The 72,089-nt window shown below is 47.0% G+C and overlaps 1 pseudogene; it reads right to left on the reverse strand.

Annotated features, from left to right (window-relative positions):
* Positions 1-15,949: 15,949 nt before the first annotated feature.
* On the reverse strand, positions 15,950-24,895 carry LOC129006694 (NUT family member 2A-like; annotated as a pseudogene).
* Between the last annotated feature and the right edge of the window lie 47,194 nt (positions 24,896-72,089).

The raw sequence follows: 72,089 nt of genomic DNA on the forward strand, positions 1-72,089 counted from the left end.
GTAAATGTCTTAATTGTTAAAATGATTAAGTCATTCACAGGTTTGTTAATGTTTTTCCATGTAGCTAGAGTGATAATAATTTGTATTACATTTTAGAGTGGTTTGATGCAAATAAATAAGAACCAACTCAAAATGTTATTGAGGTTAAACTCCAAGAAGATAAAAGGAAAACTAAAATCACAAAGTAAACTATAATTAAAACATTTCAACTAAGAAAAAAGGAAAAACTTAAGCTATCTCAGACAATGTTCGAGATTGAAGCTTGTTAATTGCAATGGAAAAACTGCTAATTACCACAAATAGTAATTTAGAGACATAAATATTACACAGGTGTGGCTGCAGGAAGTTGATACTAATCAAACACATTTGGCATTTTCAATGTTGCAAAAATTACAATTGTAGACACCTTCCAATACAATCAAATGTTATGTGAATTTTAAATGAGTCTCAATAAATTATACTGCATAAAAACAGGATTTTTACTATGGATCATAATTGTTAATGTGTTCCATACTCAAGGTTGAAATATAAATCAATTCACTCTATTATTTGGTTTGGAAGTTTAAGAGGACAATTCACATTTCCTTTGATACACTGTACCAATGTCACTGGACTGGTGATGTGACAAGAAAGGTCTTCTGTAGAACTGAATTGCAATAATATGGAGATTATAACAAAATTATATATGTACCTAAGAATATTGACTTTAAAAGCCTTCTTCAGATTGCAACATTGATTTCCAGATCTGTTGGGAACTAGCTGCCTTACTTAATGTAACAGTCTTGGCAATGGAATAATCATATATATCACCCATGGATAATTAATTTTTAATCATTGAAATTCACTGAAATATGTTGAACATGAAAATTATACAAATATAATTTTGTATGCTATTTCAGATTCTTTGGAATTTTATTCTAACCATCAATCAAGATGGTATAGTATGAGAAAGGTAGAACATGTAATTATAAATGCAACATTCAGGAAGTTTATTTTTCTCTTCTTTTTAATTATCTCAAAATGATCTTGATTCCTGCAAAGTGTTAGTATATCTGGTAAGTGAGAGTCTATTTCTTTTAAACTTCATCTGTATTAACCAGCTTTATACGACCAAAATGTCCCCCAAATTTAAAGCTTTGCACAGTAAGGCCTTATATGTACACCTGGCCTCATTTCAAAAGACTAAAGCAGTAGTTCTCAAATTCAGCTGCACACTAATATAAACTGGAAAACTGTTTAAGCTCCTGATGACAAAGCCACATGTCAGACTAATTTATGCTGAATCACTGGGCCAAGGACCCAGGTATCAGTATTTTTTAAAACTACAGAGGAATAACCAGAGTTGAGAACCACTGCACAAAATGGTAAATGCAACTTTTATTTAAGTTAATTTTTTAAAATAAATAATGGTTGAATTGATACTGATCTTAGTACCAAGTCATGGCAATTTTTTCAGACTTAGAGAATTCATCCTGGCATTGAGATTATTAAAGAACCTAGAAATCCAAGTGTTTTTGTTTACATTTTTCCTGTAAATATTAGAGTATGCTAGTGCTCATCCTTATTTGATAATTTTGGAAAATATATTAAACATTTGAGATTGAATATCAAAATCTCTAAAATAATTTTAGAAATACCATTCTTCTATGAAATAAGCAAGCTCAATCAAGATACATATTATAGTGCCCATTTAAGAAAGTCTAATAATAATGCTTGCACTGCTTAAAGATTAGGTTGATAAATTAATTATTGTTAATCCTACTTGCATAATCAACAGACACCTAGAGATGGAGTCTTAAGTATAGACACAGAAGTTGAATACTTTTAAGAACTTTTAAATTTATGTCCTGGTTAAATCTTACTTTAAAATTATGTTGAATGGTTGTGAGTAGCACATGTGTTATTAGAACCATCTTTCTCAGGTTATTACATCACCATATAGACACAGCAAAAATGATAGAATTAAAAATAAAGCAAGAAAAATAATGTAACACTTTATTGGCTTCAGATAATTATTTTGAGATCCTAATCCTACCAAAACATTCTGCTTTTCTTAACTTGATCCTACTTTTTTTTGTTTGTTTTAATAAGGATGAACCAATATCCTGAGAAATTTTCAAACAGGGTTGGGTATAACACTAAGTCTCTTGATCTCACTATGTTTTAGAACAATTGTAAATTATTTCAAATAATCAGTAAAGTTTCAGCTCTGCACCATTGTGTCTTTGCAATATGGGGAAAGTCACTTCACTTCTCTCCCTCTCTCATTTTTCGCACATGTAAGGCAGAGAAAATAATATCTACTCCAGCTATCCCATAGGTTATTATAAAATATAATAAGAGATATAAAATCACTTTATAATGTTCAAAGTATTATAAAAGTAAGCCATGATTATATGTGGGATTAACAGCAGTTTGTTATTTACCATTTAATGTATTTCTAATGTACATTTTTGCCAAATTTAAAAATTTTTACATTTTGATTTTTAAGTGAAAGAGTAATAATATGACATTATGCCATGTTATATCTGATGCCATTATGTCAAACAAACAAACAAAAGCATTTTAAACTATTTGGAATATTATAAAAATAAATCTTATAACTATGATAATACAGGTTTTTGAGGATTTAGTTTGTACAGCAAAAACAGAGGCAATAAAGGCAAAAATAGATAAACAGGATTACTTAGAATTGTAAAGCTTGTGCAGAGCAAAGGAAACAGGAGGGTGGAGAGTGGAGAGGCAACCTACAAACTGGGAGAAAATATTTGCGAACCTTATATTTCAATGTACTAGTGACTATCACCCTAATAACTAGTCATGGGAGCACTGTCATGCATTTGGTATGTTTTAATTTTCGGGATGCTGCCACTTACCATGGCTGGAGCCTGATCCCTGAGGAATTGACTGTAGCTGGACTTATCTTGAATATTCTGAGCCAACATACCCAACCATAAGGTGCTAATTCATTCATGCTTGAAGGCCATAAAAATCAATACACATTCACACACACACGTACGTTCACGCACATGTACGTTCACGCACTATTTAAAGGACTGCTTCCAATTAAATCCGCAGATCTGCCCTCCCCCCATCTCTGAGTTTATTGTTAAATTAGGTAAGCCAGTCCCCAAAAACAAGATACTTAAATTGAACCTAGTCAGAGCCCTAAAAATAATAATTTAACCATGAACACTCCAACCCTAGCCCCTCGATTAATGTAATTTTCTAAAAAAATCCTAATATTCTCCAACCAAATAAAATCTCCTATTTATATGCTAACTAAATCTCTGTCCTACTACTTATATAATACTTCAGGTATCCCGCTCTGAAAAGTGTGTATCCCAGATATTATAGTCCTAAATCAAATATAACTTCAACTACAAATGGCCCCTCAGTGAAAACCTCTGCTAGCTCAACTTTTTTAAAGGCCCTAAATTTCCAGGACTGTAAAGGACCACCTTAGATTTATACCTAACAAGATCCTACCCTGACATCCCCCTAGTATTTCAAAATACCACTCAAATGTTTTTCATCCAGTTAATGTAGCTTAATTATTTAAAGCAAGGCACTGAAAATGCCTAGATGGGTCCGCACAACCCGCTAAACATAGAAGTTTGGTCCTGGCCTTTTTTTTGAATTCTTAGTAAAAAATTACACATGCAAGCATCCCCACCCCAGTGAGAATGCCCTCCAGATCACCTGGATCAAAGGGAGCAGGTATCAAGCACGCATAAATGCAGCTCAAAACACTTTGCTCAACCACACCCCCATGGGAAAAAGCAGTGATAAATTTTAAGTAATAAGTGAAAATATGACTAAACTATACTAATATTTATGGTTGGTAAATTTTGTGCCAGCCACTGCAGCCATATCATAAACCCAAGCTAATAAAACTCGGCATAAAGAGTGTTTAAGGTCTGCATTCAGTGAAGTTAAACTCCATCTAAGTCATAAAAAACTCCAGCTGAAATAAAACGATTACACTCCTTGAGGATAAGATTCATATTGTAACAATTTTCTATATCCTCCACAATGCTTTGCAGATTCAATAACTATTTAATGAATTGAGTTAAATTTGCCGATACTCTTACAAATACTCTCATAAGTAACCTTCTAATTCTCAATTCCTCTAAAACAGAAAAAATTGCCAATATAAAAAAGCAAGACAGAAATATTAACCATTTTGTCATTCAAAATATGACTCATTCTTATACAACTACCTTTGTCAGCATTCTTGCCATTGGACTGTCTAGCCTTTGATGCTGTTATATCATGGCTTGTTAGAGAAGGTAAAGTTTGGAAAACAGAGGCAGTTATGTAAAGCAATCTTAGAAAATCCTTGAGTTTCCCTTAGAATTTTGTGTCTTCTACATGTTTCCTGTTCCACATAGATTAAGTTTGCAGAGTTATGTCATAATTTCATGAGTGTATCTGTCAGAGAGCCCTTTGAAGGCCTATTTAATCCAACTAAGACAATTTTTTATTGTTTTAATACCATTGAACTTGTTCTGATAATTGAGGAAAAAGAGAAAGACATTCCATATAATACACCCGATGCCTAAGTGCTTTGGATAGTCATAAGCCTTTTCTCCTATAGCTTCCTAATTAGCAATGCCTGCTCTTCAGAGTTTTCTTAAGCTTTCCAACCTGCTCCTTCCATTTTATAAGAATAATACTCTATTTAGGAAGACTATTATCAAATAAAAATCAGGATGATCAGTGGACACCTATTTTAGCCTTGGGATTTATATCACAATTCCCTAAGACTTTATATTTCCAGAAAAGAAATTCAAACTAAAGGTCACAATTACTATTATTATGGTAATCCTGATAAGATGTGCATTTTAACTAAAAGAAGTTCCCACTATTTTTTTTCTTTCTACTTTTCAATAATCCTTGGGACCTTAGTAGGAGTGTGCAATAGTCCTGTGGTGTATTTTTAGTTCAAAAGTCTGAGCATACCTAATTATCACTTGGTAGATATTGTCCAAACTCACTTTTGAATCCAAGTGTTTTTACTCTCATAGAATTTTTTTGAAAAGGAGTATTTGCTTGTTTCTATTATACTGTAACTATTGGAGCTACTAGGAGGCCTTTTAAAGTTCACCAACAAGTAGGCAGATTGGAGACTAACTGAAGGGTTGATGGGCTTAAAGAAAATAAATAACCTAATAAAACCACCAGGCTAATGGCAAAACCAACATTAGGAACTAAGTCACTTTACTTGGGATTAGTGGATACCAAAATGTGCTTTCTCGGAAGCAGCACTTTACAAGGAAATATGGAAATCCACCTTTGTTGTCCTTCAGCTAAAGGGAATAAAATCGTGTACTTTCTATAATTTTAACCCTGTTATAACAGATGCTACGTGAACTCAAGTGGAACTCTGACTGCCTTGAGAGCTGAATAAAATGCATCCCACCATCCATTGCTGCTGCATCAAGGTATTAAAAAGAGAGACAGAAGGAAGAGGTGAGAGAGGAACAAGTTCAACAGTGTGAGGGACTCAGACACAATGGGAGGGAGAAAGAAATAAATGTCTGAATGTCATTGAAAGAAGAGACAATGAAGGCATATATAAGAGGCCTGCTAAAGCTATGGAACCTCAGAAGCCTATTTGTAAGAACTACAATTTAGAATAGGGAACTTGCAATACAATGCCTGACCTTTATTTCCTTTCCTGCCTCGAACTTGTGAAAACCTTTGATTGACTTTTCTATTAACATGAATTACTGCTACAATATTTAGTTGAACTATATGAATTTCTCAAAGCAGTAATACAGTGCTACAGCATAGCTTAACATTGTTTAAGTAATATGGTTTGCTTATATTTAAGTCATTTCTAAGGGACCCATGCAAACACAGTCAGGAGATGTATTTCTGATGTATTTCCAAGGCTAAAAACAAAAAAATGCTGTTAATGCATAAACAGTCAAAAAACCATGCATTGTGGTTTTACAGGGACTTCTATTTCTAAAGATGATTGTTGCATGAGGGCCTCTGCCTTTATGAAGGGAAATGTGTAGATTTTAACTAGCTCTGTATTATAATGTTTGTGTTTTGAAAAAGAAAATCATGTTTCTGCACTAAAAAATAAATTCCTAATCAAACTTTTAAAATTAACATTTAGAACAGGGACAGAAACTTCTGTTGTTTCCTAAGTGTTTTGCTGTTGTTCCTGTTTAGTTTTAAATCATTTTTTAGAAGTTTTATTGAGGTGTAAAAAAATTGTACACCTTTCATATATTCACCTGGATGAGTTTGGACATGTGTGCATACACCAATACCATCATCACAACCAAGGTACTGAACATACTTATTCACCTCCAAAAATTTCCTTTTGTTCTTTTTTAATGGTGGTAGTATATTTTTAAGAATTCAGCCTTCGAGCAGGGTACGAAGGACCTTCAACAACAAATGGGAAAGTAAATGAACTAAGTTCATATAAAGGGTTAGCTCTCAGTGAGATATTCAAGTTATGATCATATCTTCAAAAGGCTTGTAAACTGTGGGTTTCCAGTTTGGTTATCCACAGGCCTTCATTTGCTCATTCACCTATTCATTCATATAGCCACTCATTCATTCTCGAGAAGAGGTATTTGTCCATATCTCACCATGTGGATGAGCAGATGGTCAGTTCTCACTTCTTTTGCCATTAAGTGTACTCACCCTTGAGCTCCAGGATGATATTTTCTCTCACTTTGTGTCATTACCAAAGTGGCTATCAAGATCGCCTCCCCTACCTTCTTTTTCTTTTTTCAATGTTTAAGAGCTGGAGTTAACTTCTGTACTCCTTTAGTAGCACATGCAGATATATACCACTCAAGGCCTTTGGATTAAACTGTTAAATTTGTCATCTAGCTAATGTTTTCTCAGAACCAGACAAATTAAACAGATTCAATTGTTGAAATTATTTCAAAAGATAAACAACCATAGAATGGAAATAAACTACAGAAAGTAGGAACAGGAGTAACTAAGTCTCCTAGAAAACATTTGCAGCAGATGGTAAAGTATCCAGTCTCATTGTTATAAATGAATTTCAAAGAACCTCAGAGCAGCTTTAAAAATTTTACTGCACTAACAAATGGCAGCCAACCTCTGTAGTGAACACAAAATACTCTACCATCCTTTGTATCTCCTTAAATTAAGCCAATTTCTGCTTACACAGAAAATCTGTCTATGGAAAACACTGCTTAGAATATGAAAGCACACTAATCTGGAAGCCACAAGAGAAGTGTGCTTCAGAAAACTTCTTAATATTTTTCTTGTGAGTTATTCTCTTTATGCTTTTCACATTACAATATTACCAAGTTATCATAAAGTATTTTCTGCACTCCCAGAGCAAGATAAGATGCTAGTAGTTGCTGGGAGCTATGCCTTGTCTAAATACGGGTTCACATTCTCTCACAGTGATTCTGGAATCATACAAATGAGATCACCGCTGTCAGATCACTGGGATTAAGACTCAACCTCTCTACTCACTGGCCATGTAAATATAGATACAGTACTCAGATCCTCTGAGGCTTAGCTAATTATTGGTTGATTTGGTCTACACTTACCACATTAATTATTTGAAAGGATTCATTGATATAACATGTACTGAGAACAGTTCCTGACTCATAATCATTATTAAGGCAATATTTACCAATATGTGACTTTAAAACAGATACTACTCTTAGATAATAATTCATACTATACATTCAATATTTAAACAACAGAATTATAATTTTGTGAAGTAAATTTTGTACTCAAACAGAAAATCTAATTCTATAATTATTTTCTGCAGTATTGGGTCATAGAACCAACAAAGAATATATGACTGGCTTAGATGTATGTATTTGCTTATGCAATTAGTAATAAAACTCTTCACTCATTCCTAGATTTGAATCCCAGGTGCTCTGTGTAGCAGCTGTATAGTCTTGGACAAGTTGCTTAATCTGTCTGTACCTCGATTTCCTCATTTGTACTCCAATTTTCTTATGTGGTAAATATAAAATTACTTAACTCAGAGCTATGAGGTCAGTTTTATTTGAGAGAATCCAGAATAAAATACTTAGCGCACATTTCCTACCATTCAACATGCATAATATGTACTCAAGGAAATTTTAGATCTCTGTACACGATTAATATATTAAATCCTCAAACCGACTATAATGTCTGAAAATGCATGTCTTTATGTCACTGTACCTCTCACTGCACTTGGCACAGTGTTGTGAATATATTTGTCATTTGTATGTTCGTTCTACCATACAATTCTGCCACTCCAATTAGCATATTGTGTTGGAAAACAATTGAGTGCTTGCCTTATGTTTTACTAAATTTATACGGAACTACATTGACACTTCCTTGCCCTTCAGATGCTGGGACTCACTGGTTGCTTTCTAGTTCTCAGGAGTCTCTATGTGACTCTGTCCTTTACACTTGCCCTACATCATCACCCTCAGCCCTAGACAAAGCCAACATCATTTTTAAAAACCTGCAAATATGTCTGCAATCCACTGTATGAATGTTCTCATTCTATCAAAACCCTGACCTCAGTAACTCAATGGAGCAATACAGGATGATAAAGTAGTTTTTATGAAAGTCATAGAAAGTTTGCTTTGTTTATTCATCCAAATGTGTGTTTTTAAAGGATGAGGCTTTTATCTGAAACAAATAAAATTATAATTTGAAATTTCAAATAATGTGACTAATAGATTATGAATTCATTTTCAAATATAGAAATAATTAAAACACTTGGGGGTATAGAAAAAGTGAGTGCTGTATCTATTGTTTTCATATATTAATTTTACCCCATCTGCCAGAATTTAGGTTTTTTTATTTTTTTTCTTTTTCTTTTTTTGAGACGGAATCTCGGGCTGTCGCCCAGGCTGGAGTGCAGTGGCGCTATCTCTCTGCTCACTGCAAGCTCCACCTCCTGGGTTCATGCCATTCTTCTGCCTCAGTCTCCTGAGAAGCTGGGACCACAGGCGCCCGCCACCAAAAAAAGGCACCTGGCTGATTTTTTGTATTTTTAATAGAGACAGGGTTTCATCGTGTTAGCCAGGATGGTCTCCATCTCCTGACCTCGTGATCTGCCCGCCTCAGCCTTCCAAAGTGCTGGGATTACAAGCGTGAGCCACTGTGCCTGGCACAAAGATATATTTTACTAATACCACAGAGGCATAATCTGCTGCTATTTCTTGATCAGGAGTAAACAAGTTGACTTCACAGCAGTTGATCTAATTTTCTTCCCCATTCATTCAATGGTATTTTTTGATTATAGAGTATATTGAATTAGATAATGATAAGTCCTTTTCTTTTTCTTTTTTTTTTTTCTTCCAGAAATGGCTTCTCTCTGTTACTGAGGCTGGATTGCAGTGGCTCTGTCTTGACTCACTGCAGCCTCTGCCTGCTGGGCTCAAGAAATCCTTCTACCTCAGCCTCCTGAGTAGCTGGGACTACAGGTGAGCACCACCATGTCCACCTATATAATTTTTGTATTTTTTCTTTTTGTAGAGACAGGGTTTCACTGTGTGGCCTAGGTTGGTCTCAAACTCCTGGGCTCACACCATCTTCCCTGCTCAGCATCCCAAAATGCTGGGATTACAGGTGTAAGCCACTGCACCCCTCTGAGAAGCCTTTTTATTATAGGTTGTTCTTATTGTTTTATTTATTTGGTTTACTTGTTGGTTTTCAAGGTAAGTTTGACATATAAGGTGGTATGTTTACAGGTCAAGTTATAGAAATAGCTAGATTGAAGTTCAAATCCAGAGCCAAGTTACTTAGACTCTCTAAGGACTTGTTTTTTCCCTTATAAAATTAAAATAAAGTGGATAGCCACTTCATAGGCGTGTAATAAGAATTAATATGATCATGATGTCACACAGTTGCAAAGAGATACTGAAACTTGGCTCTGCCAAAAAATATTAGCTATTGCCATTATGATTGTTCTCCTTAATACCTAAGGCATTTGCTGACAATCAGGTTACTCATCATGTCCTCCCAGGAAAAAAATTTTAAAAAGTTTAAAACTTAGGAACTACTTTTAAAATTTAATTTTCAGACCTGACATAACACAGCTGAGGAAGAGAGGTGGTGGCTGATTGGGGATAGATGTAGAGATCATTAATGGTATAAGAGTGTGAGAATGTGAAGCAGGATAGGATATGATATTACTCATACAGATCACAAATACATGTCAAAATTATATTTATGATTCATTTATGTAAAATTCAACATTGTTTTCTTCAAAGAAGAAATCTTTCACTCTACCTAGTTAATTCTGGAAAATTTTACAAATTGAGCATGCCATTTTTTAGTATGAATTCCTTTCTTTCAGCTACCCTGCTAACTTTGGCATGATGAGCAGAAAAAAAAATAAACAGAATGATTAGTTCTGAAATATGAAAAAGTGTCCAAGAAAATGAGTAGTCTTGAGAAGTAGGGAACAGGATGAACTCACTAGGGGACAGAAGGGTAGGAGGGAGTGGGACCAGACAAACACTGAGCTCTGCATGCACATGTAACAGTCTAAAATAGTCATCCAGCATGCAGACTCTAGGTCAAGATAACCAAGATGAATTGCCAAATTCTCCACAAGCAACATGACTTTGGGTAAGGTATTTAAGTTTTCTGTGTCTTAGTTTCTTCAACTGATAAATAAAAATGATGGTCATATCTACTTCATAAAATTGTGATAATTGATTAATACTTGTAATGAATAGTGTTTGGCATTTAGCTTATTAATAAGACATTTCATTAAAATATTAGCTACTTTTGTTAGCTAGCAACTCTCAATTTTGCCTAAAGCTGACCCCATATCTAGGGTTAGGTTTTGAAAGAAACTCATCACCATCAGAAACAGGTCTGGAAATTATAAAGGAAAGCTTAAAGAAACAGAAATATGTGCAACACCTATTTACAAAGAATCCATTGGGAAACCCCCACTGAGCCCAGGTAGATGGCACATGTCCCCTTTGGTTATGTAATTCAGTTCCCTGAGGGTCAGTTTACTGTCTTTGTTCCCAAGGCAAACTTTTTAATAATTGTGATCCCACTCGATAGTCATGTTCACTTACTTTATGGGTACATTTGTGGCATATTTTAAAATGTGAAGTTGAGTGCTTTCACTTGAAAACCAAAGGCCTGTAATGACAACATGCTATAGAGGAAAAATTATTGATTTGTGTAAACAGGCAGATCTTGTTTGTATTCTAGCTCCATCACTTACTAATTTTGTGATATGCACAATTTATATCCTGTCTGAGCCTGTGTTTCCTCTACATGAGATAATTTCTACTTCAACGTATTGTTATGAGGGTTAAATATAAATTACTTTCTGGTTTATGATGTTGGTGTATACTACTTCTATGCACGATAGTTATTTTTATGAATAAGATTTTTAACAGTAAGCCATAGAAAATATAATGTAAGACTGATTCTTAGAATCTATCAAAACAGGTTGTAAAAATGACGTAAACCTCTAGCATGGTAGTAACTAACATTCTGAAAAGCTTAATTTTTCCATTGAGAACTATAGCCCAACACAGTGTCTGTGCTTCAGTTTTCCTCTTGTCAGGAAGGATAATATCTGTGATGCATGGACTAACTCTAATGAAAATTTTTATTCTTAAGGCACAAAATATTTCCCAGCACAGTACCTAAGGTCTTTGTGCTCATGTCAGCATTGGAGATAAATTTCTGGGAAAGTAGAGAAACTGCTCATTCCTATAGACATCAAAACACCAAAGTAGCCAGGCACGGTGGCTCACGCCTGTAATCCCAGCACTTTGGGAGGCCGAAGCGGGTGGATCACCTGAGGTCAGGAGTTCGAGACCAGCCTCAACATGGAGAAATCCCATCTCTACTAAAAGTACAAAAAATTAGCTGGGTGTGGTGGTGCATGCCTGTAATCCCAGCTACTCAGGAGGCTGAGGCAGGAGAATTGCTTGAACCTGGGAGGCGGAGGTTGCGGTGAGCCAAGATCGTGCCATTGCACTGCAGCCTGGGCAACAAGAGTGAAACTCCATCTCAAAAAACAAAACAAAACAAAACAAAAAACACCAAAGTAAAAGTGAAAATAAAGCTACACAGCAGACTTTTTCTTTTTAAATACCTAAACTGAAAAGTATACCTATCAGGAAACATCCAACTCATGAATTACTTTAAATATGTTTTTAAAACAGTGTGCTTGTTTTATAACAACAGATTCATGCTATTTACCTGATATTCCCCAGTGGTTGCTTTGTGGAGCTCAGTGTCATCCTTGGAGACCATGGGCAATAAAAAGCATTTCTTCTGCACCAGTAAGACAAAAACAAACTGACTACTTCTCACATAAACCTTGGAGGGCTTCCCTCAGTGGGGTTAGTGATCAGCAAATCATGTCAAATAACCCCTTTTGTTATTTTTGACATAATAGTGTTCCTAGCAGACAGTACTCAAGAATTCCCAGATTCTTAGCTTTAACATAAATTCAATATACTCTCTTTTATTAAAAGTCAAGCTGTTTATTCACAGTAGCTCTTAAGTCTATGTTTCATTTTACACACATATGTGGATGTAATAGCTTTTTCCTTAGAACTTTTAAAAAATAGAATTCAGTAAAAGTCCTATATTTGTATTTTCTATGTGTCAAGAAGAGATAACCATCATTAATGTGAACCGAATTTCAGTTGAGGAGCTGAAATTAGGAAGAATTGAAAAACACCTGAAATAAATCTTCAAGTAATAAAGGGGAAAGTTTACTTTAGAATTAGTGTATCAAAAATGGGAAAATTGGCTGGGCACAGTGGCTCACGCTTGTAATCCCAGCACTTTGGGAGGCTGAGGCATGCAGATCACCTGAGGTCAGGAGTTCAAGACCTGCCTGGCCAACATGGTGAAACCCTGTCTCCACTAAAAATACAAAAATTAGCCGGGCATGGTGGTACATGCCTGTGGTCCCAGCTACTCGGGAGGCTGAGGAAGGAGAATCGCTTGAACCCTGGAGGCAGAGGTTGCAGTGAGCCGAGATCACACCACTGCACTCGAACCTCGGTGACAGAGCGAGACTCCATAAAAATAAATAAAATAAATAAATAAATAAATAAACAAATAAATAAATAAATAAATAAAACTTTTTAAAAAGTCATTGCTTTATTTTTAAAAATTAATAGTTTCAAAATGTATACATGTAAAATCTAACTGGGAATACTTTTTATCTACTTGTAGCACAAGATTAAATTTATTCTCAATTACTAGGAGATTTGCACAATAGATTATATATTTACTTTAATCTGTATGACTAAAAGCCTCATTGTCAATGTGACTATGTCATCATTATCACATTCGTGAATCTCCTGATTATAACCTGCACAGATGGTCTACCTACAGGGCTCTGGGATAAGAAACTTGCTGTCTGTCTACAGAGGAAGCCGTTTTCACTTCCAGATAGTTCTGAATATTTGCAAGTACTTGCTGATTTAGAGTCAAATTATGTCTTGCTGTAACATCCATAATTACTGAACTTACATTTGAGATAAACCAAGATTAGACTAAACCATGCCTTCAAATGACACTCTCAAAAATGTGATGCAATTTATGTGCCAAAACTATCCTATCTTGCCATTTTCCTCCATTTTTTAGGAAAAGCATGGTCCTAGTTTTGTTAGCCACAGTTCACAATATTATTTTAAATCACTATGTCATTTGGATATCCTATATTTGAACACTCTTTAGTGTCTTCCAGTTAAAATATATCTCCAAATACCATCACATTGGGGGTTAGGGCTTTAGCACAGGAACTAGTGGGGGACGTGTGTTCAGTCTACCAGAGCCCCCCAGTCAGCCCCACTGTGCCCATTTAGGGGCAGATTGTAGGGCTCAGGTGGGACACAGAGGTGGAGGAAGCACAAGTTCTGCCTCCTGGGAATGGCTCAGCCAAAACAAGGACAGGGACAGTGGGATAGACAACAGCCAGTGGGGTAACCAGCAGGAGCCCCAAGGTGTCACTTTCACCCTTAGGTGAGGAAGTCGGCTGGGCACCCACACATGCCACAGTATGGACCACGTTCCCTTCAAACACGGCTCACTTAACATTCCTAAACTCTGCAAAGGGGCAGTGCTACCTTATCTCCTGAGGATGGCCCTGAATGTAGAGGAGTCACGGGAGCTGCCCACATCACCCACCAGTGACTCTTCACTCCCCACATTTTCCCCGAGGGCCTGATGTGCACTGAGCTGGGGAAGCCCTGCCAAGATAAACTCTCCTTCCCAAAGGCCACAGAAGATGGCAGGCCTCTGACACTGCCCACATCGAGCAGAAGGGACGGGGCAGAGGGGCATCTGTCCGGCTGACTGCTGTGTTCTGTGGGCAGATGGGGCCAGAGAGGACCCAAACATGGCTCCCTTTGTCACTTGGCCGAGGGGCCAGGCCACCATGTACCGGACAGCTTTGCCCCAACAGCCTCTGCTGCTGGGCCAGCCCCCAGCACCATGACCACAGCTCTGCATGCAGGCAGTGCTGGGACAGGTGCCCTGGCAGTCACAGGGGTCCTGAGCCAATAAGGGCCCTGGGGGAGGAATCAGAACTCAGACTGTGGAGAAGAAGGTGTTGGCCAGGAGGGAACCAGGGTGGATACTAGGTCCTGTCCATGCTGGGATCTGAGATTCTAAGAGGTGGGTTAGGGGTAAAAGGGGCAGAAGTTGGCCCATGGGGTGAGAGGAGTTCAGCAGAGATTGGGAGGACAGGACAACCTCGGGAAGAGCAGAGTGTCCTCCCCAGCCTCGGTCCCTCTCCTGATGCAGTCCTCACCTCACTCATAGACTCTGGAAGTCTCCCTTTGGTGAACACCTAGCCCCCAACTCCCAGGGCACTTCCCAGACAGCCAATGCCACATCCCAGGCAGCCCCTGCTCTGCCTTTGGGGTCTGTGCCTGGCAGAAGGGCGGCTGACCCTCGGCCCCTCTCAGCCTGGGCCCCAGCTCCTCCTGGCCCTGTAACCAGCAGACACACCCACCCTGCACCTGGTGACTGGTCATGCTTGTTCCCATTGGTGATGGTGTGTTGGGAGGGAACTGTTTTAGATACCAGTGTAAATCTGTGTCTACATCAATTCCACATGAGTTCAGTCCTCATATGGGAAGGGAATCATAGCTGTGGGGGGCTCCATGCAGGATCTTGAGGGCCCCGAGACCAGTCCCTGTGGCCACAGCAAGGAGCATCTGCTTCAGCTAGTTGGACAAGACTCTCTCCTGCCCAGAAACAGGCAGAGGGACTTCCCCCACTCCCCACCCATCGTCGTATCCCAAACACACCCGTGTGGACTGTCACCTCAACGTCTCCTCTCAGCCCAGTGCCCGCGCTCTTCCTGATGAGGGTTAAGCAGGAGCAGCCTCCTTTCCCCATGTTCATGTTGCAGGTGGCTGCCTTCTCCTCAGCTCCCACCGAGCAGAACAAGAGCCAGCCAGCTCTCTCCAATCCCAGGACTTTCCAGGGACACTGATAATGATGGGAGGCCCCAAGAAGCCTCCCTAAAGCAGGCAGGGCCTTGTGAATGGGTGGTGGGAGGGATCAGGGCTTCCTCAGCATCTGTCAGTCCCTGGAGCATCTGAAGGGGCTCCCTACACCAGGAGGAAAGAGTGGGGCCGGCCCCTGTGGGTTCCCAGAGCCTGGCATCTGCCAGTTCCTCTGCCCTCCCTCACAGACACCCTCCAAGGAGCAGCACAGCACCAAGGACAGAGGCAGCAGCCCCGAGAGCATTTTCCAACACAACTACATTTATTCACATTTACACATGAGGCCCCCAACGCACTGCTTCCCACCCCCACTCCCCAGCCCCTTCCCCCCAGACCCTCCCTTCCTGCCCTCCCTGTTCAGCCACCCTCTCCCTCCCCTCCCTCCCCTACCCTCCAAAGCTAAGGCCCAGTGAGATCAGCACTGGGGGAGAAGAAGCTTTTGACCGCTTTGGGGCATCGGATGCCAGAGCCCCATCCTTGGGGATTGGCCCCAGAGACCCTGCCCAGAAGCCCCTACTGGCTACAATGCTGCTTATTCTCCTTCCTGGAGACCAAGGGGTCACCCTTTCTCTTTTGAGACTGTGAGGGGCCACCCAGCCCCCAAGTCAGGGATTGCTCCCCAGAGACCCTGAGCCCAGGCCCTGGGTGGGGTGTCTTTTCAGCAGGGGACACACTTCCAAAGAGAGGTCGCTTCTTGGACTTCATGGCAGGAGAGGGTGCTAGGCTGAGGCCTCTTCTCTGAGCAGATGGGGACTGATGAGTTCCCTGGGGTCCCCACTTTTCTGGGCTGAGAAGGCCCGAGGCAGGGACAGGGCTCTGGGGTAGCCACCAGGGCAGAAGCTTGTGCTGGGAACCCAAGAGGAAGGCCAGGCTGGGGAGCTCCTCCTCCTCACTTGACCCCTGAGCCAGCCCATGTGACTCCCGGACAGGAGACCCTCCAGGGAGATCCAAGGCATCCTTGGCCCCCAGGCCAGGGCTGGTGGGTCTGTGGTCCTGGGGAGGAGAGGTTGGCCGGGCAGCCCTCAGCCCAGGGGAATCCTGACATCCCAAAAGCACAACAGAGTCTTTGGACCTGGCCATGCCAGTGTGTGCTCTGCCTCGTCCCTGAGGGTCCTGGGCAGCCATCTGGGGTGGGCAGGTTTCCATGCCAATCCCTTGGTGGGGGCCAGGGATGTCTCTCTCTGCTCCTTGGCCAGCTGCAAACTTAGAAGAACCTGAGTCCAACCGGGCCATGCCATGACTAGGGGCTGCCCTCGTATGCTGTTTCTCCTTCAAAGGTAGGAGGCGCTTCTCCACTAGCTGCGGGAGGAAAGGGGGCACTTACTGGCACTGCCCCAGGTGTGAGCAGGGCCCAGGGTGGTGGAGACCAGGGCACTTGGGCAGCAGGCAGGGAAGCCTGAGGCAGCTGGGCTTTATGTCAAAGAGAGAGGGTGTGGCTCTGCCGGGCATCCCGTTGGGCCTCACCGCAGCTTGCATGCTGACTCCCCTCCCTGGCTCCTGTCCATCCTACTCCCTCTGAACCTGCATCTTCCCACTCCAGAGTGGTTCCCCAAGAAGCCAGGCATCCCCAGCGGGGGGGATTAGACAATCAGGTGGGCCTTGTGTGCCGGGTCCCTCCTGCCCCTGGGGTACCTGGGCAAGGGTGAGTCCTTCCTCCTGCTCCAGCTCCTGGCTTAGGGCCAAGAAATCCATCTGTGGATCTGGGGAAAGCAATTCTTCCAGGAATCGGGGGTGAATGACGGCCTCCACCTGGAAACAGAAGGAAGAAGGCATGAGCTTCCTGGGCAGGGAGTAACCTGGAGCCAAGGACACCTGGAGGAGATGCAGAAAGCAGCAAGCGCCCCGTCCCCACCCTCCTGGGGCTGTCTTATATCATGGTGACCACCAGCTACAGACACAGACCACAGACCTGGTAGCATACACACACACAGACAGAGACACACAAACCACACACAGACAGAGACACACAAACCACACACAGACACACAAACAGACCCACATATGACACAGGAAAAGACACAGACACAGGTAACATACACACTCCACACTCACACCCGCACAGACACACAAAGACACACAGTAACAAACCACAGACACAAACACACAGCAACACACAGACACACACAATCACATACACAGACACTCAAATCCATGGAAATACACACACTGCTGAGTAGCTAAGGAACAGAGCTTAATTCCAAGGACCTGGGAGTGCCACCCCCTGGAATCTGGCAGACCCCAGCACTCCAGCCCACCTTGGTGACGAAGTCTTTCTGGGAACACAGCTTGTCAATGTAGCTCAGAAGGCCCGGGTCTGGGGTCGTCCAGTCCTCTTCCTGTGGCTGCTTCACTTCGCCCTCTTCCTGTTGTCTCTTGGGCTCCCCCATGGCCCCGAGGGAAGGCCCCAGCAGCTCCTCCATGATGTCCACGTACTCCTGCACTACTTCTGGGGGGATCTCCTCAGGGACCTTGGTCTCTGCTGGCCTCTGGGGCCGGGGTGGTGGCAGGCGGGCCTTGGTCTCTGCTCATCGGTGGGGCCGGGGTGGTGGCAGGTGGGCCTTGGTCTCCACTGGCCTCTGGGGCCTGGGTGGTGGCAGGCAGGCAGTCGGGGCCTTGGGGCCGGCCTTGCTGGGAAGGTACACTGAGGCAGAGAGGGAGGAGTATGGGCGTGGTGAGGGCCGCTCCTCCTGCTTGCACCACACAGGGTAGGGCAGGGCTTGGGGATGTGAAGTGGGTCCCAGTTGGGTCAGGACCACCTTAACCACAGCGCCCCCGGAGGAGGCGGGGTGGGGCACATCTGAGACAGCATCGCTTGGGAGGAAGTTTGGAGGCACCAATACGCCCTGTACTCTCCCCAATCATCCCTGCTTCCTGGGCAGAGCATATGTGGAGTTTTGGACAGGAGAGGGGAGAGAGTAGCTAGGAAACTCGACCAGGTCAATACCCAACATATGCTCCCAGAAGCTGTCCTGTTGGAGGGAGCAAATCCCCCTCTTGAAGGGAAGCAAGGGGTGTGGGGACAGTGGCCTTTCTTGGCCCCTTTGGTCTTTGCCATGGCTCCTGTGGGAATGTGGGAAGCCATACCTGGCTGCTTGACCACCTCAGGGGCTGGGGGTCCTCGAGGTTCAAGCCTCGGTGTGGCTGGAGGAGGCAGGCACTGGGGCCCCTTCATCCATTGCAATTTCTGAATCTGCATCTCCTCCTCAGCCTCAAACTCCAGGAACCTGGCGGTGAAGGAGGCCCAGGCTGTGCTGAGAGGGTCCAGGCCCCCTCCCCCCAGGACCAGGCAGTGGCCGAGGGCAGGGATGGGAGGGAGTGCCTCGGTGGGCTGTCCAGGCCCTCACTGTGTCCCATTCCCCAGTCCCAGGAGGAAGCTGCTCCCAGAGTTCTGGGCTCACCCTCCCTCACTCAGCCCCTGCAGAGCCCATGGCATCAATGGGGCTTCCTGACTCAAGTCAGGGCCACGAGGTCCAGGAGGGTCCCGGGGGACCCCTCCTCCAGGTTTCAGCTGGCCAGGGGTGGGGTGTATGGCAGAAGGCATCAGGGATGATGCCCAGATGCAGGAGTCCTGAGGCTAGGACTGTGGGCCCCCGAAAGATAACCCAGGGGCACGAGGCCTGGGAGACCCTGGGTCAGGAGGAAGCAAAAGCTGAGCCCAGAGGACAGGGTCCCCTTCCCCTGAGGCTGCTGTCTGTCTGTCTGTCTTCATGGAGGGGACTGCCCAGGAGCAAAGGCAGTCAGGCCAGAGATGGGTCTCATGGTGTCCCGGGCACAGGTCTCCCCAACCCAACCCCCTGGCCAGGCTGGGATGGGAGAAAACCGACTTCTGGCCACTGATGTGAGGAGCCTGTGCCCCACTCTTGTCTATAGTCACTAGCACCCCCTCTCCTCATCCCCACAGCTGGAGGTGACCCACTTTGGGCTGTGATGCTGGCTGCTCCTGCCATGACCTCCAGCGTCAAGGCAGGGATGGCCCCAGGCCAGGCAGGGGGTGCTTCCCAATAGGAAAGGACAGAAACCCCAGAACACTCTAGGTGGCAGGAGCAGCTTCCTGAGGGAGCCAGGGACCCAGAGTGTCCTGGGTTTTTCCACACCCTCCTCATACTCCACGTTGAGAAGCCACCATGGCCACCGGACCTCTGTCATTCACTCTCACCCTGCCACGCGGGCCCTGCTCCCAGGACCCCAGACTCACTTTTCTGCTATCTCGTAGAAGATCATCCGGTCAAAGTTGCTCGTGTGCTGCCATTCCCGCATGGCCCACCACAGTCCCTCCTCCAGGGTCATGGTGGGCTTCCGCCGGGCCAGGGATCGGAGAACTGGGCTGTAAACCAGTGCAGTCAGTCTCAGCCTATAAACCCACCCTTCATCCCAAGCCCACCTGGTCCCAACACCTGGCCCCTGTCCTCCCCACACCTCTCCTGCCATCTGTCCCTGTCCTGTTCTCCCCCATGTGGGCTCCTCAGGCCCCAGGACACACTCCCAAGATCAAACATCAACACAAGCTACCAAGTGGCCTCTCCAACTGCCCCTCGAGTCCTTAGTGTTGAGAAGTGGACTCAGTACTATGGGTGGAACATGTGTGTCCCCAATATTCCTGTGCTGAAGCCCTCAGCACCAGTGTGTCAGTATTTGGAGGCAATCAGGGTTAGAGCAGGTCATGAGCGTGGGTCCCAGTCATGGAATCCAAGCCCTGATAAGGGCAGAAGGAGATGCCAGGGCTCTTGCTCTCAGCCACAAGGAGACACAGCCAGAGACAGCTCTCTCCAGCCAGGAGGAGTGCCCTGACCAGACACCCAATCTGCTGTCACCTTGATCTGGGACTTCTGGCCTCTGGAACTGGGAGACATGAATGTGTCTTAATAAAGTACCCAGTTTATGGGATTTGTTACGGCAGAGCCTGAGCTGACTGAGACAGTGTGCACACAGGATGACCTGGGGGTGAGGGTTAAAGTGCAGGTTCCAGGGCCCCAGGACTGAGCATTCAACTGGCTTCCTGGGGACTCTGGAGCAAGGCAGCCCCTGGGGATGTAGCCTCAGGGCCCTGGAGCATGAGGAGCAGGAGCATACGTCCAGAACAAAAGCAGAGTGGTGTCCCCACCACTGCAAGCAGCAGGTCCAGATCCCACATTCCCACAAGAGCCATGGCAAAGGCCTGTGAGCCTGGGGCAGCTCCACTCCAAGAATCAGGGTCCCCAGTGCACCCAGACTCTGCTCCAAGTGGGAATGCAACCAGTTCCAGGGTGCGGGAACAGCGAGATTTTTGGGGATGAAGATGGGGCCACCTTCCACCTACACCCCAGGCAGGGGACTTCTCTAGGGGAATGGCCAGTGTGTCACATGGTGGATGTGCTCAAGCTCCCGTTTGCTCGTCAGTGGGAAACACAGGGTGACAGAGGCGCCGCAGGGTGGAGAGAGGCAGGGACTGGGAATGAAACCACAAACTCTCCCAGATGCTGACGTTGCTGCCTCACAGCCACCACAGTCCATGGCCCTGGGCTGCTGGGCTTGAGGTGCACTCAGAGCTGTCACTGGAGCCCGTGGCTTTGGGGAGTGCTCTCCTAGATGGTCTAGTCCTGATAATGATAGTAATGGGGCCAGCAATCATAATTGCTATCATGTAATGTGTCATAGCATGTGCCAGGCACTGTGCTATGCATGTCATATGTGAGCTCAAGTCATCTCTTCACCATCATCTCAATGAAGCATCATTGTCTCTTTTTCTAGGAGGGATTGAGGGTGAAGATGCAAATACCTGCCCGGCATCGACCCCAGTGCGGGGCCCAAGACCATCCCCCTGTGCAGGCTCCACCACCACTGTGCTAACTGGACCTCGGCAGAACTGCGGGCATGTGCCAGGTTCCTGCTGGGCCCTGCAGCTCCTCCCCCCAGCCCCATGTAAGGTGCTCCTGACCATCAATACTGGGTTAAAGGGGAGGCACTGGGGTGTGTACTCAAAGACCTAAACCCAAACCGTAGCTCACGTCACACCAGGAACCGTCTCTGACCTGGGTCTTCTGTAAACATTGTTGTGAAAATTATTGAAAGTAAGGATTGGCTGGACTCATGGGACAGTGACGGGCATTTGAGATGAGGCCCCTGACAGTCTGTCCTGAGCCACAGCCAGATTAATATTGTTGAAAATGTATCTTCCCATAATGCAACCCATCACCCTCACAACCGCCCTGCAAGCTCCCCTGAACAGCGTGACCTCCCGTCCATCCAGCAGCCTCTTTACGTGTGAGCTGCAAGACCAGCTCCAATGCCCCGAGGACACTCACATGAGGAAGCACAAAAGCGCTTCGGTGTCAGGACTCTGGGGAAGGTGCCTCCAGGCCAGGGGCTTGTAGTGCTGCCAGAGTCGGAAGTTCTCATAGACACTCTTGGGGTTACAGGAGTCATCTGGCAGGGCCTTGGCCTGGGAGGAAGCCAGGCTGCCCTCTCCATGAGCCCCTTGTGGCCATGGCCCAGCATTCCCTTGGGACACGATGGGGGGCAACTGGGCAGCCGGTGGTGGTGGTGGTGGAAGAGGAAGGCCCTGGGACCAGCCTCCCTCACTGGCCTGGGTGCCCCCAACCACCTGGGGAGCCATAACAGGCACCACAGGAGCAGCTGCCAGGAGTAGGGGAGGTGGACACACGACACCTCCGCAGAGGGTGCATGGAGCCTGCCAGATGAGGGGGGCCTGAGTTAGGACCAAGGTCTGCACCTGAGGGGCTTTCACAGGCCCCACCTCTGTCCCCATCTGGACAAAGACATTGGAAGCCCCGGCCCCACTCGGGCCGCGGCCATCCTGTCCTGCCACCAGAGGTGTGCTGGGGAAGGCAGACAGCACCAGAGGGCCGCCTGGAGGAACCCCTGCAGTCACAAGGGGCAGCCTGTGTGCTGGGCCGGGAGCGGGTGTGGTGAAGGGCAGAGCCGTGAACACAGACAGGGAGGTGCCAGGGTTCATGGTCACGCCCGGTCCCAGCACTGGGTATGCTGTGGAGACAAAGGAAAGAGGTGAATGAGCTGGGGTCTCCAGGTCCACACTAGTCACTGGGGAATCAGAGGGGAGTCCAACAGCTAAGGGCTTATGACAGGGAAACTCTGCAGCTTGCAAGTGTCCCTGAGTGTGCATCGGATGCTCTATTCCTCCAAGGAGAGTCGCTCCACTAGAGAGCCTGGCCCCGGTCACCAAGACTCCCTAAACCCTGTCTCCCAAGAAGCAACAGCCAAGCCTTTGCTGCCCGAGGGTCTGCCTTGGGTGTCCCTGGCAGACTCTGTCAGCCTCACAGGCATCTCCCAAGCCATGGGTCAGGGATCAGTCTCTCAGCGGCTTGGTGGTCCTCAGCGTGCTCAGCAACAGGTGAGGGGCCTACCCCAGGGCAATGGCTTGGCACTCAGAAGGCCAACAGGAAGCCAGAAGCTTCCAAATATTATGGCCCCATCTCCTCTTCAATCTTCCTTTTCCTGAAGCTCTTGTAAATCCCTTTCTTTTCTAGCTCAAACACAACAAAAGAAAACCACTGGATGGAAATCTTTCCCAAGCCAGCACCCTAGGAACCCTGAAGATAATCCATAACTCGTCACACCCAGCATGGAAGTGATTGTCCTGGCACCACCCACAGCAAGTGCTAAATAGGGGTCAGATTCAGGCCACCCTTTCCTCAGTACTAGATGGTCCCAGCTGCCACTCAGGATGCTCTGTTCCCAGGGAGCATGTCTGAGAGGCAGTGGTGGAGTCCCCTGAGATAGTGTCACTGCATAGCCAGCAACAGCCACACACGATTAGAACACAGCCAGCAAGTGGCAAGCAGCAGGGCTATCAGGGGAGGTGTCTAGGGATTTTCACAGCTGCTGGTCATGTTACAATAGGTAGTGGGACAAGGAGCCCATCTCTCATCCTTCTTCTCCTTTGAGCTCCCAGTAACTGAACATAGTAACCAACCGAGAATCAGGGGTTCTTGGGCCATGGGCCAGGTGAGGCAAAGTTGTCTGGAACTCATCCCTGTTCAGTAGGACCTCATGCAGTCTCTAGTCAAGGGGAATAAGGGATACAGCACATGCACCTCATCATTCAGGACACATATCCTAACTTAAATAATAATAATAAGAGAATCATCTTCCTATTTGTGCACTACTCTCCTTCCTCTACTGAAAAGGAAACCAGGCTTTCCAGACCCTTCCACTGAGAACCAGCAAGAATCCACACCTGTCCCCCATTCATGAGGTAGTATAAATGGAATAGGAACAAATTCTTCATCTCCACAGTAACACAAAGTGCAGAGGACAGGCCATGAGCTCGCAGACAAGAGGAAGTGGGTCTGAAGACCTGAGCTTCCACAAAAGGGCAAACAATTCAGAACAACTCAGGAAGCCCAGGCCCTGTGTTGCCTGAACTTCCTCATCTGCCCCTACCCCTGTTAAATCAAAACCAACAGCTACCTGAACTGGTGGAGAAGCCATGTCTGAGGAGGGAGCTGAGAGGCTCTGGGCTGTGGCAGTTACAGTAGCCCCCAGCCTCACCCACCCAGAGGCTGTCACTACATGCTCCGTCACAGCCAACCCACCCAACAGTTTTCTGGCTGAGACCACTTCTCCCCACTCCTCCCTAAGATCTAGAAAACTCCAGTCCAAATCTCTCTGAACACTATGGAAGGGCACCTTCCAGGTGCCTGAAGACGTGGCGCAGGGTTCAGGCTTGCCTGTCATCCTCCCGGGGCCACCAGCACAACACGATCCCACCACTCCCTACAAACACAAGATGACGTGACCTGTCTCCTTCTAGAAAGGATCAATCCATCCACTCCATCCTTTCCCCTATGCGGTATATTCCCCCACGCATCTTGGTCCACCTCTAAGGAGCCGTCCTCCCTAACCACAGACTCAGGGTGCCATGGCCATCCTCAGGTGTGATGTCCTTGGGGACATCCAGTCCTCCCTCCCTCCTCAACAGCAGCCCTATCAACTGTCCCCAGGGCAGTGTCAAATTTGAATTCCCAAGGAGTTGAGGCATGGCAGACTCGGATAATGCCCCCATCCCTACACGCTCACCTCCATTTGAAGCCATCCCCTCAGGCTGGGCACTGACAACCGCTGTCTGGCAGTTTCCACAATGAGAAAAGTCAAGGGTAAGACCCAGAGAGTGACCTGGCTCAGCAGATGCTCCTGAGTCCAACTGTAGCAGGGAAAATTTGAATGTAAATTTTAGAACATAGGACCCCAGACATTCTGCAGAGGGGGAGGGGCAGTGGGCAGCTGGTAGGGGTGGGGGACATTCTGTGAAGGGCTTCGGCCGTTAAGCAAGAACCTGAGTTTCCCTTCCAACTGCACAGCAGCAACAGAGATGGTGTGCACCTCTTTAGGCAACTTTTAAATTGTCCTTCTGACTCACAGCAAAAGCTTCTACCTGATGTCCCCTTTACTTCCATTCTTTATCAACAGACCTACTTTTGTGCCAATCAACCCATGCTCCTTCCCACTTTGGCTCTTTCCCAGTCTTGATGAATTGCAACAGGGGCTGCACTTCATGAACAAAATTCAAAACACGTTTTCAGTCTAAGAAACACAGGGGTTCTTAGGAAGGCAAGGGGACTGGGTGTTTGAAATCAGGATGGTCTCAGCCGATCCAGACTATTAGGTGGCTGTGTGCTCATCATTGTTTAGGAAGCAATCCTTGTGCCCCCAGGTCATGTATGTTGCTGGAATCTCTGTCTACACCAGCAGGCCAGCCTTATGTCCCAGTCCCTTTGCTGGAAAGCCTCAATCCAGGAAAGAGTGGCTATGCAACCTACAGCACTGAGACCAGAAATCCTTTCATTTTGTTTCCCAGCATATTCTGCTGGTGTTAAATGTTTATGTTTTATCTTTTGAATGATTTAATTTAACCAAGCAATACTTTTCATGGCTCCAAATTCAAACTGTGCACAGTGGAATAGGCAATGACCAGCCTTCCTCTCATCTCTTTTCCCTGGCCACCACATTTTCTCTCCTGGAGGAAACCGGTGTTATCTGATTGCTTCTCATCTTCACTGAAACACATCCTGGCTGGCCTCTCTCAGCTCACTGTTGGCCTCATCTTCACCATACATTCTTGCCATTTGGAATCCAGTGTCATCACATGTGGTTCTCTGCATGGGAATTATTGTAGCCTGTCTTTAAAAAAAACTTCATTCTCATTTCCACACTGAGAATCACTGTCTGTTTATTAGTGTCAAAAAGACAGGAAAGAGCAGTCATGTTCTGTGTTGTGAACAAGGGGAGTGTTAGAGGAAATTGGTCAAAGGAGATGAGGAATGAGAACTCAGAGCACAGCAACAAAATCTTCTGAGACACACACGTCACTCCCTGCTGGGCAGGGTAATTTTGCACGATGGGAGGGTGTTGGGGAAGGGAAGAGGCCTTCAGCCAGACCGGTGCACACTGCAAACATTCACTGAAACACACCCTGTTGGCACTTATGAAGCATTTGCCCCTTTCAAAGACATTTGGACTCAAGAAGGCAGAGTTGCAGGAAAATGTAACAGCGGCCACACTGCAGGGGCAGGTGGTGGATTGCAAGTCTCAAGCCCAGGGTTCTCCCCGCCTTGCCCCAGTTGTGTGAGAAGGTCATTTCCTAACTCCTGTCCAATATCCCCATGAGTTCTCGGTTTTGTCCCAACTCTAAACCTGAATGGTCCAGCAAGCATTTCTGTGAAATGCCTCCACAGTGGCCATTGGGAGTGACCTCCATGCAATGACTGCCTGTCTGGGTGCTCCCAGGCCTTTTGTCCCCTGAGACAGAACTGCCTTCTTACATGCAGCCCTCTTCCACTGTGCAACTCTACCTTGATCTTAGCTGAGAAGATCAATGGAGAGCAATTCAAGCAAAATCATGGTAAACTTACCAAAACAAAACCAAACCAAACAAACCATAAATGCTTTGGAGATCTTTCTGAGGATTTGATCTTTTATCATGGGGCAAACTTAAATGATTTTCAATCAATAACTTCATCTAAGAGGGATGTTGAAGCAAAATATCATACTCAGATACTGAAGAAGGGAAGAATTCTTGGTTGCTTCCTCTCTTAAGTCAGTCAATCGATGCTTTCTCAAGATTCTCACACATGGCTTTGATATAGGATTTGAATGAGTCTTTTTCTGAGCCAATGATACAAAAAATATACTGTGGAACAGTGTCTTGTCTTAATTCTGCAATCGCTTCTGTATATGTTTGAAGTCCTAGACCCCAGGAGGAGAGACAATCAAATTAGCCAAAGGTAATTTGTGAAGACTGGCCATGGGAGGTGGTGGCTAAAAGTCCTCTGGCCCCTGCTCTCTGAGCATCCCCACAGAAAGTCCTGGGCTGCACTGACTGCTGAGAAAGAATATCTCAGGGCTTGGATCCCCTGTTCAGAGGACACATGCTCTTCCACCCAGTGGAGGAATGGCGGCTCCATGCTGTGTCCTGCAGAGCTCTCAGTCTCTGCACTTGAGGCCCTGGGCCTGCATAGACATGAAGGCTCTTCAGTGTTATCATGTGGAGACAGATGATAGGAATCCTGCAAATGAGCAGAAAGGATGTGACGATGAAAGTTTTTTCTGAAGCTATTACAAACTCAAGTCAGTGAGTTGCTTCTCTACTAGTTTTTTATTGCCAACTGGAATTCTGCACTGTGTTGCAGAGTCAGGGGTGGGGGAGCCTGGAATTGTTCCCTTACTATCTGCTGCTTTATCGACTGAAATTGATCAAGGCTACAACAAAAACATTTCTAGAAATCATTTGAATGCGGTAGGAAAAACTCTGGGAATGGAGTCAGAAGAAAGTATATTTTGCAGTGTGTTTTCAGGTCTAAAATTCTTTGCCAGAAATATTCTTTCATGGAACCTCCAGACTAAGTAGGAAAACAGGGCATACTATTTTTTGAAAGGCATGAGCAGGAATGAAATAAATGCCATCCAAAGGGAATGCAAGACATGCAATTCGAGGATACTTTGCTTTAGGATAAACCCTCCAAGGGTAAATCTTTCAGCAAGGGTGTTACCTAAGTGCATGGACTGCAGGTTTGTATTACCAAAAATTAGGAGTGGTCGTTGCGGACGCGCTGGTTTCTCAGAGGCATGGTCATGGAGGTTCCAATGAGGAGGCGTTGTCTGGCCCCAGGAAGCGCCCAGGTGCCGCGTCCCTCCATTTCCCCATCTCTGGCGGGGCCCTCCCATGGCAGGCTCCTGGCCTGCCCTGTGCGCCTGTGCATGAGCCTTGAGGCGGGCGAGTTTCCAGCATGAGGCCAGCAGCCCTCAACCGCTCCCAGCACCGGTTGCGGCGGCAGGGAGACGCGAAGCGCGAGAGCAAAGGGCGGTTACCCAACGGCCTTCGCTCTCATGGCGTCCTTCTTGGTGTTACCTAAAAATAAAGCCAAGGGTGATTAGAAGGTAATCACCTCCTGGTCATGCTCCCACTGGTCACCAGTGTCCGCGGGGCGACCCCACGTTGTGGCCAGAGCAGGCCTGTGGCTGCGCTCAAGGCGGGAGCGTTCATAGCTTTCCTAGCGGGTCCCTGTGGGACTCCCAGTCCGCGCTCCTTTCCCTTGCTCACCTGGCCCTGAAGTGAGGGGGGAGGTGTAGCAATGCAGTGGGAACCCCAAAATGTGTCTCAGACATGCCTCTCACATTCCAAACAACCTAAAAGCTTGAGGAAAACCTCAGCAGTTGAAACCGCGATGCAGTTCAGCAAAGAAGTAGCTCCTGTCCTCCTAAATCAGTGAAGTTCTCATGGACGACCTCATTGAGTAAGTTGTGAAGCTTGTTGACCTGGTCAGAATGATCAGCCAGCATGCATGTTCTAACACGCTCATTTGTCACTGGAATGAGCAGCTGCAAAGTGGAAGAACAGGCCTTTAGTCATAATTTGTTCACTTGGTAGCACAAGTTGGTTGTGGATGCAAGAGTGTGGCCAAAGTCAAGAAAAGCTCCCATGAGAATCGCTTGCTTATGTGGAATTTACAAATAAAAAGTAGTGGTATATTATTTGTAAATTGTAGGCTACACATGTATCTAAAATTTACTGCACACACGTGTGTATCTTGGCTGGTTGGGTTAGTGTGTACTTGAGAATGTCAGGAAGATTCATTTTGGATTTTGGAAGGTGTGAGATTTGTGGGGGTGGTTTTGTGTATGTGAAAATGTGTTTATATGAATTCTTAGTTTGGAATTTGATATGTATTTAATTGGTGAGAATCTAATTTGTATTCACATGTGTGGGTTGGTGGTGTCTGTGTGGAGACTGCAGATTAAAGAAGGTCATAACTGGGCCGGGCACGGTGGCTCACACCTATAATCCCAGCACTTTGGGAGGCTGAGGTGGGTGGATCACCTGAGGTCAGGAGTTTAAGACCAGCCTGACCAACATGGTGAAACCCCATCTCTACTAAAAATACAAAAATTAGCTAGGTGTAGTGGTGCATGCCTGTAGTCCCAGCTACTCAGGAGGCTGAGGCAGAAGAATCACTTGAACCCAAAAGGTGGAGGTTGCGATGAGCCTAGATGGTGCCACTGAACTCCAGCTTGGGTGACACAGCGAGACTCCATTCCCCATCCCCTAAAAAAGGCCATAACTGTTTTTGTGAGAGTGTGTAGGAGTGAGAGTTTATATTTGGAGGATATGAGATGTAAGATATGTATACCAGAAGAATTGGGGTTATATATTTGTGATTTGGGTTGTGAAGATGTATTTTCCATGTGTTTTCTCAGGTGAATGTTGGGGATTTGTATTTGTCTAATGTTTGGCAGATTTGGAAGAATTATCTTGTGCACATGGGCAGTAACAGAGAAAGTGCTTGTGTCTATTTTTGTGGACGTACACTCTGTTTGGTTTATGTATTTGGGAAATGTAGGAAGACCATTTGTGTACTCAGGGCATGTTGCATGGTGATGCGTGTTTCTTTTCATGATTTTCAGGGGTTGTGTATGGCTATTTCAATGTGTGAGGGCAGATCCATGTCTATTGGGGGACTGGTAGGATGAATGTGTGCAGTTGTGAGGTGGAGTTTGTATGATTCTGTGTCTTGGAAGATGGAGGAGTTATTTCTGTGTGAGCATTTGGAAGTGTGATTACATATGTGCAGGTATTGTGGAACTGTATGTGTATTTGGGGATATGAGGTGGCATGTTTGCATATTTGTGGTGTGTTAGTTAATCGTGGGTATATTTAGGGCATGTAGAGAACTACATGAGTATTGAGTTTGTGTGTGTGTTCAAGGGCATGGCAGTTTAGATGATGTTTTGTGGAGCTATGTGCTTGTATTTTTCAGTAAGTTGTTATTAGGGTTATATATTCTGGGAATTTAGTATGTGTGTGTCTGATAGAGAGATGGGGTTCTCTTTTTATACAGGAGAGTGAGAGAGTTGAATTTATATGTATTAGAGGTATGTGATATGGTTATTGGTTAGTACTTGGCAATGTAGGAGCTGGTTCATACTAGATTGGGATAATTTGGGATTGGGAAGTGTATTTATGGGTATTTATAGATGATATGCTGGAGATATTTCCATGCATCTTGGGTGTGTACACTGGTTTGTGTGTATATTTATCAGCAGATAGATGAATTATCTAAGTCTATTTATAGAATATGGGATTGTTAGTATTTAAAGTGTATTTCTTTGGAGAATGCTAGGATGTTCGTACATGTGTTTGGGCATGTTTCGGGGATGAGGTGAGGAGGTTGAGGAGGTTGTATTCCGGAGATGTAGCATATTGATTGGATAGTGTTTTGGGGGATTTACACACTCAGGGATTGGGGATATTTGCGTGAGTTTGTATGTGCCCATTGGTATATGAAAGTTGCGTGCGTATATTAGAGTATTATTGGTGTTTTTGTGTGTGTTTTTTTTTTGTATGGTATGGGTTTTATCTGGGAGGGTGGGGTGTGTATTCATGGGTAGTTTGTGAATGTGTATATGAGGGGTTTTGGGTATATTAAGATTTAGTGGTCCTCTGTGTCTGCTGCGAAATGTAATACTCACAGAATTTGGTGTTGCCACTTGTATGTGTGTTCTCAGAGTTTGTGAGGTGGACTTATATGTATTTGATAAAAATAGTTTGTGGTTCTCTGTGTATTTGAATTTATGTGGCTCCTGTATTTTGTATTCTGGGAGATGTGGGAGGTTCGGTGCATGTATTTGGAAACAGAGAGGCTGTGTAGGTTGTGTTTACATTCAAGAATCATGGATTCCTGTATTTTAGAGCTATGGGATTGTATGTGATTCTTTTTCTGGGTGATGCATGACACAAGTGTTGTATACCTTGTGATTTTTTTTTTTTTTTTGAGCCTGTGCCTATAGGATTTTCATTATGTACTGTCAACAAATCTACTGAAAAGGATTTTCTTAAAAAAACAACAAAAGAAAAAAATAGAAATTTGATTCCACTGAGCTGTTTGCAAATCAAGGAGTCCCAGCCTTCAGTGCAAAACAAAGGTACACTCTGGAAGAACAAAGAGAGGTATTATCTTTTATAGAGAAAGTTCGTTCTCAGATTCCCAATCTGGTTCACTCTGCAAATGAGGGATACAAGCTTGTTTATTTCTGATTGGCTGATGCAAGTCAGTCTATTTCTTAAGTCCATATGACAGAATGGTACCCCTTGATTCAGGCGACATAAACAGGAACAGACAGCTGTGAAAGTCCCAAAGTGACACAAGTACGTGGTTTTTGCAGGAAGCAGGATACATGTGTGAGACTTGTGGTCCCAGCAAATGGCCACTTGGCTCCATTTTGAGTTTAGGCCCAGTCAGCCACTCATGATCAGCCCTTTCAGGGTTCACAGTATATATGGGTACTGTGTTCATTGTACATGTTTGTATTTGGGCACATATATATGTACATATATGGTTTTAGCAGTGATGTGAGCATTTGAGGTGGGTAGAGTTTTGTCTGCAAATTTAAGTAATAATTGGGCAGGCCATCTGTGTATTTAGGGTACAGGTAGCAGTTGTGTTGCTGGTGGGCTGGTTCAGGTTCTTGACTTTGCTGCACAAAAGAAGTCTTACTTTGAGTGTGAGTCCAATGTAAAAGTAACCAAGAGAGGTTATTGCAAAACAAATGTACACTCTGACAGCCGATCAGAGTGGGCTGCTCAAAGGTGAGACAGCATTGACTGACACTGGGGAAACCTCCTTTATGGAAGCCTTACATGACTATTCATGAAGGGGTGGGAAGGGGTGTCACTGTTAAGCACTCTCTGGGCTGTTCTCTGGACGCGCATGCGCTATTGCTGCACATGCTAGTGCCTATATCAGGTGAATCATTAACATCTTAAATCTCTACCCAAGGGTGTGTTTTTCACTGTTATAATGAGCACTGGTCAACCCAGGGACACCAATCGTGGGTTTTCGCACTTGTGCGAATTTGGGGATTTCCCCTTCTTCTTTTCCACCTCCTTACTGCAGGATCTCCCTGTGCAGTTGGATGGTTTCTTTTCTTCATCTGTTTAGCAAGTTTGTTCTCCTTTAATGGAGGTTATGACCACCCTATCCTATCTCAGTTGTATGTATCTGTTCAGGATACATGAGGAGGTTGTGTTCTGGAGGTACGTAGTTTGGTTTTGTTTTTATATTTGGGGTGAGAGTTGAGGGTCCTACTCAGGGTGCAGCTAGATTGTGTACACGTATTCCTATGAAAGGATGTGGCTGTGCTGGAGCTGGCTTGTGCTAGCTTGGGGTAGCCACTGGGCACGGCACATCTCTTCTCAGCTCTGTGTTCTGTGGCATTAGGTTGGTAGTTTAAAATTAGTCATGCTGAGATATTTACACCACATAAGCATCACAATTCTAGGCTTTCCTATTTCCCCCTGGAGAGCATTTTATTAAGCAGTTAGCAACACACCACTGGGGCGGGGGTGGGGGGGTGGGGTGTGTTCAGGATCTGTAAGCAGATGTTTGTATGAAGCAAGAATATTTAGGCTTTAATAGGTGTGTATACTGGGGATTCTATGTGTATTGTAGTGATGCAGAATGACCAGGGAGCGTGGTTGAGAATGACCCTCCCTGGTCATTCTGCATCACTGTGTTACTCCTAAATAGTTGGTTCATTCTTAGGGCCAAAGAATCCATATGAAAGGTAGTTTCTGGCTCTTCCTCCCACAGATGGATGCAGGGGTACCTGCACCTTAGGCAGGTGATTGCTCCTTCAGTATCTGTGTGTTCCTAGCATCTGGGTCCTCAGATGGGTGGGCCTGGTAGACAGAACACTGTGCAGAGCAGAACTTTCCTAGATATTGTCCATGTGATGAGCACAGTCAGAAAGATGTGGGGTTTCCAGGACAGCAGGTCAGATGTGCCATGTCTTCTCTCAGTCCTGATGTCCCTGCTGATTCCTCTGGGGCATGGCGAGTGACGAGGACACCCTGTAATATACGTTCCACAAGATGAAAGCCTGCAGAACCTGTGCCTGCACTACCATCTGCCCCCTGGGTGGGGGTACTGTTGGGTGTCAGGCTGAGAGCTGGGCCACCAGTTCTCAACCAACCTGTCCCCATGGAAACCTGAGGCTTCAGGGTTAAGGCAGGACCTCCAGCAGGTACCCAGTGTTGAGAATACATGTTGGTTTCTGTGTTAGGAGTTTTATCTCAGTGGAGTCTTGGTAAAAAGAGGGAATCAAAGGCATGTGACATTTTCTTCTTTCTCTGGTGAAGTGAGGAATGAATGTTGACAATTTCTTTCTGAAGTTCCATACAGAAAATGTATACTCAGCCTGAGGAGCCCAAGATGACTCCTTAGCTGCTCTTGGAGAAGGTGTCATTTACTCTTCACAAGGAGTCTTCAGGCACAAGGGCCTGAATCTGATTTCTTGTGGAAGGCATTGGGCAGAGCTTCACAGTCCCACCTAGAGCTGGGCTGTAATTCTAGGGACAAAGTGGAGGAGCAACAAGGAAGTGGTGGGGAGCACACCTTTACAACCTGGGCCTGGGGAGGGCAGGCCAAGGAAGCCTGAGTTTACACAGGCTCAGGTCCTGGGGCAGAAGCCAGACACAGAGCCTGGGCAGCCAGATTTGCTCCGGCCAGGGTTGTCGGTGGGGTGAGCCTCCTCTTGTGCTCCTGTCTGGGGCACCCCTGAGCTGCAGGCGAAGGTCTTAGTTGCACCTCGGCAGGGATGTACAGCCAGGCCTGGTGCTAAGGAGTGAGGAGGGTAGAGTCAAGGAGAGGAGGCACTGATCTGTGTCCCTTCAGCAATCTGGAGCATGATGTTAGATCCTGTTAGGGTGACCTCCCACTCGCATCTCCTGGATCTTCTGTCACTGGGAGGCTCAGGACCCCAAGAGAGAATGGATTCGGTTTCCCCTGATGTGTCCATCTGGTTCTGGGTCCCCATTCTCTCAGCACGTTTGGTGCTGGCCCGGAGGGTGTGGGAGAAGCCTGGCGGGGGGGGGGGGGGGTCAGTGAAGTGACATGGGCAGAGCTGGGCAGGCTCTGTCCTGAGGGGTGCTGGGAGCTGGGGTCTGGAGAGACAGAGAAGCCCCCCTGAGAAAATGTGGCTCTGATGTTTCTGAGAACCCTGTTGACGGGTTCTTTCCAAAGGCTCAGGATGCCCCTGGAGTGGCAAGCACGTCTCAGCTTCATGTTTCTTTTTTTTTTCTTTTCTTTTTTTTTTTGAGACAGAGTCTCCCTCTGTTGCCCAGGCTGGAGTGCAGTGGCACGATCTTGGCTCACTGCAACCTCCGCCTCCCGGGTTCTAAGCAATTCTCCTGCATCAGCCTCTGGAGTAGCTGGGATTACAGGCATGCACCATCATGCCCTGCTAATTTTGTATTTTTAGTAAAGACGGGGTTTTGCCATGTTGGCCAGGCTGGTCTCAAACTCCTAACCTCAGGTGATCCACCTGCCTCGGCCTCCCAAAGTGCTGGGATTACAGGCATGAGCCATTATGCCTGGCCAGCTTCATGTTTCTGATTGGGTGACCCAACCTTCCATATTTTCTCTATTGCACATGGGGCCACAAGCCCAGCAGAGGGAACCACGTGATGGAGGTGTCCACCTGCTGACCCCACAGCCACCACCTCCTCCCTCAGACTCACCTGAGGATTTGTGGGCCTTGCTCCTTACCGGGAGTCACCTTCTGGCCTTTTCTTTCCCATGGTGAATCCTCCCGCCAATAAAATGTGCCAACGTCACTTCCTTTAATGTTCTAATAGCCACTTCCCTGTGGTACAAATGGATTCCTGGTGGTTCTTGCTGCCCCCTCATGTCCTGCCCTAACATAATGAGGGTATGTTGCACTAGTTGTATTGTGTTTTGTTGGCAGAATGGAACTCTGTCTGCTTTTATAATATATTTCTTAAATAAAAATGCACTGTAATGTATACCAGGTAGATCTTCTTGGATTTCTTTGTTTTGAAATGGGTAGTCATGGATCCTGAGTTTTAGAGGAGAAGTACATGTGTCTCTTGGTCTTGAATCAGCACAGAAAATCTCCCATGCAGGTTGCATGAATGGAAATTGCTAGAATTGCTGAGGTCAGCCTGAGCCATTTGTTCTGGGCTCAATATTTTTGAGGAGTGTATGCCTTGAAACGTATCCTGCACCACCCCCTTCTCTCTATGAACAGAGGATATCCTCAACTGTGTGCTGAGTGGCCCCTCTGTCCAGCCCCTTAGAAGCCCCTGACTGTTCTGTTTCCCAGGAGCTGATAGGAAAAAGGATCTGTTCCCATCTCAGTCCTCACTGGGCCCTGGTGCCCTATAGTGACACAGTAGTGGGTCTGAGGACACCCAGAAGGAAACAGTGAGGCCACTGAGGAACTGCCCCTTCAAAGGAGGCTGTTCTGATGCCCACTGCAGGAGCCTGGGGTCAAAGGAAGGAGACTCAGTGGGCAAGACCAGGAAAGGCAGAATGGGCTGACCAGGGAAGGCAGAATGGGCCAGCCAGGCAGACATTAGGAACAGAGCAGGAAGAGTTGGGGGTCGGGAATGGAGTGGAAGGCAGGCTTTGACTGCACAAATAGGTGGAGGGGGCATGTCAGGGAACATGAAGTCCCCCTACACACAACACAAGAGTCCCCAGCCTCTCCTTCCTTGACTAGACCCATTTCCTGGGGCTGTAAGTAGGGAACACTGGGGGAATGTCAGCTTGGGGTTCAGTGGTCTAGGTCCTTCTTGCCGATCAAGACTTTATTCAACCATCCTTTGAGTAATAAGTATGTCCATGGTGTCTGCAGGTTAGAATTGGGATATTGAAGGAGACCAGGGCCTTCTCTTGGGAGTCACCCCAGGTTCCTAATGAGAGGTGGAGGCAAATGTAGCTGGAGGTATCCCAGGAGGGACAAGCCCAGGCGCAGCATGGGAAGCAGGTAGTGGGAGATGGGGTGTTCTACCAGCAAGGAGACAGCTGCTGTGCTGACAGTGGGCACTGGAAAGGGCTCTGCTTGGGTGATCCTCCCCCATGAGGACCCCTTATTGTAGGGGGAGCTTCATTGCCAGAAGATGTAACTGAAATGTCACTTCGTGTATGAAATGTCTTCTCTGCACTCAGCACTCCCCCAGTGGCAGGGAAGTTTCTCAAGGGGCAGCCATGGTCAGGTCAAGGGTACAGGCTCTGGAGCCAGACAGCTGGCTCAAATCCCAGAAGCCCCAGTGTATACCTGACCTTTGTGACCTTGGGCAAGTATTTTAACCTCTCTAAGCCTCAGCTTACTTATCTGTAAAATGAGGATAATAGTGCTAACTCTACAGTGTTATAAAGATTGGCATTCATACATGTAAAGTGCTTGGAGCAGTGAAGGCTGTACTGTAGGTGCATATGGCATAACTGTTAACTAATGTGATTACTAGTCCATATGGAACATAACTGCCCATTTCCCTAGTATAGGCCCCCTCCCATCCACACTCAGAGCCCCCTCTTCTGATGGCCCCAGGGGAGCATGAGCTCCCTGCTCTTGCCCCTAAATCCCCAACTTCAACTTCTGTCTCACAGCAAAATTAATGCTGGAAACCTCTGCTCCTACAGGATTTAAACCTCAGACACAGGGAGCCGACCTATTCACCTTAGAATCCTCTGGGGCACCCATTACAGTGTCTGTACCAAGGAGGCAATAAAGAACGACAGAACAGACTGGAGCAGAAGGACCACCCAGCAGAGCCAAGCCAAATCACTGACCCTCAGAGGCCTGATGTGAATGCTTATGGATTCAGTCCATTGGATTCTGCAGTAATCTGCCGATCTACAGTATTACCACAGTAAATTAACGGATAGACCTGAAAATGAACGTGCGCCTCGTGCCAAAATTGCAGGAAACCTCCCAGTAGAAACAATTTTATATGAAGGAATGTACTCTCTCCTTTGCATTTTTCCTCAAATCTGTATTTTTAGCCCCTCACTTGTCTCTACAGAGCCTCGGTCACTTAATCTAATTGCTGACTGAACATCTCCAGGAAACTGTGTGTATGTGTTTGTATTCATAGTATATTTATTTATTATCTGTTTACTTCCATGGGATATACTCTCCATAAGAGAGTAGTCATCATTGTATTCGCTGATGCTTAATAAATAATCATTGAGTGGGCCGGGTGTGGTGGCTCATGCCTGTGATCCCAGCACTTTGGGAGGCCGAGGCGGGTGGATCACAAGGTCAGGAGATTGAGACCATCCTGGCTAACATGGTGAAACCCCGTCTCTACTAAAAATACAAAAAATTAGCTGGGGGTGGTGGTGGGTGCCTGTAGTCCCAGCTATTCAGGAGGCTGAGGCCAGGGAATGGCGTGAACCCAGGAGGCAGAGCTTGCAGTGAGCCGAGATTGCACCACTGCACTCCAGCCTGGGTGACAGAGCGAGACTCCATCTCAAAAAAAAATAAAAATAAAAAAATAAAAATATATAAAAAAATAAAATAATCATTGAATGAAGGAATCAAAGAATGTGGTCTCAGGTTGGGCGCCCTTAGTTCAGTCCCTGAGAGTTTATGAGTATAATGTTTTGCTTTTTAAAAGAAGTGAAAAAAGGGAGCATAGTTGCATTGAAGGAGAAGTTAAACTATGACTCAGACCCCCAAACAGTCTCACCTGACCCCATATGCTGCTGTGGGACTAAAATGTCTCAATAGAACTGTCCTTAGTCAGCCGCTTTACACCTGCTTGGATTAGCCACCAGATATGAAGCTTCCCTAGAAAGAGGAGAGAACTCAGCACAGGTGCTCTCCATAGCTGAAGCAACCCCGGGAGGGCCTGAGAGCCAAGTGTATCTTCCAACAGTATTCCCAGCAAATGGTGAAACAAGTCATTCATCAAGGAGGGATCTAGGTGGCTGATGCCCACATCCACCACAGTCTGCCTCTGTTCAGCTTGAATCCATTTCTTCATTTGTAGTCTGAGGGTGGAAGACAAATGCATGTGTCTGTGTGTTCAGGATTGTAGGAGGTGGAGGTCTGTATGTTTAGGGTAGTGTGTCTTTGTGCATACAAAGTTGGAGTTTGTATGTATGAATTTAGGGAGTTTGAGGGGCTGTGTATGTATTAGGGAGGAAAGCCACCACATATGTTTGTGGTAGAGTTGGAGTTTTGTGTATAAAGTGAGGATTCTTTTGGATTATATGTGTTCTAGACTGTGGGTAGTTTATGTGGATATTCAGAGTATGTGTAGGGAGCGTGTATATGTATTTGAAGGAGAGTAAAGTTATATGGAGTATGTGTTGAATTCTGGTGGGATGAGGCATATGTGAATTCATAGCTTCTGCAGGTTTTATGCAGCTGGCCTGAGAAGATTGGAGTGTCTAATATATGCATTTGGAGATTGGGAGTTGGTGTGTTTGTGCATTTATTTGGATCATGGAAGGTTGTAGATGTGTATTTCTAACTGTAGATGATTGAGGATGCATATTTGGGGAGTTTTGAGATGGTGTGTGTGTGTGTGTGTGTGTGTATGTGTGTGCAGTGTGGTATTTCTTTATGTTTTGGTGGGTGCGGTATGCATCCATCAGAATATCTCAGATTATCTGATGTAAGAAAATAATTCTGCATCTCAGTGACTTCCAACAAGGTAGGTTTCTCATGTATGTTATGTGTCCTCCATTGGTTGGCTTTGATCAGTTACTGGTCCTGTGCCTTGGATCCAGATGGATGGAGCAGCCTCATTTGGGACAGGACTAGAAGGACTTCTTCTGCTCAGAGTCATACATGGCATTTCTGCTCACATTTCATTTGCCATAACAAGTCATGTGGCCATACTCGAGTTAAACAGACTAGGGATGTATAATCTCTCAGACACAGACACCACAGAGAAGGACCATGAATACTCTTCATAGTGACACATCTGCCCCATTGTGTATACATTCAGAACATGTTCCATTGCTGTGTTTACATTTCACTGAGGAGTATGGGGAGTTGATGAGGGAGTGTGTTTAGGTGTGTGAAGGCTGCTGTGTGACCAGGGAGGCATTGGCAGGTGTGGGATACTTTTATACTAACACATTTTGGGGATTTGTATCTATTTTGGGTATTTGTATTCTGTGTCATGTATATGTGTTATATATTTAAGATATATATTTATGTAGGTAGGTTAAGTAGTCATTGGTGTCAGAAATGTGTTTTTAGGGGAATATGGGTGAGTTTTTAGTATATTACAGAAGCATAGTGGGTTTTGGGTTTATTCTGAGGATACTGGATAGTTATGTGTTCCTATTTGAATGGTGTGTGTGTATTTGCGTGCTGGGGGTGGTTTTGTGTATTTTGACGGTACTGTGAGATATTGTGAATATGTGTGCATACATTTGAAAAGGCAGGTAATGTTCTATGTCTTAATGCTTTTGTGTGTTGGATTTGTGTGTATTCAGAGTAGAGGACTTTATGTTCACGGTGTCTAGATGAGAATTTAGGTGTACATTTTTGGTGTGAAGAATTTGGAGGCAGAGAGATGGCTGGGTGTATTTGGGTGTTACAACTATATGTATGTAACCTGAGGATATGGACAGAATATTTATAGTTTTCAAGATGGAGGCTTGTGTGTGTTTGTATTTGGGAGTATACGGCCATGTGTGTATTTGGATCTGTGAGTATATTGTGGGTGTGTTATTCAGGCATCTGCGTGTTTGAGTTTGTGTAATCTGAAGAGTGTGAATTTATTCAGGAAATGTGGTGGCTGTGTGTCCATTCTACAGCTGTGAGTATGTGGTCTGTGCTTCCACCAGGGGAGTATAGGATAATTTCCTCTCTTTTTCTATTTTTATAACATTTTATGTAACTCATAAAACAGTGTTTGTATAAAAATTCACACCAAGTTGCTAGAGAGCATACGATTTCCAAAAATGTCCTGGGTTTTTCATTACATTAAGTTTTTCTAAGGATGCACTCAAATCAATGGTAAAATGCAGACATTATGTGATATTTCATTATCTTTAGCAAAACTATTCTCACTACTTTGTCTCCTCACAGTATTAACTCTGATACCCACTTTGTGCAGGGTTTGCTAGTACTAGGATGTCACAAAACCATTAAGGCTGGATCTACAAGAGGCAAATATTTCCAAACAGCAGTAATAGCCCCTTTGCCCCCACCCCCACTTCATATATCCATACAGTCTGTCTACACAGTCAGGCAGGGTGCAAGCTTATGACCTCCACTTGGGAGTCTCAAGATCCCCTCTCTATTGGATGAGACACAAACATTTGGGGGGAATGTTGGAAACTGAGGCCATCTCTACAGGAACCCACGTGGCCATGCTGTAGTGTGGTTGGGCCAGCGACTCTTACCAATTCAACAGCCACTCAGTACATTCATGACTATCTTCATTCTTTAAAAAGTTACTAACAGAGAAACCAATGAACCCTACCACCTACTGTGACTTACTAGTTCACTCAACATCAAAACGTGTCTGCTAATTTTTTAGTCCTTGGGATACAAGACAAAAACAAAACAAAACAAACAAACAAGTAAAAACCAAAGAATTTAGACGGGGGAAGGAAAGGGATTGCCAGTAGATTTCATAGAACACATTAAATTTTTTTTAAAAATCAGTATTTTCTACTTCTATTGCTTCATGTAAAAAGTTTAAAATAAAAAAATGCCCACTGGAGCCACCTGTATGGATGGAGAAGTGAGGACATGATATAGACAGGGCACAGGACCTGCAGTCATTTCCTGACGACAGTCCTGAGGGACAGGAATAGTTCCCAGGATGTGTCCATTTCTCTTCACAGAAAGGGACTGTAAGATTTTGGGGGAAGAAGCCCTACACGTGAAAGGTGTTAAGAAAATCATCACTGAAATATGGTTTCCAAAAATTGAGCATGCTCTAGGTTACAAAGAGACATATTTAATTCCTAGAACTTGTTGAACTTCTCTGACATGGGTAGATGGGAATTTCAAAAAAGTTATTAATAAGTGATTGTGCTTCTAAAGTTGCAGGGTCAACATTTCACCCTCTAGAAAGCAGGGCAATTCACGGCTTAGAGTCTTCTTGTTGACATCGTAGAAACCAGAACCAATTTCATGGGACCCGTCACCCCCAACAACCAGCCGGGCAGGTGGAGAGAGGGTCACAGCTGTCTTTGGGTAGGGCGCCTGTGTGTGCACGCTGTGTGCATGTGCTGGAGAGACCAAGGCATAGAGAAGGGCCCAAGTGATGAGGTAAAGTGAGTCTCCTGGCTGCGCTAGTCTCTTCTTTCCAGGCACAAAGAAGTTGAACTTGTTTTTCACGTAGGCCCCCTCCCTCTCACTTCAGCTTTTAGTAAGCAGTGTGTGTGTGCATGAGTAGCTGTGTGTGACAGAGTAAGTCCCTGTGCCTTTCTAGTTTTCAGTAATTCAGGTTTGCAGTTTCAACAGAAATAATCTGTAAATGGCACAAGCAAATTTACAAGTTAGATTAGCAACTTTACGTCTTCCCTCAGCGCATCCATCGGCCCCTCACAGTGTCTGGTCTTCAGTGTCCCACCTGCCAGAACCTCCTCCCTCATCTGCCACTCACAATTCCTGTTATTCACCTTTCACAGGGAATGAAATGAAAGAACAAAGAGGAAAATCTTAACCTGTACAGCCTCTTGGAAGATGGGGTGGGAAGAAAAGACCTGCCTGCCCCCACCCCCCCCCCACCCCCAGTTTCCTGCTGCCTGGAGAAATCTGGAAGATCTCCTAGGGCTTTGGAGAATGAAGGCACCCTTGTCTGGATGCCACCACAGCCTCCTCCCTCTCACCCCTGCCTCCTCCTCCTCATCTTCAGCTCACCAAGGCCAGATTTGTCTTGCAAAGTGGCATCATTATAAACACATCAGCCTCCTCTGGATGCCTGTGCCTGCTCCCGCCAGCCCATCCAGGCTCGATTACATCTGAGGCTGTCTGGGGTAATTAAGTGACATTAGGACGCATCCCCCTTTGTAATGCAGGGTTCAAAGCCCTGGGCTCTTGCTTCCCGAGAGCTGCTGCCGCTGCACTGAAGCTGTGTCTGCCTAATGCACCCCACTGTGATTGTGGCTAATTAGTCTGCAGACAGGCCTCATTAGTGGTGGGTTTGGGATGGAAGGTGAGAAGCAGGCTGTCTCCCCTGCCTCCCCCAGCCCACTGGCTTCCCCTCTCCCTCCATGTCCCAGCTTGCCTTACTTTGCTGTTGAGGCAGGATTAGAATAGGGCAAAGGATTTCCCAAAAGAGGGCTCACCTGGACGAGGTCAGCTACTGAGCTACAGGGCCTTCAGGAACTTTCCAACTGCTTTATTCAACTAATGGGAAGCCAAGGCCCAGAGGGGGTTACTGACTTGCCCAAGGTCACACAGCACAAGTGAAATGTGCCACCTTTCCTAACTGCCCATCTTGGAGGAATGGGGGTGGGCCAAGTGGGATTATGCATAGCCAAGACCCACCTGGGTCCAGAGGTAGTGGGAGAAAGGGCTCATGGGCACCGAGGAAAAGAGCTGGATGGCTACGCTACCCCAGAGGCTCTTTCTGGTCTCTAGGCCTTTGCAACTCTTGCCTGGAATCCTCTTTGATGCTCTCCACCTGCCACCTTGCACCTGGCTGACTCCTTTCATCCTTCAGGTCTCGCTTTCTCTGGGAAGCCTCCCCTAACTCCTGAGTTTTGTGCTCCTCATCCATGCTTCCATGATACTCTGTACTTCCCCATCTTGGCAGTCATCACTCTGAATTGTCAATACCTAGTACCCCACATGACTATACCCATAGGAGGAGCAAGCTCTGAGACCCTCTTGTTCATGTAGTAGGCATTGGCCTAGCTCACAGGTGGCCTCTGATAAGAATTAGTAGAAGGAAAGATGTAATGATTGATGGCTGCTTGACCAGTACAATGAGTACCATGGTAAGGCTGTTGGTGTTCACTCACATCTGAGAGTTTCTTTATACTTCCCAGCCTCCCTTGCTTTTAGGTTGGTCACATGACTCACTCCAGCAAATGGGATGTGAGCAGAAGGTATATATGTTACCTGGAATAAGGTGAATAATTATCTGGTGTGCTTTTCTACAATCCTCATTGCCTGAGTGATGCCAAAATAATTTTGAAGCTGCAAGATGGTGGAGCCATAAGATGAAAGGAAGCTGTATCCCTGAGTCACCACACAGAAGAGAGACATCTAGGAAAGCTGCCTGACATGGGTCATATGTGTAAGAAATCAACCTTACTGCGCAAAGCCACTGAGAAATCAACCTCACTGTGCAAAGCCACTGAGATGTTGGGGCTACTTATTAGAGTGGCTAGAGGGAATTACTCTGACTAATATAAAGGGGTTAAACTTGATGGGATGCAAATAGGAAATGGCTTAATTTTTTCCAATCACTGCTTTAAACATGCCATATCAAGCCTCCTTTCCCTGTCTCTTGACAACATCTTGGACAAATTCTAAGTTTTTGGTTACTGTTGGTTGTAAGAAAAGTCTCATCTTAGTAATTAGGACTCACTTTCAGGGCCAGTCCAGCCTCAGAGATTTATGCTCACGTCCATTGGAAAACTTCTTCCTTTCCTTCAGCTCAGGGCTGACCCATGACTTGGATATCAAGACTGGTCTGTTCTTTTGCTTCACTTCTACTTTCTTGCCCTCCTGCTGCTGGCTCCTTGAGAGTCAGAGCAAGGAGATAGAGGAATAGTAGAAAAAGGGGCTAAAAGTCTTAGGTCCCCGTCACTGTTGTAACCCACTGCTGATGTCCTGGGTGTCAGGTTCTCAGAGGCTGGTGTTTGGGACAGTGTTTTTGTTGGTCCTTTTGAGGCACTGCATGGACCACCGTCTGCCCCTTCTCTGATGGTGGCCGTGCAGAATGCAGCTCGGGATGGCCTCCTGTCACACTCTCCTCTCCTGCCCTCATCCAGTTTCTGCCACCAGGGGTATGTCCAAGCCCATGGGGAACTCATGCATCCTTCCTACCATAGGACAGCGGGCTGCCCCCCCCAATTCTCACACTCCAGTGTGGCCTGCACCAAGGCAGGCACCTGAAAGACCTGGGAGGTAACAAGTCCAAAAATGAGTGGAACCATCTGTCTCTCCTTAGGGGCCCTATGGAGGGAGGAAAGAAGCCTGAAAACTAAGTGGGGCTTGGAATTCTGTTGGCTACAGATTTGTAACATCGAAGTTGAGGGGATTATTTTGTGTCACAAAAGGATTCTTCTAGGACTTACTAACTTGGAGTTTGGCTAAGTGGAGGGGTAAGGGTGAGACAGATTATAGCGCTGGTCTGTGCTCTTTGTAGGTCCTGGGTTCTTTGGGGAATATGATGAAAGTTCCCTAGAAAAATGCATGTATTCATGTATGGATAGCATTTATTATGAAATTTTAGGGCATCCTGAATCCCACCGTGTCTGCCAGAGGGGTCCATGAAATCCCAGTTAGTTATCTCCAAACAAAAGTGCTGCTCCCCTGAAGTCTGATTCCTTCAGTGTGGACCAATTTGGGGACCCTGGCACCCACCCCCTGCCCCCTCCTCAGACTCTCTCTGCAGCATCGCAGTGAACTTACTCTTCTCCAACACACATGACAATTCCTGCCTTCATGTCCTAGCCTGTGCTGTGCCTCCCGCTGGGGCATCCTTTTCTCCATGCCACCCAGGTCTCACTGTTATGCAGAGCTCAGCCTACACACCATCTTCTCTAGGAAGCCATTGGTGGTAGGCAGGATTCTAAAGACATTGCCCCAAGACTCCTGTCGCTAGCTGTTCAGTTGAATATGAATCTAGGTAGGCTGTGAAGAAGGGATTTTGCAGAAGAAATTATTGCTATTAATCAGCTGACCTTCAAGTAGGGAGATTAACCTGGATTATCTGAGTGGCCCAAATATAATCACATGAGCCCTTAAAAGCAGCAGAGGAGGGCAGCAGAGTCAATCAGAGATGTGGTGGAAGGGGAGGGCAGAGAGATGAGGCAGAAGAGAAGGTCAGAGCAGAGCAAGTCACAGTGCAAGGAGGACTTGACACTGCATTGCTGGCTTTGAAGACGTGGGAAGAGGCCAGGAACTGAGGATGTGGGCAGCCTTCAAAAGCTCAGAATCACGGCAAAAAAATGGGGACCTTGATCCTGCAATGGCATGGAACTGAATTCTGCCCACAACATGAATGAGCCTACAAGCAGATTCCTCCCCAGAGCCCTGAAAAAGGAACACAGCCCTGATGACACCTTGATTTTGGCTTTGTGAATCCCAGAGCACAGAACCAGCTGAGCTGTGCCATGCCCAGATTTCCAACCTACAGAACTGTGAGGTGATAAATAGGTATGGTTTAAGCTGCTGAATTTGTGATAATTTGTTACAGCAGCAATAGAAACTAGCACATCATTGGCAGTGCATTAAATAGGGCCACAAAGTCTTTGACATATTGAGAGGTGGAGGTGCTTCCCCAGCCCTTTAATCTCAGCCGGTCTGTGACTGCTTTGACCAAGGTGGCCAGCAGAAGTGAAGATGTACCAGTTCCAGGTCCAATCTTTAAAAACACTGAGGCCAGGCACAGTGGCTCATGCCTGTAATCCCAGCACTTTGGGAGGCCAAGGCGGGTGGATCACCTGAGGTCAGGAGTTCAAGACCAACCTGGCCAACATGGTGAAACCCCATCTCTACTGAAAATACAAAAATTAGCCAGGTGTGATGGCGGGCGCCTGTAATCCTAGCTACTCGGGAGGCTGAGGCAGGAGAATCACTTGAACCCGGGAGGCAGAGGTTGCAGTGAGCCGAGATCGCACCACTGCACTCCAGCCTAGGTGACAGAGGAAGAGTCCGTCTCAAAACAAACAAACAAACAAACAAATAAAAATACTGGCGGCTCCCACATTGGTATCTTGGAGGTGGGACCTGCCATTTAAGAACTTTGGCTATGCCGAGACATCCATGCAGAAAAGAAGCCCAAGCTAGCCATGTGGAAAGGCCATGTGGTGAGAGGTGCCTGGTCAGTTTGAGCTCCCAGCCATTAGTCATCCCAGCTGAGGCCACAGACATCATGGAGCAAAGACAAGCCATCCCCGCTGTTCCCTGTCTGAATCACTGACCCACAGTACAGAAAGAGACAATAATAATAAACTACTGTTCTTAAGTCATTAAGATTTGAGGAAGTTTGTTACGCATAAATAAATAACTGGACTACACCATGTCAGTTTCAACTCCCAAGGATCTCTCCCTTCTTTCGATTCCGGGAGCTCACTATACTGCTGCACGCACTTGACTGCAGAAGCTGCTCTAAATACCTCTGCAGCAAGAAGGGTCAGTGGTGGGGTTGGCATGTTTCCCCTGCCCTGAGACCCACCCTAGCAGGTTACACTGCACACTTGAAATTTCTGGATGAACTCAAGGTCTTGAGTCTGCATCTGCGAGTCAGTGCCTGGTAGACCAATGAAGACTTCTCTGGCCCAGACCCTTTTGCATATAGTGTGCTCTGGACTATATGGAGCTGTCCCCCCAGCTGGCTGGTACTACCAGGAAGAGAGCTGTCCCTGGTGGTGGCAGCTGTTAGAGGAAAGTCACTTATTATGCTGGACATACCCAAGGATTACCTTACTCACATCGCTTCACACTGATGCGGGTGTTCTTCCCTCTCTTCCCTGTTCTCATTTCCTCTGGGATCACCCCCATCCACCTCAGAGAATACAGAAAAGGATTTTGCCCCACCAGCCATGCCTCAACTCCCTAAGGTTGACCAGTTCTCAGGTTACTCCCAGGAAGCAGTGGGACACTTTATGCAAACTAGGTAATGGATTATACCAGACCCAAAGACAACCACCAGACTTTGTGATCAGACATGATTTTGTCCTCTTCAGGGGACCGAGGGTAGAGACCATGGCTTAGATTTCTCTGGGTGCCCAGTGGTACCCAGAATGAGGCTGGGCATGAACGAAGGTTAATTTATGAAGGTCAGTCAGCATCTCTGAAATGAAATTTCAAGTCCAGACATCAGAACTATCCTTACAAAATATCCTTCCTGGGTTTTGATACCTTTCTCTGCAGGTACCCCTTGTTCAAATGAAGTCTTATGTGGAAGCTGCAGAGCTGTGTCTTGGAATTGGTGGATGGGCAGGAGGCCCTGTTCCCTCTACCTTCTCATCACTCCCATGGCATCTCTGAGGCAGCTCCAGGGAACTCTGAGATCCATAGGGCATAGTTTGAAATCCATGGATTCATCCATTCTCGTGGTTTTCTAGCAGAGAAACTGAGGCTACAAGAAGGTCTGTGGGTCTGTGGCTTGCCTAGGGTCATACAGTGAATAGAAATATTGGGACTAGAACCCCCATCCTGGCTCCTTACCTTCTTCCATGTCCCACTGTCCTAGCCAGAATCATAAAGCCCTAATATGGACAGACCCTCTAGATCAGCACCTCTGGGAGCAGGAACCCTTTTTGTAGGCCTCTAACAAGAAGGACGGCATCAGCTTGCATTCCCTCCAGGGGTTGATTGCTCACTACTTCCAAGTCAGCCCATTTAATAGTGAGACTGTTCTAATTCTTAGACTGTTCTCTTTTATGTGGAACCCAAACAGATCTTCCTATAAATTTTTGTCCCATGTTTCCAGGGTCAAGGTTATCATACATTATGTATATGAGGGCCAAGAATCCTATGCTGTGGCCCTGCTGCAGGGACCTTTTAGTGTGTGTGAAAATGTGTGTGAGTGTGAGCGTGTGTGTGTATGTGTGTATGAGTGTGTGAGTGTGTATTTGTGTGAGTGCATGTGTGTATGAGTGTGAGTGTGCAAGAGTGTGTGTGTAAGAGTGTGTATGTATATGTGTGAGTGTGAGAATGTGTGAGAGTGTGTGAGAGTGAGATCATGTGTGAGAATGTGTGAGCGTGTGGAGTGTGGGTGAGAATGTGTGAGAGTGTGAATGTGTGTGTGTATATGTGTGTGTGAGTGTAAGAATGTGTATGAGTGTGAGCGTGTGAATATGTGTATGTGTTTGAGTGTGTATGTGTTTGAGTATGTGAGTGTGTATTTGTGTGAGTGCGTGTGTAAGTGTATGAGTCTGTGTGTGAGAATGTGTGTGAAAGTGTGTATCTGTGTGAGAATGTGTGAGTGTGTGAGAATGTGTGCATAGAGTGTGAGAGTGTGAGTGTGTGTGAGAATGTGAGTGTGTGAGTGTGGGAATGTGAGGAATGTGTGAGTGTGTGCATGTGAGAGTGTGTGTGAGTGTATGTGAGTGTATGTGAGAACGTGTATGTATGTGTATGTGTGAGAATGTGTGTGTATAAGTGTGTGAGTGTGAGAGTGTGTGAAAGTGTGTGTGTATGTGTGTGAGAGTGTGTATGAGTGTGTGTATGTGAGTGTGAGAATGTGTGAGTGAGTGTATGTGAGAATGTGTGTGTGTGAGAGTGAGTGTGTGAGAGTAGAGATTATGTGTGTGTATGTGTGAATGTGAGGTAGTGTAAGAGTGTGTGTGAGAGAGTGTGAGTGGGTGTGTGTGAGAGTGAGAGTGTGAGAGAGAATGTGTGTGTGTGAGTGTGTGAGTGTGTGTGTGAGAGAGATAGTGTAAGAGTGTGAGTGAGAATGTGTGTGAGTGTGTGAGAGAGTGTGTATGTGTAAGTGTATGTGTGAGTGTGTGTGTGCACTGTTGTTACTCTCCCACCCTCAGCTATGATGGGGGAAGCTGGCTCTTCCCTGACAAGCCAATCCCCATGTCCTTGGCTCCACTGCCTGGCTGGCAAGCAGGGCTGAGGCTGCCATGGTGGGTGAGGGCTGCTCCTGCCAGGTCAGGGGTTCAGAAGGGTAGCCAGGTTATTCTCCAGGTAAGGTGGGGAGGGGCAGGGAGGCAGAGGGGGAGAGGGCTCTCCAGCTCACCCAGCCACCGCCGCTTCTGGCGCATCTCCATGTCTTCACCCTCCTCACAGAGCACAGTAAGGCATACATCAGTTTGTCGGGGGAGTGAAGGGCATTAATGGAGGGGTAGGGAGGCCAAGGCTGTGGATCGAAGGAGGAGAACTTCGGGACCCTCCAGGGGCAGAGGTCAGCATCGCTCACCAATCAGTATTTCCTAAGCCCTGTGGGCTGCAGAGCCAGAGCCAGTTAAACTGAGGAACTCATGAGGCCCTCATTCTGTGACAGTCGCCATGTGTGCCGTTGGATTCCAGAGGTTTTTAACTGCTGGAAGGAATCAGAATTCATCTACTCTATCCTTCCTTTCCTCCTCTCACAGTGCAGATGGGGAATGTGGCTCCACAGACAGGTCTTCTCCAAGGCACCTCCTCACAACCATTGGCATGAAGCTGGGGACACATCTCCCAGCTTGGGGCTGGCCTTGACCTAGAGGAAGTCAGTAGTGTCCTTCACTTTGTGACCGGATGGGGACCAAAAGTCACTAAATTTTCAAAATGTTTCCTCCCTGCCCAGCCTACCAAGTAGACAGAGATCCCCATAGAACTTCCATCTGGGGGTCAGAGCATTGCGTCCAGAGCCCCTAGGAAAAGGCAAATTCTTCCTGAGGAGGACCAGGACCACAGACCCTGAGCAGGACTAGCTGACTGGATTAGACAGGCTTCTCCAGAGATCTGGAGCTGCCACCAGGACAGGTGTGGTTTGAGGAGTGCAGCAGAGACTGCCCAATGCCTAACGCTCTTCACTAATGTATCCTGCCGCCACTCTCACCTGGCCTCAAAACCCCACGCTGCTCCTGCAGCACCTGGCACCCTCCCTCCTCCAGGAATGTGCTCTGGCTGGGGTCTCAGCGGCAAGGTCTGATTGTTGAAGGAATACCCGTAGGAAGCAGAGGGGGCCAGACCGGAAAGAGAGAGAGGAGCCATGTAATCTGGAAGCTGGCCTAGAAGACTTCCAGTGAGGTTTCCCAAGATTGGATCTGCACACATTTTAATCAGTTCCCTCACTTCCTGGGGCTGAGCCTAGTTCTGTTGTAATAAGCACTAAATAAGGAACAGGTGGCCAGACACACGTCCCCATGGCTGCTATGACTCCAAAAACACAAAGTGAGCCCCCAACCCTCCTTCCAGAGGGATCCTCTCCGACTCAGTGCAGCCCAAACTTAGCCTAGTAAAGCCCAACTCCCCATTTGTACTCATCATATTTTAACTTCACCTTTCACACACAAACCCACCAATTTCTACCCAAGCCCACCCAACCCAACTCAACCTACTTAAACGTAATGGCATCTACTCTGCCAATGGGCACTGTGTATGGTTAAATAGGTTGTACCTTGCACGAAGGTGCCTGGCTGAGCCAGGTAACGCCAAGCCCCGTTGCCCCTCTGCTGGGGAAATCCCACCCCTTAGGGAGCAGGAAAGGAGCAACAGGGGATTAGTAACCCCTCTATACACACTCACAATCACAACATACCCTGCTCAGGGCTCCCACCTCCACCTAGTGTCTCAATGGTCTTGGGGCACAGTCAGGTCTGTGGAGAAGGTCCATGAGTTACCTTCTCTCAGCCTCCACCTGGCTAAAGGTGTACAGGCCAGGTGAGCAGTGTACTTGAGAGACCCATGCTCTTCCACACCCAGCCCAGGGAGACAGACAGAGCCACAAACAGGGAGGGACACTGGACCACAGAGTCATAGAGAGGCAGAGAAGCAAATAGAGACCAGGAGAGACAGACAGAAGCGCGAGTCAGGGACAGAGATGAAGCAAGGAGGCGTTGAGAGAAGGAAGTGTTGGATGGCAGGGGTGGGGAGGGGACCACGGGGAACCCCGCGCTTAACTGTGGGACTCCAAGTGTTGTGATGTGGACTTAGGCAGGCGACTGGGCCTCTCTGGTTCTCAGACCACTCCCTGACGGAAAGAAGAGCTTCCTTGATCCTTCTCAGCTGGTCAGGGATGGTGTGGGGTAGGGAGTGGCCCTGGGGTAGTGTCAGCTCCTGCCAGGGCAGGGCCATCTGCAGAGCACCAGGAAAGCTACAATGGGGAGGGAGAAAGAGAGGAAGGGCTGAAGCGGAAGGATTTTGCTGGCGCCCAGGCTCGCTTTCTTCCCTTGAAAGGAGCAGCAGTTATGATCTTGCCACCCCGCCTCAGTTCACATTCATGGTCAGGATGTGAGTGTGCGTATGTGTGTTTGCACTTGTGGCTCATGTACCACTGCATATGTGTGACTATCTGGATGTGTTTGTGACAAAATGGTGTAAATGAGAGACAGAGAGAGAAGTGTATTGTGTGTGCGTGTGTGCACACGCATGTGTACATGTGCACATGTGTCTTTGGGTTGAGAGAATATGTGTGTGGGTGTGGGTGAACAAGGTGAGCGTGTATATGAGTATGGATGTGTATGCTGCATGATGCGTGCATGTGTGCATGCCAAGTGTGTGTCAGTGCAGCTGCTGGAGAGGAGGCTACAGACAGAGGTGGCTGCCTTGAGCTGGCTGTGTCTATGGCTCTGGCGTAGCAATGAGCCTGTCACATAGTAGGCCTACACCATACCGTGTTGAAATAAATGCTTGGTGGACGTCAGTGAGAGGCTCCTGGACTTTTAGAGGAGGCCTGCAAAGCCAAGAAACTTCTAGCCAGGGGGCAATCATGGACGCTTACACGGTGTTTTCCAGTTCCCCAAGCCCTTCACCTGAGTCCTCTTGTTTGGGTCTTTTCACCAAACCTGAGGGATTTAACCACATTTTACTGATGAGAGAATGGAGGCTCACTTGTCCAAGGTCCCACCAGGGCCCGGGGCAGAGCCGGGACCATGACAGCCCTCCTGGCTGCAAAGCCTGTAAAACCCTGCTGCTCCCCCTTCCCTGGGCACAGGAGCTGCTGAGAGTGTCCCTGATGGTGCAGATTTTCACCATTATTTGTGTTGGGTAAGACTGGCTGTGGGCAGTCAGCGTCTCCAGGGAAACCACAGTGAACACTCTTTCTCTAACCCATCTCTCCTCTCAGCTGCTCCACCGTTCCCTGCGTTCCCTGCACTCTAGCCCTGTGCCTAACTGGGTGACTCGGGGCCAGCCCCTGCCCTCTCCAGCCCTCATTTCTTCATCTGCACGTGGGAGTGGTGCTGAAGACTAAGTGGAATGATGGATGGAGATGGCTGGCACATAGTAGGTACTCAGGAAATACTGACTTCTAAGAGGACCCCGGCTCTTTCTCCTGCAGCCCCAGCCACGGCAGCTCTTTCTTGTTGCTTCTCCCAAGGCTCACAGATCGCCTGGGAAATCATCTCTGACCTGCTGTTTCCTGGCCAGCTCACTTGCTGCTTCCAAATGCTGAATCCCACATCCTCAGGCCTTACTGGAGCCAGAGGCCCATCCTGCCCGCCCTCCAGTGTCTAGCAAGACCCACCCCTAAGGCACCAAGGGCAGAGAGGTGCCTGTCCCGTGGGCTATGAATCCTGCAGGAGATAAGTTCTCTCCCAGGGTCTCACCCTAGAGAATCCTGTCTTCCTTTGCTGGGTAGTCTTAGTTGGCCCTTCCCCACACTGGGACTCAGTTTCCCCATCTCTACAATGATGCGGTTGCTCCATTGATAGCTCAGACTCCACGGGTCCCTGTGGCTCTGGTGAAACACCCCCGGACTAACGGGTTGTTCTGCACACAGTTCGGGTTCTTTGGCCTTTGCCTTCAGTGAGCCGGCCCCACTATCTATCTGGTGAGGCCGTTTGCCCTGCCCTGCCAGGACGAGGTCGGACTCCAGGAGGCCTGTGTGTGAGCCTCCCCTCTGTCTATGCGTGCTGGTTTGGATTCTCTGAGCCTCACTTCCTCATCTGTCAAATGGGGCGAGTGATATGGACCCTGCCCGCCTCCCAGCATCAAGCCAGGTGAAGGGAGTAAAGACCTGCAGAGACTCTGAAGGGTCACAGAGAAACAGCAGATTGCAAGCCAGTCACGACGCAGAGGTGAAGTTCGTGGTGGGTGAGGGCATGGGCCCCCAGCCATGATGCTGGGATTTGAAAGTGGCTCTTCAACCCCAGCTGCACACCTTGGGCAGCCTCTCATTTGTGGAATGGGGGAATAGTGCTAATAGGGCTTGGGGGGCTGTGGTGAGGATTAACTGAGACATCCATGCATGAGCGCCTAGTGCCATGCCTGGCTGCGTCAGCATGCAGTCACTGCCACTGTGTTCCTGTTCCAGCATTGTCCTGGGTGCCTGACACCTGTCACTCCCATCTGACCTCTTCTGACCTTCATCCTGAGGGTCCTGCCCCCCTCTGCCTGCCCCTCCTCACCAGCCAGACTCACCCAGGCTCCCCATTTTCATGTGGCACTGCCCACTTGGCCAGCCCTCCCCATCCTACTGGTCTAAGGCCAAACCATTACTCATACAATAAGCACTTATTGAGTGCCTGCTGTGTACCAGGCCCTGTTTCTGGCATGGAAGGGCAGCCTTGTTAGTGCTGCCTGTCTAGCACTGAGAGCTTGTGCTGGAGCTGAACAGGGTGCCGAAGGGTAAAGGAACCAGGGCCACCTCCCCAAATGACAAAACCTCTGACACTGTCTTCCCAAGAGTGCCCAATAGTGCTCTGCAGAGCCCTGGGGACCATAACTGGGAGGGGGGGTCAGAGCCCAGGGGCTCCAGGCCCCCTACTCCTGCTCCCACCTGCGCATCTTGCACACTGGAATTCTGCAAGCTGTTTTATAAAACGAACTCTGCAGTTAGAGGAGGGTTGAGAAGCACCGCTCAAATCCACCCTTTCTCAGTGTAGACAGGAAAACTGAGACCCAGAGGGACTCGCCCAAAGTCAATCCTAGATTCTGAGTCATCCAACTTCCAGTCTAATGTTCTTCCCACAGCATCCTCGGAATCCTCTTTCAGGTCTGTGCCCTCTGGCCTCTGGTTTTGAGTGGCCCAAGTTGAGCCTCTGGAAATGTCCATCAAATATAGGTCAGCCCTGAGAGCCTCAGACCCTGGTGGACACCTTTTCCCCTGCCAGCCCCACACTCTCAATTTATTAATAACGACATATTTGAGACGGTAGCACAAATTAATTTCTGAATTGCGCCATTAGTGAGTAATTAATTTCTTTGCTCTGGGAAATGAAGATATCCCTGACGAGCACGTTATCTAAATCTATAAAAGATGAGAAATGCTGAACGGGCAACTCCATTAATGCAAACATTGATTTTTTTTTACCATTTCCCCCTCTCTTGTGTGAGAACTTTCCCCTGTTTTCTATACCCCCACTTTTTGGGAGGGCAGCATCTGTTTTTCCAAGGAAGGATGGGGGCCCTTGGAGAGGAGGAGGGCTGCCTCTTGATACCTTTGGCAGTAATCAAAAGATTGTGTGCGCTTACTGCAGCCAAATAATGTCCTTATTGGATGCTATTAAGGATACGGTTGCCATAGAAACCCAGGATCTCAACCCACCAGGTTTGGATGCCAAACCTGGAACATGCATTCTTCTGCAAGCTGCTGGAGGTCTGGGAGCGATGGGAGGAGAGAGGTGGCTGAGCTGGGAGGTTGTGCTGTGGTCTTCCATACCAGCCCCTCCATTAGATGGCAGCTGCCTCCTCTAGAAAGTCCTCCAGGAATAGCATATCTCCATGTTCCCCCCACCTCCCCCATCTGGTAGCTGGCACATTTCCCAGCTGGCCTGACTTAAGACCTCTTGGACTATCCAACACATTCCTATCTGTGTGACTGGGCACATTGCTTAGCCTTTCTGTGCCCCATTTCTTCATCTCTAAAAAGGCGATAATAGTCCCCTTTTTTAGACTGATTATGAGAATTTAATGAGATAATGTAAAGCGCTTAGCACAGTGTCTGGCCTGGAGTGAGTGCTTGATCAATGAGAGATATTATTACCATGGCAAGTGGAGGGTGGAGGGTCTGTCAGGGGACAGGAGCAAAAGCTAGAGTCTGGTCTGATTCAGATCTGAGGCTTGCCTCTGCCCGGCTGTGTCCCTGGGCAAGTGGCAGTCTCTGTGATCCTTGGCTTGTCTTTTAGATGGAGATGAGGATGCTGATGGTACAGGCGGGATGACCATGCCTTTCAGTGTTCTGGATGGTCCATGTCTACACCTGTTGTCCAGTGTACTTGTTCACAGCACACACAGACACTTGTTGGATGCTTGTTACCCACAAGGGGACCTAGACTGTTAGGCTCAGAGGAGGTCCCAGGCTACCTGTCCCTTACCACCGATGTTGCTGCAGCCTCAGCTGTCTGGGTTGGGCCAGGAAGTCACCTCATTAGCTCAGATTCCAGGTTCCCCAGGGCAACCTCGTGCAGGCCTCTGCTCTGAGGTCAAAGAAACAAAAGGAGAGACAAAGGCTGTTTACCCCCTGCCTGGCTCCAGACACCAGCTCTGGCGGGATATCATGGCCCCTTGACCCAGTCAGCCCCAGTTAGTGCCCTGGGAGAGAGACCTGGCAGTGGCCTCCCGGCCACGGCTTCCTGGGGCTCCCTGCACACCTCATCCAATTCAGGTCCGGGTGTCAGCCCTGACCCAGAGGGCCTGGCTGCTCCCAAGGCCTTGCCCTTCCCCCAGTTCATTAGCACCTTTTGGACCAAGGCTGTTCAGATACATGCTGGCCTTGTGATGATTCACCATCTGGCCACCTGTCACTAACCAGAACCTCGGGCTCCTTAGCTGTGAAGTGAATGAAATAATCCCTGCCTCACTTGTTGGATCGAATTTCATGATACACGAGAAAGGGCTTTGTAAACTCTAGAGTGACATGCACCCCATGAGTTGTGGGTCTCATCGAGGGACTCCTAAAGCAGATGTCTGTGAGGCCAGCCCTGAAACTGTACCAGTTTCTTTTTAGACCCTTGGCTTTTGTGATGACTGTCAAGTTTCCATGGGAACAACATAACTCCACCCATTCATACGTGTGTGGGCAGAGAGGTCCCTCAGAGGCCATGGAAGCTCACGTTGCTGTCTTGGCTCTGCTCTCAGCCTGCTGGGGGACTTAAGGCCAGATGTCTCAGTTTCCCCATCTGTCGCAGGGCATGCTGATGCCAACTCTGTCTCTCTCACAGGTCCCTTGAGTAACTGGAGAAGGGGTGAGGTTGCTCGTTACATGGCAGAGACAGGTGGGGAATACAAGCAAGTACTCCTGAGCTGGAAGGACTTTCCCTGCTCTGGGGCCTTTGGCCAAGTTACCTCATCTCTCTATGCCTCAGTTTCCTCCATGGCCAAATGGCTTTGTAATATCTATGCTATAGGCTGCGAGGATTAGCAGTAAATTATGTGAAGCGCCTGGCTCATAGTCAGGACTTGGCAAGTGGTAACTACTGCTGTTATTATTATTTTCACACTGGCAAGGTTAAGACATTACCCAAATGAGGGACATCATTTTTGTTTTTCACACAAGAGCTGTGCACCTGGGGGCTGATTTGATTTGAGTTTGGTGCACTGGATAGGAAGCACAGAAAGCCTGGCCCAAGCTCTTAACTAATGTCCTGCCTCCCTTGTCCCCACTGAGCAGGGAAGGCTTGAAGTTCAATGTGATGAAGTCAGGGAGAGAAGGAGGTAGGAAGGCCTGCTCTTGGCTTCATGTTCCCTTTCCCCTAAACCAAGAATAAGTTTCCCTAGGAAAGTGGACCTGCATTCAAGAGTAGACAGGTGAGCTGAGTGGACCCGCTACTCTCAGTCAGTGACATTTTCTTTATTGATAGTGGCTGGAATGTGGTGGTGGCTCCCCAGGGAGTCCCAGGGTCCTAGGAATTCCCCCAAGGGACACATTAAATTTTCAGATGTAAGCACTGGCAGTTCTCGGGCCCTCACAAGCCCCCTCCCCTGGACCCCAGGGCGGGATGAGAAGGGGCAGAGGCGGAACAGGGCCTGTGACCTGTGGCCTGCTCAAGGTGTGAGTGCAGGGACTGGAACTAACTGAATTGGTCACAAGGGGATTACAGATGGGCAGGGACTCCTTGGGGGCCTGGTGCTCAGGCTGGGCTGGTGGCGGCCGGTTGAGAAGGGTCACAGGGTCAGAGAACCTCAATGACTGCCCCTCCTTCTCTGCAAGCCACCCACCCTGCCCAAGCGGCACCCTGGAGCTGCAGGCTGACAGCAGGCAGGCTGGGGGAGAATGGCACTAGAGTAGTGGCCTGCGGGCTCCTGATGAGCTCCTGCCAAGGAGGCTCTGGCTGAGCCAGTGTGGTGGGGGCTGCGGGGGAGAGCAGGGTTCCTGGCCTTGGAAACCCTGTGCATCTTAGCAGGTTCTCCTGCACGTCTTAGCTGTAGGACCTTGGGCACTCAAGTCAATCAACCTCTCTGCACCTCTGTTCCCTCATCTGTGAAATGGGGCCCAGTAGTAACTACATCATGCTATATTCACTATATCATAGAACTATGGTGAGTATTTGACAGAATCATGTGTATAAAATGCCTTGCACGATGCCCAGCACAGAGCAACTTAGAGAAATACTGTGAGGCCAAAAAAAAAAAAAAAAATGATTCTTTAAGAGCACCCAGGTCAGTGTTTGCCACAAAAGGGCCAAACCTATTGGTTTCAATACTCTAGGTTTGAAAGAATATACCAGGCTTGGGCTCTGATATAGTTTTGGATATTTTTCCCCTCCAAATCTCATGTTGAAATTTCATCCCTAATGTTGGAGGTGAGGCCTAATGGGACCTGTTTGGGTTATGGGGTGGGAGGTGGGTCCCTCCTGAATGCCTTGGTGCCATCCTTGTGGTAATGAGTGGGTTTTCATGCTATTAGTTCCCAGGAGAACTGAGTGTGGACAGGAGCCTGGCACCTCCCTCTCCTCTCTCTTGCCTCCTTCCTCTCACCATGTGATGCCGACTCCCCTTTGCCTTCTGTCATGAGTGGAGGCTTCCTGAGGCCTCACCAGGAGCAGGTGCTGGTGCCATGCTTCCTACACTGCCTGCAGAACCGTGAGTCCAATTTATCTCTTTCATTATAAATTACTCAGCTGCAGGTGTTCCCTTATAGCAATACAAACAGACTAAGACAGACTCCAAGGAAACCTGAGTGGGGAGGAGGGAGTGGGCAGGGGTTGAAGAAGGAGGCTGTGTGGAGAAGGATAGGTTTGCATGGCCTTTTCCGGTCATGCCCAGATTTCTTCCCCTCCAATATGCCCAGGTGTTAGGAGGAGAGGGTGTCTTCTGCTGGCAGAGGTGTAGCAGATGGAAAGGACTACAATAAGGAAAGAGACAACACCATTTCCAGCCATGTTAGAGTTACTGAGTTGCTGAGACTGGACTTACCCTCCCCCCATAAATACCTACAGAACCAGACAAAATACATGAAACAACTATTTTCAGGCATTGACAGTAGGTTGCTGTTGACTGTGATTGTTGGGATGAAGGAAACAAATTAGGTGGACCCTATGATCACCCCTGCCTGAAGGCACTATTCACTGTAAGGACTGTGCTGTAAGGAGGAGGGGCCCAAGGAGAGCTCAGTGAACTCTCTCATTTGAGGGGATGGATTGGCATTGGATCAGGCTGAGGCAGCTGGAATTTGTGGAGCAGAGAACTGGATACAAGGAAGCTATGCTGAGAAAGGACTTTGGAAATCTCCATAGGAATTCCCCAGATTCTGTTGCCAAGTCTTAAGACATGAATATTTAGGGTAAAACTCCACAAGCCTAGCAAACAGTGACCAGGGAGCTGTAAACTGAGCGTTTCCCCAAATTTACATAGGCATGGAAGACCTTCAAGTTCTGACCAGTTAGAATGGAGAGTCCGCAGGAGGGTGATGCCTTAGTAATAGGCCTCAAAAGTTCAAAGGGCAGGGTACTCTAAACTCATCTTGAGTGAATTTAACAAGACTTTAGAGGATTAAAAGTCCTCTGTAAGTAGAGGATCTGTAAGTAACCTAACTGCATGTTAAAACAAAGTCCAACACTTTTTAAAAACTACAATAAGATTAGCACTCTGCAACATGAAATTAACAACGCCCAGCATTCAATAAAAAATACTTGACACAAATATAGGAGCATTCTCAACTCATTTTATGAGGAAAATAGTATCCTGATACCAAAACAGAAAACAGATAAATGTGTTAATGTATAAGAAAAATTTAGACTAATACCCTTCAAGAACATAGATTCAAAAATTCTTTACAAAATTTTAGCCAGTTGAATTTTAAATTCTATTAAACAGTTAATACATCATAAGCAAGTAGGGCTTATCCCAGAAATGCAAGTTTGGTTCACCATTTGAAAAATCAATCTATGTAATTCACCATATCAAGAGATTAAACTAGAAAAACCATTGATAATTTCAATAGATACAGAAAAAGCATTTGACGAAATTTACCATTCATCCATGATAAATATTCTTAGCAACCTAGGAATAGAAGAGAATTTCTTCAACCTATAAGGATGTAATATAATTAATAATGAGAAACTGATGCTTTCCCCATAAGATCAGGACAAGACAAGAATGTCCACTCACACGATTCCTATTTAACATTGTATTGGAAGACTCACCAGTGCAATATGGCAAGAAAAAGAACTAAAAGTACCCAGATTGGAAAGGAATGTAAAGAACTGTCTTTATTTGGAGATGAAATAATTGTCTACATATAAAATCCCAACAAAATGTACCAAAAAACTACTAGAACATATGAATTTGGCAAGGTTTCAGGATACAAGGGTAATATACAAAATTTAATTGTATTTCTGTGTACTAGCAACGAACAATTAGAAATTGTAATTTTAAAAAACCCATTTACAATAGCATGAAAATGTGAACTGCTTGGGGATCAATCCAACAAAATATGTGTAAGATTTGTGTGCTAAAAACTACAAAATTGATGAGAGAAATCAAAGAAGATCTAAATAAATGGAGAGATATAAAATATTGTTTATAGATCAGAAGACTGAATATGGTTAAGCAGTTAATTTTTCCCATATTATTTATAGGTTTCATGTAATCCTAATAAAAATTCCAGCATACTTTCTTATAAATATTGACAGGGTGATTCCAAAATGTATATGGAAATAAAAGAACTTGAAATAGCCAAAACTATTTTTAAAAAGAACAAAGTTGGACAACTCATACTACCATTTTCAAACTTGCCAAATAATCACCACAATCATGACAAATAGGTAGATGAAAAAAATAGAGACCAGTATTAGACCCAAACATATGTGGCCAATTAATTTTTGACAAAAGTGCCAGGTGATTCAATGGAGAAATGATCATCTTTTCAATAAATTATGCTGGAACAATTGGTCATCCATAAGCAAAAATGAAACGCTGACTCCTACCTCACACCATACACAAAAATTAATTCCAAATGGATCATAGACCTAAATGCAATATGTAAAACTAAAAAATTACTAGAAGATAATATAGGAGAAAATCTTTATGACCTTGGGTTAGGCAAAGATTTATTAGATTAGACACAGAAAGCACAAACAATAAGAGAACATTTAGATTAAATTGGAATTCATGAAATATTAAACTTCTCATCTTGGAAAGACTAGTAAGAAAGTGAAAAGATAGCTGTAGATTTGGAGAAAACATCTGTAAATGATAAAGAACTTGCATATAAAATATATAAAGAAACTTCACAACTCAATAATTAGAAAGAAAACAACAGTTTTTAAAATGGGCAAAATATTTGGACGTTCACTAAAGAAGGGACACAGATGGCAAATACATAAGTAAAAGATGTTTAACATCATTCGTTACTAGGGAAATGAAAATTAAACTGCAGTGAAATCCCACTATACACTTATTAAAACAACTAATTGTAAAACAACAAAAGCTGGAGAGGATGCAGAGTAACTGGAATTCTCATATTGCTAGTAGGGATGCAAAATAGTACAAATACTTTAGAAAGCAGATACAGCTTTTTAAAATAATGTTAAATAACTTGTCATATAATCCAACAATCCTACTCCTAAATATTTATCGAAGAAAAATGAAAACATGTTCATGAAAAGACCTGCATATGAATTTTTACATCAGCTTTACTTCTAGTCACTGAAACTAGAAACAATAAAATGGGTAAGGTTCATTCTATATATTCATATAATGGAATACTACTCAGCAATGAAAAGGAGTGGATTGATACATATGACAACACAGATAAATCTAAAAAATCATTATGCTGAATGAAAGAAGCCAAACCCCAAAGGGTACACATGTTAGATTCCATTTATATGAAATTCTAGAATAGACAACAATAAATCTAAAGCAGATGAGTGGTCACCTGTGGCCAAAGTCAGGAGGATTTCAAAGAGGCAGGAGGAAATTTGGGGGCTGAGGGAAACATTTTACCTCTTGGCTGTGATTTTGACCTCTGCTAGACTCATGAGCTGCCCACTTAAAATGGATGCCCTTGCTTAGACGTAGATTATACTTCAATAAAGTTGACTAACATGAAAGGAAATGGCCATGGGTGAGCATCTACCAAGAGCCACGCGCTGTGCAAGGTGCATTCAAATATATTAAAATATATCACCTTCAACATTGTAAGCATCTTCTTACAGCTGAGAAAGCTCAGGGGGCAGAATTTGAGTGACTTTCTCAGGCGCACACAGCTGGAATGGCGGGGCTGAGCTCAAACCTGTGTTTCAGGACTGGGGGGACTGCCTCTCTCCATTGCTCAAAAGCCTTGTCACTTGGGGAGAAAGGGTAGAGGGGAGAAACTACAGTTTAGATTCCTTGTGTTTACTTTCACCTCTGATGCATAAGCAGGAGTGACATATTGTTATCCCCCAAACACAGTGCCACAGTGACACCAACGAAGCAGCGGGGAGACGATGGGGTCTTTGGCTGGTGCCAGGAAAGGGCAGCACCAATGTTCCTGTAGAATTGTGGGGCATGTGCTGTCACTCCGGGACTCAGTTTCCCCATCTTTAAAATAACATTCTCCATCCTGGGTCTCCTGTCCTTACTTGGGGGCTGTTCTCCTTTCCACTTTTTTTCTCCCCCAGTATCCCCTCTACCACCTTATCTGCTGCTGGATTGGAAGTAAAGGAGGAGGCAAAGTGGGGAAGGGAAGAATCCCTTCTACCCTGTGTTTCTCGGTGCCTGGGGTGTAAGCCCGAAGCTGATGGTAAGAGGCTGTGACAGGACCTGGCCCAGGGTGATGACTGCTGACTATGATGAGTCACCAAAGCACAGCCACAGAGGCACCGGGGCCAGATGCTTTTTGGCGAGGCAGGCACAAGAGCGGGGGCTCTCAGGTGGCTGGGGACCACAAAGGTCTTCTAACTGAGGCCCCAGTTAATGCTGAAATCTCTCCAACAACATGTCAGACAAGCCTCTGCTTGATCAGCTCTAGAAACAGGGAGCTCACTCCTCTTGAAGCAGCCTGTTCCATGTGGGATAGATCCAGTGGGTAAATAGGTCTTCCTCCTCACATCTGTCAGGATCCCAGCAGAAAACAGGCTTTGAGGAGTCCTTTAATACAGGGACTGTTTGCACAGGGTTGTAGGAGAGTGTGTGGACGCTCCAGGGGTAGGGAATGCCTGAGCTAGGACCATCAAAAATGCCAGGCTGACAAGCTTTTGGCCCTTGCGTAGAAAGTGGGAGGCCACGAAGTGTTTTCAAGGGAGGGCATGCTACAATGAAGTCTGTTTTATAAAGATCACTATGACTTTACTGTAAAAGAGAGGCTGCTGGGGAGCAGGAGACGGGGGCAGAGCAGAGGCTGCATGGGCAGGTCAGATGGAAGATGGCGCGGGAGGGACTGGGACTGTGAAGGCAGATGAGGAGAGGAGGGATGTGAGAGCTTCAGAGGAGCCAAAGGACTTTGGTGAGAGATTACTTACGGGGGTTGGAGAGGGATTGGAGTGAGGCTGCAGTAAGAGGGAAGAAGGCTGGACCCAGATTGGAATACGATTTGGCAGAGAGAAGTGGCCTTTCTGAAAGGGGAATGCCAAGGAGGACCCTCTCATAGACCAAGTCTTCTGTCTGCATGGCTCACATCCTCAGACCCCTGGCTCCTGCCTCCAACACTGGACCCAGGAAGCTGTGCTTTAGGAGGATTAACCCAGTGGTATATTGGAGCTGCCTTACACCAGTTCACAAGGACCAGTTATGCACAACTCTTCCCCACAACATGCTCAGTAATGTCACGTCGGTAGCTTGAAATTATCCACGGTGAGAATATTTACACCATGGGAACTGGCAAACACTACAAACCAGGGCATTTTCACTCCCCACCCCCACCACCATGCCACTTGTTAAACAATTTTCAGTATACCACTGAAGTCAGAGAGCAGGAGCAGCTGCACCTAGTACCCCAGGCCACTAGGTCATTTTCCAGGCAAATATCTGCCCATGTGAGGCCAGACAAAGCTGCACTAGCTGCCTACCCAGAACAATGTCAAGGTAACCTGGTTTGTATGTTGGGAGCCATTGCAGCTGTGGAGAAAGGTGGCGGTTTTCCTGCAAACTTTTCAGGCTTTGGGACACTCTATCTTCTCAACCGTCAAGTGCATTCTCACATAGTCTTTGGATAGCTGGAAGAAGTTGGGAGTGGGCATTCTGGCCCTTTTACATTGGGAAAAATGAAAACTTCAGAGGTCAGGTGATTTGTGTGATATCACACAGGGGCATTCAATCCTGTGTTTTAAAACCACCACCCTACTGAAGAAATTGCACATTTCCAGCACCCCAGGTTTCCCTCCTGCATATCCCTGATGTTTCCCTCCCCATAAAATAAGCCGCTATTCTGACTTCTATCACCTTATGTTAGTTTAGTCTGATTTAGAACTTTCTATAATTGGAATCATAAACTGTAGTATGTTCTCTCTTATGTCTCTTTCTTTCCTCCAGCACTGTCTGTGTGACTCATGTGTGATGTGGGCAGCAGCAGCTCATTTTCACTGCTGCATAGTATTCCACAATTTATCCACTCTCATGTCTATTGACAGGACTTATTTCCAGTTCTTAGCTATTATGCATAGTGTTGCTCTGAACATTCTAGTACATATATTTTGAAGACCATATGCATGCGTTTCCATTGGGTGTATATCCAGGAGTGGCATTTCTGGGTTTGGAATGGTTTAATGCAATTTTGATGCAACAGAGAGTTGTTGAATCCCTTTGGTATGTGAGTTGCTGAATGACACTCCCTGGGCTGGATAAGATTTCTTCTCTCAAGGGCCTAGGGGGGATGTATGTGTGTGGAGGGGGAGGTAGCAGACACACTCAGCAGAACTCTGGTTGAATATAGAGGTGCCGCCAGAGAGGAGGAACAGAGCCTTGGGGGCTCATGGTGTAGGGATGGCCTCTCTGTGTGGAGAACCAGTGAGTCTGGAGGATGTGGCCTTTGAAGGGCTTGGGAAAGACTTGAGTCCACAGAGGTGGAGGGAGGGGCTTCTAGGAAGGGGACTGCAGGGCAAGGGGTGGAGGTGGGGAAACAGGTACTTGGAGAAGAGCAGGTGTTCCCTCTTGACCAGAGGGCTGGATTCCGCGGGGCAGCAGCAGTTAGTGGTTGGGGCATGATCACTGATCACAGAGGTCTTGAACATAGGTCTGGGAGTTTAGGCTTTTGTCCTTAGGGTCCTGGGAAACCACCAAAGGCCTCCAAAAGGGGCAGTGTGTGGGAGAAAAACTTGTGTGTCTATGTATGTACGTGGGGGTGCTGGATTCAGAGAGGGGTACCCACAAAGTCTAAACTCAGAAATGGGGAGAGAGGGGAGGGAAGGGGGAAATAAGACTGAGTGGAGGAAGGTGGCCCATATGAGGGAGAAGCCCTAGCTGGGGACAAGAGCTTCTCTGTTCAAACCTCCTTTTCCAGAGCAGGGGGACACACGAGCCTGAAGCACCTAGTGGCCCCCCAGGTGGCCACTTACCAGAGGAGCCGGACAAGGCCCCCTCCCACCCAGGACTGCAGCCTCCCTGAGCCAGGAGGAGGGACCGTGGGCAGCCTTCACTTCCCTGCAGTGTCCCATTCAATGCTCAGCCTGGGATTCCTTTGATGGTTGTTCCTTCCCTGAGGGAGCAAGGTCCCTGGACCCATTGCCAAGGTGGGGAAATTGAGGCAGAGCCATAAGAAGACTCTAAGGAATGCATGAGGAGTTGGGAGGCCGGCTGTCATTTCTCTGCATCTTCCCACCAAGCTCAGGGCCTCTTCCATGTGGGGAAGGAGAAGCAGGTGGGAAAGAGAGAGCCGAGAGATGAAGCCCCTCCTCTGAGCCTTTGTGAAGAGCCTTGCCTGCCTCCTCACCTGCTGCTCTGCTCTGAGGCCTGAGGCCTCGCTGCAGGCGCTCCACTGCTTTGCTGAAGGTGCCAATTCTTCTGGGGTGCGGTGGGAGGGGGGTGTGTGGAGGGGGAGCTGGAGGGGCTGCATCAGAATCTGAAGGCTGGACCCACGTCCCAGTCCCTCTTCCCCTAGCTGGGGGACCCTGGTGAGTCCTCTGCTCCCTGGCCTCAGGTCCCCATCTGTTCACAGGGGGCAGCACAGGCTGATCTCGGGAGACCTCGCATCCCGCAGTCTGTGCCTGGCCACCCTGCGGGGTGGGCCTCAGGATGACTGCAGGGATGATGGATGGGAGGAGACCATAAGGAGCCCAGAGTGCCAGACAAGTGTGAGGGAAATGAGTCGTCACCCCTCTACTTAGTGCACTTTTCAGCAGCCTGGCGATTTATTACTGGTATTATTATTAATGACATTAATAACGAGGCCAACGACACCATTCGTGGCTTGTACCACACTTTTGTTTTCCTCCGAAACACACTTCTCCATGGTCCTCACCCCTCTTTGTGAGTGTGACATTTGACATCCAAATGGGTAAACTGAGGCAGAGAGCTGCTGTGTCTGATTAACCGAGGTCAGCGACTGAATCACTGGGGAGGGGAGGGCAGCTCCGTCAGTTCCAAGCCCAGTATTTTTAGCTCCAGACCAGGCTGCCTGCTTTCACCCCTCTTATGTGAATCTAAGCTTTTTTTGTGTATCTCACCAGCACCTGGGCTTAACCTAAGGAGCACTGGGCGGAGCGGCTGACAAGTTTGAGTTGAAGCCACCTTCTCCACCTGCTAGCTACATGACCATGGGTAAGCTGCACTCCCCAGCCTCAGTTTCCCCTTCTGCCACATTGTGGTGCCTAATCATCCCAGCATGGTGAGAGTTGAGGACGTTGGTGGAAGTAGCAGCTTGGGGTCTGGCACATTATCCAGGCTCCTGCGCTGCACCTAAGTGTCCCCCTCAGGTCAGAACTTGGCAGGTGGGATGGAGGTTATCTTTTTCTGCTTGGGCTGGCTGGAAAGTCCTCTGGCCTCCAGTGCCAATTTTCCCAAAGCTGCCCTTTGTGCGTGTGAGTGTGTGTGTGTGTGTGTTTCTGTGTGTGCACTATCTGGCCGAGGTCAGGGGTGAAGTCTTATTCTACAAGAAAGGTCTCTAGGCAACAGGCGGTGGCATGACAGGCCTACATGTCACCACTGCCACCACCTCCCGCCCCTGCCACAAGCTGAATGATGAGAAAATCAAAGGCTGACCTTCTCCTCTGCAGCCTCCCAGGTCCCCAGCTCCCGTGGCTTTCAGGAAGGAGGAGCCTCCACACTTGTCACCTGTAGTAAGCCAACCCTGGTTGCCCACCCCAGCAGGCAAGTGCCACAGAGTTCAGTCCCCGGCTTCCATTCCTCTGCGTCTATTTCTTCTTGCTCCTTCCCTACCCTGAGCACCACTGGCTGGGGCACCCATCCCTGCTGGCAGCCCTCCAGGACTACCTTCCCAGACTCAGGTGGAGGCCTTGCCTGGAGGGGCCCCTGCCAGCCTCTCTGTTCCTCGGGGCTCGCCCTCCCGGTGGCACGTGCTCCAGCTACTCTGCCATTGGAGGCTCCCAATGGCCTCATCCTTCCTCCTGCCACTGTGCACTTCCCATGCTATTCCCATTTCCCAACACTTCATCCCTCCACTCTTTATCCTTTATCTCTCATTGTAAATGTCATTTTTTCTTGGACACTTTTCCCGACCCCTCTCTACAGGCCAGATCAGTTCCCACTGCCCCCTCACGTTCCGATAGCTCTCGTGCTTCCTCAGAGCCCCGTGGAAATCTGTTTGCATGTATGTATTTATTTAGTAATGGTTTCTTTAATGCCTGCCTCCCTCAGAGGGTAAGCTCCATGCCAGCTCACTGTCTCTGTGCAGGTGGAAGGAGTGCCCGGCATTTAGCACAGTGCTCAGCCACAGGAGGTACTCATTTGATCCACTAATGAGTGGGTCCATGAATGAATGTGGTCGGTATCACTGCTTCTGCTCTTCAGCTTGGAAACTGAGGAATAATGAGGCGGTATCACCTGGCCAAAATCCCACTTATCAGAACCAGAAAATCACACCTGGTGATACCTGGTTCTGCCCCCCATGTGGGGACAGGATCCTTATTTGTGGGAGCCAATGACATGCTCCCAATGATGGTGTTATACTCCCTTAAAGGGCAGCGAGGGAAGCCAGTAGAGGTCCTTATGTTGTTCCAGACAACGGTCTGTGATGTACAAATGTCCCTAACGCTTCTCCTGCCCCTGTGCTAAATTACTGGGACCAGGAAGACACTAGAGCAGACATCTGGCAGCCCTGGCTAACCAAGAGGCCCATCTCTAAGCTCGGCAGAGCAGAGGCTGCGAGGACTCCACCCAGACTCACTTTTCCCTCTATGCCCGTTCCTAATCCTTATGTATCTTCCAGTGGTAGTACAGGCCCCTCTTCCCCCCAGGAAACCCTCAGCACTTTCTCTGTCCTCTGAGTGCTGTAACCTGAGCAGTCTGGGGCTCTCCCAGAGCTCTATGAGCAGAAGGAGATGTAGGGACCCGCTTGCCTGGCCCTCATTTGATACATGAATTTACGGAGGATCAGAGAAGCCAGGTGACCTGTCAAAGTCACACAACTGATTACCTGACTGGCTGGGGACAATGATACAATTTTTAACATTTTGAGTATTTTAAAATTAAAATTTTTTTTTACCACTTTGAGGACAAGGGAAAATGAACAACCTCAGGAAATGTGGTAATAGATACCAAAATAATGCATACTTTTTAAAAAGAATGCATCCTTTTGACCCTCAGGATGCAATTTGAAATGGGTGCAAAGATGTATGCACAAGGATGCTCATCACAGCCTTGTTTATGAGGGCAAAAAACTGGAAGTAGCTTGACGGTCCAACACAGAGATTGGTTAAATAAATTATGGGGCATCTATGTGATGGAATACCATGCAGCCATTAAAAATGATGGCCCAGTAAAAGAATATTTAATGACATGGGGAAATGTTCACAAGATACTGTAAAGGAAGAAAAAAAAAGCAGGCTGCAAAACAGCATGTTCTATATGCCTCTGACTTTGCTAAAACAATTATTAAAAAGCAAAGCCCAGGGCCCCTGAAGTTATTTATGATATTGTTTCACTGCCTCCAAGACATCAGCCTCATTAATTCGTCTTTCAGTATGGCTCAGCAGAAAGCATGGGAATTTAATGTCTGAAGGCCTGATTCGGAGTCTGGGCTGTGCTCTTTATTAACGGGGTGACCTTGGAGCTCCAGACCTCTTTCCCTCATCTGTGAAAAGGGGGTGAAGCCTCCACTGGAATGGTGTTGAAAGATACCAAATGTTGCACAAATGACGTTCAAGGATTGTGTGTGCATGCACGAAAGATCTTGGCAAACTGTACAGAGCTGTACAGATACTGAGAGTAATAGGTATTTTTATTCCCTAATTAAACTTAGGACTCTGTGAGGGCCCCATGAGATGTGACGTTCTTCCCTGTCACTCTGCAGCCAGTGCAGCGTCTCACACGCTGCAGCGCACAGGAATATGGGTGCGCCTGCCCCCCCACCGCCAGCCTCAGGCCTGCCCTTCTATCCCTTTGGGTCATCTCCGCCTGGGGCTGGGCTTAGCATTGCCTACTCACAGAGGGAGAATGCAGCTGTGAGTGATGCTGTGGCTGGGGCTGTCTAGGGTGTTCCCAGCATCCCTGCCTCCCCAGCCCCTGCAGGACCAGAGGAGTGGCCCGATGCGGAGAGTGCACCAGGTGTGGCTCCAGGGCCAAGGCCGAGCCAGAAGGCAACAGGCCCTCAGCACCTATTATGGACTTTATCTGACTCCTTAGGGAGTCTCAGGGCTGCAGGGGGGCTGCCTGCCTGCCACCTGTGGAGGACTTGGGTCAGGCTGAGGCTGGGCCTGCCCTGTCCTCTCCTTCCACCTCCTTGCAATGGAGGATGGGCCAGTCACACCTCCTCTCTGCGTCTTTGCTTCCTCCATTACCCCACAGGCACCTCCTGGCAGGGCTGGGGAAATTTTTACCCACTCTCTGAGGGAGGGAAGTGAGGCCCACTGAGGGGAGGTGGCCTGCTCTGAATCCTGTGGTCACTGAGTTGGGCTGAACCCCCAGGCCTAGCTCTGCCTCCTGGCCCTCTGGTCATCCCCACCAGCCCCTCAGCGGAGGGAGGGATGTCAAGCCAACAGAGTCACGTACTTGGGGGGCACTCAGGGAGCAGTCCTGTGCACTCATATTTTCTATTCATCATTCCCTCTCCACATGCTTTGTATGCTTTTGCTCTGTGCGGCTCCAGGCTAGACAGAGGCTGGAATTGTTTTAGGGGAAAGCTGCAGAGGCAGAGACTGATACAATCTTTCAGGTGTATGGGAAGAAAATAATAAAAGTGGCTCAGTGTGGTGAGAAGATGCTGCAGAAGGTGCTGTTGGGCCTCACCCAGGGCTCCCTTTGCCTGAAAACGGGCCCCTTCCCCAGTTGCTGCTGGATGACCAGCGCTTACAACTCCAGTGACTTCCCTGGGGGCCAGAGCTGCTGCCCACAGACAGCGGAAGGTGACAAGTCTCTCCTGCTGTCAGCGCCTCCTACTTGGCCCCTTCAGTAAACAGAACAACTTCATGGTGCCATGATTTACTCTCTAAAGGCTCCCAGTGCGTCAGGTCAAGGCCAGGCCTTCCCTAAGACCTTCCCTTCCCGTTCTATCCTGCTCCCCCACCTCCCTCCCGTGAGGGCTTTACTGAAGAAGCTCCTCCTTCGGAAAATCCTGTGCGAATCCCTGCCTCAGGCTCTGCCTTGAGGGAACATGTCATGTCGACTCAAATCCTGACATGCCTTAGCTAAATATAACAGGCATAAACACTACACATGGAGGCTCTGCCCTAAATAGAACAGTTTCCAAGCACATTATTTTTAGCGAGAGAAAATAACTTGAACCTATCAGAAAACATACTAAAGACTGGACTGAAAGTGAAACCTAGAAATTTTCTGGTTGTACAAGCCTGGCTGGAGCTAACATACATTCACGGCAGATGCACACACGACAAAGATTAGGTCTGTGCTGCACTCAGAGAGAACACAAACCAAACTTTGGCATGGCATGTTCCAGGCAGTGTCTACTGGACTCCAGCCTGTGGCACAGGCAGTGCTGGTCAAGCCTGTGCCCAAACCTCAGTCTCCTCCAGGAAGCCCAAAGACATGTTCTATCCTCTTAGTTTCTCCCTCCCTGTCAGCAGGCTTCAGCTGGCTCCATTATGAGCAGCTGGGAACAGAGTTTGGGACCGTTTTTGGCCCCACCCGTGTGCACAGGATGGGCACACAGTAGAAAGGAAATGCTGGAGAAATACACACCTTCAGAGTGGGATGACTTGGGCCATCAGACATGCCCTGAATTCTTAGTCATCCTTCAGGTCACAGGGCAGACATCCTCCCAAGTCAGGCATCCTCCTCTGACCACATGTCCAGTGTCTGTTGGTTTGCAGGCTGGAGCTCTGTTAGTCCTGCTCTCTGCCCTATCCTAGTGCCCAGGACAGAGCCTGCTACACAGAAGTCACTCAATCAATGCTTGTGAAATGGGAGAACATCTTGAGAAGTGGCCCACACCCAGACAAATGGAGGATACTGCACACAGACACTCGTCTTCCTCATATGTGCTGGGCCAATGGCATGTGGTGAGAAGAGGCCGTAAAGTGAGCCTGCCAGGGCCTCAGGGTGGCAAGGGACAGAGACTTGCTTAGGCTGCCACAAGGGACAAAGTTTATCTGAGGATATCAAGGTAAACCTTGTTCAGGATTCCACCTGAACAAGCCAAATAACAGCAGCTATCATTTACTGGGATCACGGACTGTGCACCAGGCACCAGCTAAGCATTTTCTACACACTAGTTTACCATTGCAAAGAATACAAAGGAGCGGGTTTTAATGCTCGCCATCTAACCCCCTTCCTGGTGGCCCTCTGGGACACCAGCCCATCCTTATTATGTCAAGTCCTTGGGAGAAGGGCAATTCCAGGTATTCATTGTCAGATACTAAGCGGGGGCAGATCTTTCCTCTTCCCACCCTAGGGACACTCAGGAGGTGAGCCGGTATCAGACACCCTCCCAGGACTTTGGATACCCAGGAGGTGAAGCTGGGATGGACGGAAGTGGGTAGAGGTGATATCACAGCATTGGTAGGAGCCTTTGTGTGTTGGGGTTCCAGCAGGAAACATATGGCACACTCCTAGGGGCTATTGGAGGAGAATTCAATGAGGACAGTGAATTAGTGTATGAGCAGGGCTAAGGAAAACCATCAAGGGTGATACAGTACCCTGAGGCTAACAGTGGGAGCTCTCACCACCCCAACCTGAGGGGCAAAGGGAAGGCGTGGCCACACCTCCATAGAGAGAAGCTGTAGGAGTGGCCGCACAGTGGAAGCTATGGCCTTGGTAGAGGGGCCCATCCAAGGAGCTCTTGCCCTTCCTTCTGTGTCCCGCCAGTCTCCATCCTCCTAGGACACTTCCTAGGTAGTGGGTGGTGGCAGTGAATGCACACTGTCTGGCACAAGGTCATTGCTAGTTTGCTGGTTTCTGTTTCTTACATTTTCTTGGAAATCTGTTGATCATCCAAATTTCCCTGTAGGCTTTTAGGAGATCCTGTTTTGCTTAAGTTAGCTACAGGTGCTTTCTGTTGCTTACAACCACAAACTCTACAAGGCATTATATTAGTCCATTCTTGCACTGCTATAAGGAAGTACCTGAGATTGGGTAATTTATAAAGAAAAGAGGTGTAATTGGCACATGGTTCTGCAGGCTGTCCTGGAAGCGTAGCAGCTTCTGCTTCTGGGGAGGCCTCAGGAAGCTTTCCAATCATGGTGGGAGGCAAAAGGGGAGTAAGGTGTCTCACATGGTGAGAGCAGGAGCAAGGCAGAGCGAGGGAGAAGGTGCTACACACTTTTAAACAACCAGATCTTATGAGAACTCATGTCAACACCAAGAAGGATGGTGCTAAACCATTCATGAGAAATTGCCTCCATGATTGCATCACCTCCCACCAGGCCCTACCTCCAGCATTGGGGATTACATTTCGACGTGAGATTTGGGTGGGGACACAGATCCAAACCATACCAGGCATCCTGGTAGTATTATTCCCTTTAACAAGGAAACTGAGGCTCCCAGAAGTTTTGGTGTTGTCAGATCATATAGGCTGGCAGTGGCCTGCATGAGTCAGGT

Source organism: Pongo pygmaeus, chromosome 8 (genome assembly GCF_028885625.2).
Source record: "Pongo pygmaeus isolate AG05252 chromosome 8, NHGRI_mPonPyg2-v2.0_pri, whole genome shotgun sequence".
In the NCBI taxonomy this organism is placed as follows: Eukaryota; Metazoa; Chordata; class Mammalia; order Primates; family Hominidae; genus Pongo; species Pongo pygmaeus.